The sequence below is a fragment of the Sceloporus occidentalis genome, unplaced genomic scaffold, assembly GCF_023333645.1.
Source record: "Sceloporus occidentalis isolate IW3139 unplaced genomic scaffold, rSceOcc1.0.p SCAF_5, whole genome shotgun sequence".
Lineage (NCBI taxonomy): Eukaryota > Metazoa > Chordata > Lepidosauria > Squamata > Phrynosomatidae > Sceloporus > Sceloporus occidentalis.
The window spans coordinates 27,162,852-27,234,940 of NW_028316985.1; the positions used below are offsets into that span (position 1 = coordinate 27,162,852).

At 41.1% G+C, this 72,089-nt stretch overlaps 1 protein-coding gene across 1 annotated transcript; it reads right to left on the reverse strand.

Annotated features, from left to right (window-relative positions):
* Window positions 1–6,776: 6,776 nt before the first annotated feature.
* Window positions 6,777–50,810, reverse strand: LOC149311815 (phenylalanine-4-hydroxylase-like). Its single transcript, XM_089526722.1, has 13 exons — window positions 50,667–50,810; window positions 47,463–47,570; window positions 34,201–34,384; window positions 26,820–26,908; window positions 24,540–24,607; window positions 17,908–18,104; window positions 17,036–17,171; window positions 14,833–14,902; window positions 13,140–13,196; window positions 11,982–12,077; window positions 11,274–11,407; window positions 9,483–9,598; window positions 6,777–8,700 (listed from the first exon to the last, which is right to left on the reverse strand). The coding sequence occupies exons 1-13, from the start codon at window positions 50,706–50,708 to the stop codon at window positions 8,657–8,659; spliced, it is 1,341 nt and encodes a 446-aa protein (XP_089382848.1). The 5' UTR covers window positions 50,709–50,810; the 3' UTR covers window positions 6,777–8,656.
* Between the last annotated feature and the right edge of the window lie 21,279 nt (window positions 50,811–72,089).

A 72,089-nucleotide genomic window follows, 5' to 3' on the forward strand; every position in this document is an offset into this window, starting at 1 on the left:
ATATATATTAAACGCCCTCACCTGATTAGTTGGTTTATAATGTATCTAACGTGGATCGTTTTAATTGATTTAACGTTCAGAATCATTTAAAGATATGTTTTAATTTAGCAATTGGCTCTGCTTTTAAGACTGTACACTGATGGCAGGGTTTTGTCTTTGTTCATTATGTAAATAAACAACAACAACAACAACAACAACAACAATAATAAACCATTAAAAGCCAAATAACCATCATCCCTGTCTTCTGGTTAACATTGGGATGCAAAATGTGCTGCTTTGAGTGTATCGACTAGTGTGAGAATCTTCATTTCTCCTTTTTCCTTCTTGATTTGTTAGAATCAAAAATATGAATGTTTTGATGTTTTAATTTTTTGGTTCATTTGTTTTCAGACTTTGTTTTTTGGGGGGAGGGATTTAGGGCACTCTATCTATCTATCTATCTATCTGAATTTGTTCCTCGTGTAGTTCTTTGAATTGCTTGGAAAAACAGACAGTGCAGAGGACCTGCTTTCAGACAGCAAAAGTGCATTTTATATTTTTGGAAGGAAATGTGTCCTGAAAAATAACCGAGTTTGTTTTGACCTGTGGAATATTTTTGTGGCACTGATTATATTTATCGCCCATCCAGCTTTGGAAGTAGACGGTTCCCTCCCCACGAACCTTTTGCTTTTCAACTTTTGTTATGTTTTCATGTTAAATGTATACTGTTTTAAGGGGATCGTTTTAATTTGTGTTACATTTTTGTTGCCAAGTTTTTAAAGTGGTTTTATCTTGTGAGCCGCCGCCTTGCCTCCCTTTCAGAAAGAAAGAAAGATACACAGAAATTTCTGCTGTGGACAGTTTGCATCCTGACGGTGTAATTATATCAGTTTGCTCCCATTTCAGTGTCTTCTGGGATTTTTATTTCGGTGAGACGTTTTAGATTTTTGTCTCCCAGAGCACTGGTTCTCAGACTTTGGGACTCCAGACTTTAGAACTCAGCATTCCCCCCATTGGCCATTTTGGCTGGGGCTTCTGGGAGTTGAAGTCCAAAACATCTGGAGGACCAGTGATCAAGAAGCCCTGTCCTAGGGAACTCTAGGCCACTGGTTCTCAAACTTCGTGGTCATGTTTTATTAATGTTTTGTTATTTTTAATGTTTTGATATTTTTAATGTTTGATTTTATTAATGTTTGAATTTATTAATGTTTGAATTTATTTCACGTTTTATTTTTTACTTTGCTATTTTTCATGTTTTATTTTATTCATGTTTTATTTTATGTAATGTTTTATTTTTATTTTTATTTCTCTCTTTCTCTCTATATATATATATATTCATTCATTCTTAGTGTAAGAATGGTAAACGGTGGTAATCAACAGTATCCGTACTTTCCATAGAAATATCTATCTATCTCTTTAGAATGTCCTATTCTCCAGTATCATCGTGCCTCCTCCTGTGACAGTTCTTAATTCTGCCCTTCCAGATTTTAAGATGGTTGTTGTGGTGGTTGGGGTTGTGTGCCAGAGGCAGAGCCAGAGCCAGAGCCAGCTTGGTGTAGTCGTCTGAGTGTTGGGATTGTGGCTCTGGAGAGCAGGTCACCTTGGGCAAGAAGTCACACTCTCTCAGCCTCAGAGGATGGCAATGGCAAACCATCTCTGAAGCAACTTGCCAAGAAAACCTTATCATAGGGTCACCATAAATCGGAAAGGGCTTGAAGGCACACAAGAAGAACAAGAAGGCGAACCTGTCATGGGGTTTTCTTGGCAAGATTTGTTCAGAGGAGGTTTGCCAGCTATTATTAACCCAGAAATATATGCTTCTGCTTGCAAAAAGAAACCCCAAACATATCCCACCTATCCCTCCACTTTTCCATTGCAATTCGTTTTTTAAAAAAGCAAAAGAAAGAAAGAAAAACTATAATCTGTGTAGGGCAAACGAATTATTCACCACTGCAGAAATCATCTGGTTTGACCCCACTTTTTTTAACTGCCATGGCTCAGTGCTATGGAATTCTGGGAATTGTAGTTTGTTGTGGCTCCAGAGCGCTCTGACAGAGAAGGCTAGCTATCTCACAAAACTACAAATCTCAGGACTCCATATCATTGAGCCAAGGCGGTTAAAAGTGGTATCAAACTGGATCACTTCTGCAGTGGGGATGCAGCCTTGATTGACTAATAAGAATTTTGCAAATTGCCCATTGAGACTTTTAGCCTCAGTTCAAAAGGGATATTTAAAGTTCCAGCAGCTTCAGCACAGAGAAGGGGCTTCCATTTTTGGCCTGCATTGGTTTATTTATTGCTAGCATTATTTTACATGCAGAATTGGAGAGGCGGGAAGAAAACTTTGAAATAATTTTCTCACTATTTTTTTAAAAAGCCAAAACAACACCTGTTTGGCAAAGATGGGGATTCATGCAGCCCTCCAGATGATATTGGACTACAGCTCCCAGCCTCCCTCACAATTGCTCAGTCAGCTGTGGCCTCTGGAGGTTGCAGTGCAAAAGGATCTGGAGGGCTTGAGGATGTATGGGATCTCTTACTTAGCTGGAGGAGGGAAGTAAGGGTACAAATGGATCTGTGGGGAATAAAAGGCTTAATGGGAGCTGACCATGGTGCTGAATTCAGTCCTCCCACCTTCCCAAACAGAACCAGCGCCAATTTCTTTAAAGTTTGGGCTAAAAGCTGGATTGGCATCACTACTCCACTGACATAATGGTCCAAAACACACTGCAGAAATAATCCAGAAATAATGCTAGGGAATTCTGAGAATTGTAGTTTTGTGAGACATTAGCCTTCCCTGTCAGAGAGCTTTGATGCCACAATAGACTACAGTTCCCAGGATTGCCTAGCACTGAAGGCAGATAAAGAGATCTCAAACTGGATTATTGCTGCAGTGTGTTTTGGATCCTAAACTCTGCCTGCACTGTGACTCCCTCTAGTGAACCCAGGTTAGTCAAATTCTACAGCAGCCATCACATTCCTGTTATATCTGATCAGTAAATAGCCCTGTATCATGACTTTAAACCAGAGTGGATAACTGAGAGAGGTTAAGGGGCTGTATTAATTTCATCCCAAGACTCTGGAGGGCTGCAACACCACTACCCCTGCAAAAAAAAAAAAAAAAAAATCACCTCCAAAGTGTTATCTAGGGGGCGTTTTGTCTCATTTCCCCCCTGCCGCTTTAAGCCCAGGAAAGGAATCTTTTAAAACAAGAACTGGAAGGTCCCCCCCCCCCTTCTTTTTAACCTTGAGGGGACTGAGACATCTAGAGAATCCTGGAAGATTGCAGAAGATGATGCAATCATTTTGGATCTGGTTGCAAGGACATAGCCAGGCACCTCTCCAAGGCATAGAGGCACCTCTGTGCCTCTCTGCTAGGCATAGAATAGCTGTGGAGGAGGGTGATATGTCAAGAACAAAATTAAAAATGGCCTGAATAGACTAGAAAGCTGGGCCAAAGCTAACAAAATGAAATTCAACACAGAGAAATGTAAGGCACTGCACTTAGGGTGGAAAAATGAAATGCACAGATATAGGATGGAGGACACCTGGCTGAATGAAACCACGTGTGAAAGGGATCTGGGAGGCCAAGTAGACCACAAGTTGAACATGAGTGAACAGTGTGATGCAGCAGCTAAAAGGACCAATGCAATTTTAGGCTGCATCAATAAAAGTATAGTGTCTAGATCAAGGGAAGTCATAGTGCCACTCTATTCTGCTTTGGTCAGACCCCACCTGGAATATTGTGTCCGGTTCTGGGCACCACAATTCAAAAAGGACCTTGAGAAATGGGAGCGTGTCCAAAGGAGGGTGACTAAAATAGCGAAGGGTCTGGAAACCATGCCCTATCAGGAATGGCTTAGGAAGCTGCTGGGAATGTTTAGCCTGGAGAAGAGAAGGTTAAGAGGTGATATGATAGCCTGTTTAAATATTTGAAGGGATGTCATATTGAGGAGGGAGCAAGCTTGTTTTCTGCTGCTCCAGAGAACAGGACCCAGAAAAATGGATGCAAGCTACAGGAAAAGAGATTCTACCTCAACATTAGGAGAAACTTCCTGACAGTAAGGGCTGTTCGACACTTGAACACACTCCCTCAGAGTATAGTAAAGTCTCCTTCCTTGGAGGTCTTTAAACAGAGGCTGGATGGCCATCTATGAATGGTCAGCTGTGCCATAATTCTGCATGCACTATGCATTATGCTGAGTCATACAGAATTGTGGACACTGTTTAACAATGCAGCTATTTTCAGGTTAGTGTTCATTGCACTTGCTCCCTAATAAGCAAGCTGGGTGTGGCACAGTCTTAAACATATTGTCTTAATAATAAAACCCACTGAGTTCAGTGGGACAGAGTTCAATGTAACTTATCCTCAGGAGACTGGATGTACAGCTGCTGCCACACTGTAGAAATAAAGCAGTTTGATACCACTTCAACTTCTATGACTCATTGCTATGGAATTTGGGGTTTGTAGTTTGGTGGGGCCCCAGAGCTCTCTGACAGGGAAGGCTAAATATCTTGCAAAACTATAAATCCCAGAATTACATAGCATTGAGCCATGGCATGTCCCATTGCTTTATTTCTGCAGTGTAGATACACCCTAAATCGCTCCAAAGGATAAGGTTTTGGCTGGATTATCCTCTTCTGTACTATCTCTTGGTAGCTTTGTTCAACCCATCCCTATAATTAGGATTACTCATTTCAAATGTATTACGCAAATAAGAAACACACGTTTTGAGCAACAACAAAACAGTGTTTCTACTTCAAAGCCCTGCCTCCCTTCTGTTGTTGAATTGGCATATGGTACTGCATCATTCTGTTTTTTATCTCTCAAGATACCACTTAAAGCAACCTCCAGATATACACAATGAAGGGGTTCTACCACAAAAGGCTCTCCCTTCTCCCTCCTTCTGAAATGACAAAGGGGGAAAATAATCTTTAAATTAGCCATTTAAATGAATTCTAAATCTGTCAACTCTCTATGTGTGTTTGTGTGTACTGACCTTAAAGCTTAATTTTTTAAAAAAAGCAAATGCCACAAAATGGGATGATAAATGTATTTTATTTACACAGAATGATTATATATTTTATTTTATTTAAAGAAAATGCAATGATTATTTTTTATTCTTTTTTTAAGGAAAGATTCACATGCAGCTGCATTTGCTCAGAATACTTAGCTTTACAAGGTCTTGCACTCATCATCAATTCACATTGGACTTTATCACATGGGAGGAATTTCTCGTAATTTTGAATGAAAAGAAAGTGGGGCCAGAACACATCCACGTGAATTAGCTAGTTCAGCAAATTTATGTGAATTCGAACTGCGTTCCAACTGGCTTCCCATTGCCCGAAAATAGCTTGCCGTTGCCCAAATTTGCGTGTGGTAGTCTATCATGCAACAAACGTGAAACCCCATGATTGTGCTTGGACTGATTTCCCATTGCCCGCATTTGCGTGTAGTAGGCTATCGTGCAATAACGTTAAACCCCATGATTGCGTTCAGATTGCCATTGGATTATACTTCCAATTTCCCATGTCTGATAAACTCCATTCTTTCTCTTCCTGCTTTGCCAGTTATCCTGACATATCTTTTTACTGTTGATTTTTTTAATGCCACCAGTGCATCTCAAATTTTGTTAGTGTGGCATGACTTTGGTCAAATCCTATAACATCTTGAAGAAAACCATGTGATATTCATGTGGTCACCAGAAGTCAACATACAACTTGAAGGCACAACATACACATACATGGTAGAGCCAAGACTCGAAGTGCTAGGATTTTCTAATTAGCAGGAACCATGCATAAGCAGAATTGATTTCTTTGGATCTCAGCCATACAAAGCAAGTGAGATGATAACATTTATTGGACCAGATAACATTAAATCCTTTCAGTCAGCCTAAATACCCTACAGGCACCAGATCCTGCCTGATCTTGGAAGCTAAGCAGAATAATCCTGGTTAGTACTTGGATGGGAGACCAGCAATGAATACCAGGTGCTGTAGGCTATATTTCAAGAGATTTTTGCATTTTAACAGGTATCCCATCTAACCATGGGAGCTAAGCAGGGTCAGCTCTGGTTAGTACTTGGATGGGAGATCATCAAGGAATACGGGGTGCTGTAGGCTATATTTCAGAGAAAGGAACTGACAAACCCATCACTGAATATTCCTTGCCAAGAAAAACCTATGAAATTAATGGGATCACCTTAACTCAACTGGAAACTTGAAGACATATGCGCACACATGATATCATTTGCAATTTTCCTATGGCTCCCTTGTTATCTCTAAGCTTCCCTAAAGTCTTTAAAGTACTTGTGGGTGTGTAGGAAGGAGGCATAGGTTTTCTTAGCACTAATATAGCTATAAGCACTTTTTGTTGTAATGTATTTTGTGGTGACCTGAATAGGCAATCAAGACCCACTGGCTTTACAAAAGATCTTTGTTCTTATGGATCAACACAGACTCTTCCATTTTTGAACTCTTATTCAAGGTGTGGCTAAGGCAAATGTCAATGTCATGAGTACACTTCGAAAATTACCACTTTGCCTCTATTCCCAAAATCCTTCTGGTAGCAGAACTGGCATACTGAATTGTGACTTTACTTGGAAACAAGTGCCATTTAAATAATCTTACCTCTCTATTTTGATCAATCAACTCTCCATGGTTTAAGTGCATAAACTGTATCAAAAAGATAAAGGTTGCTCTATAAACAGACTACTGTAAATATTATCTGTACTTTGAAGAAGACCCTTTTGATTGAAACTGAAACTATCCAGAAATCCATTGTATATATGTTTTGACTATATTATTCTATATGCTGTATATATTTTGAATACATTAGTCTATTCATAGAATTCTACTTGGTTTTGATTTCAGCACCTCTGGTGCTTTCTCTAGTGGGATTCCTACTATTTTTTTGTTTGTTTTGTCTCGGCCCCTGAGTATATGACACCTCCCCTGGCACAGGTTGGGTTATCCTTTCTTAAACAATGTCTGCAGCTGTTATTCCCCCCACCTAGTATGGATATCATAGGTTATTACCACTGTCATCAACATATTCTTTGTGATTTTTCATGCATTGGAAACATCTTCATGCTGCCTTACATAAAAACTCTGAACAAGAGAATGGCTACAAAAATAGTCTACAGTGAACAGTGAAAAGAAGAAATATGACAATTGGAGTACTGATATTATTGCAAAACACAAACATGAAAATTGGAATATCAACATTAATTTTCTATCGCCATTCTCTCTTTCCCCACCTCCCGGAGTGTGGGTGTAAGTATTTATTCCAATCCATATTACAAAGTAGAATGAAGATGGGTAATGAGACTTCAAATTTCATGGCATAATGGACTGTTCTCTAGTTCTGTGTTAACAAATGTTTTGGGAAGAATTTCTGATAGAAGACTGGATTCTTCCCTTCCCCTAATGGGTATCATAGCACTACTCTCCATACATTCAGTACCTATTCCATTTCCCCCTGCTTGATGAATTGCGCTCTCTCTCTTTGTGTAAAGAAAAATAATTGAGGAACTGGTGGGAAAAAGCAGGAGTGTGACAAGTTGAAGCACCCTGCTAGTGACATATGCAAGCATAAGACAATCTTACACTGAAGTATGTCTTGTTTTAGTCATTATTGAAGTTTTCTACCGTCTGCAGTGACCCAAACGTCTCCTGGTGTTGCTGCATTAGCCCTTCTGAACAGCCATTCTGCAACTGATGGGGAGTGGAGAAGATCAAAGAATCATCTGGCAATGGAACTTCCCATAACAGATACAAACCAATGATATCATCTGCCAACATCCCTGTGGATCTCAGTAGATGATGTCATAGGTCTGTATCAGGCCATGGAGCATAACCAAATGCTTCTCCAATCCCCCTCCCTACTCTTCTCCAGCCACAGAACAACTGTTTAGTGGGGCTATTGCAGAAAAACTGGGGGTCCTGGGTGGATGGGGAATCATACAAGAGTTCTGCTTGAATAACTGTTATGCTATGATGGGCAATGTAAGGACCCGGTCCATCATCTGAAAAAACACCATGAACGACACATAGCAATTGCATTATAAGAATTGCTTCAGCTGGCATATCATCAGTAGTACTGGTGCAGGAGTCAGACCTACTGATTCAAACAAAAGGTTCTTTATATAATGCCTGTACTGTTTCCAAAGGCTTAGTTCAAGAGGAAGCTGCTTTTACTCTTCTAGATGTTGTTGGACTGAAATTCCCAACATTTCCTGCCATTGGTTATACTATGGTAAAGACTGATGAGAGTTGCCTCTGAAGAACTTGAGAGTCATACTTGCCCACTCCTGACCTAGGCAGTTTACAAGTCAACAATCCTGTACCCACCTATGTGAGCATAAACACCACTGCACTCAATGGGGTATACTTCTAAGTATGCATGGATATAATGGCACTGTCAGAGTGTAAATGGTTTAGCAGCTAAACTTGGCATTTTTGTTTCAGACGATAAAGCTGTGGGCAATCATCAAACAGATTGCTGGGTTTTTTTTTCATTGTCAAACTTAATAAAATATACATAGTAAGCAAATGAAGCATCTGATACATATCTACATTAGGTTATTAGGTGATTTTTTTTTGAAAAGTTTGATATTTGTTTCATTGTCTGCCCTTCGGCTTTCAGAACGAATGCAAGGAATCTGAAATCATCATCTTCAGTTGATCTTCTGAAGAGCATTGCAGAGAACCCCCATTTCATCTACAAAAAAGAAAAAAAGGAAAGTCCATATTTTGTTTTTTTCTTTGTTTCTAACATTTGCACTCCACGAACAAACACAAGACAAGATATGTAGAGTGAATCTCAATGTATCTTTATAATATTCCTGGCAGGTAGGTCTGATCATTCAAAATAGATATACATATATTTGCATCCAATTCTCTCCAGTCCAATTTAAGTGTTCAGTATAAGCCTGCCTCTAATAACCACAATATATCTGATCATAATAACAACAACAATAACAATTAATATGGGAAAGTTTTATTGACATGGCTTTGAGTGCATAACAACTACATTACTCTGGTTTCTCTTCAGATCATATAAATCTTTTGCCATTTGTGCAATTTTATTACAAAACTTTCCCAGCAGTGGTGGTGGCTTTCCTAGAGCACTTGAATTCTAAGTCCCATCAGCCCCAACCAGCAAGGGATGATGGGGGTTATAGTCCAAAAACATATGGAAGATCACAGGTCCTGTCCCCTGTGGGACAGAATACTAAGTTCCCCAAGAAAAGCCATTTGGATTCTAGTGGACAGTGAATAATTCTGTTACTGGAAGTGGAATACTGAATGCTTTTGCTTTGTTTTGAACATTAAAACAACTCCCAATGATTTCACATCACATTTGTAGCTTTCATGTACAGGGAGTATGAGACATTGGGGGCATGCAAGAGTTCTTTTTGAACATCAAAGCAAGCACAGGAAGAGCTATAGATCTGGGATTCTGAAGGGAAAAGCAATGGATAAACAAGTGCAAGTTCTTACTGTTAATGGCATCTGCTAAATTCTTCAGTTGCTTGGTGTTATCCAGAACCTCAATCCTTTCAGTGTATGGATTGTACCGGACTGAGAATGGACGGGGAATGGTGGAGGCATATCGCCTGAAGGAGAAAATGGAAACTTTAATGCATTCAAATGGATATATTTTTGCTGAACACCATCATTTAAAGAATACAAAACAATGATTTTATATGTGAAGTCGAAGGCTTTCATGGCTGGCATCCATAGTTTTGGGTTTTTCGGGCTATATGGAAGAGAGTGGGTATATACCTACCCAGGGTCACACAGTGTGTGTGTGTGTGTGTAGGCACAGATGCTGGCGAAACATCAGGAATAAACTCTTCTAGGACATGGCCATATAGCCTGAAAAACCCACAAAAAACTAAGGATTTTATGACTTGTGTGAAATGGTAAGATAAAAGAGGGAGGAGAAAATGTGTGCAAAAGGTGACATTGAAACAAACCATAGATAATAGTAGGCTTGTGCCCATGTCTCTTGCTGGATTTGGGATGGAAATTGTGTGTTGCTTGGTGCATCATGTTTTAGGCTACTCTCACATGTTCATCAGCATCTGGAGTATGTCCAGAGGAGGGCGAACAAAATGCTGAAAGTTTTGGAAACCCTGCCTTATGATGAGCAACTTAGGCAGCTGGGTATATTTAGCCTGGAGAAGGGAATGTTAAGAGGTAACATGACAGTCATGTTTAAATATTTGGAGGGATGTCATATTGAAGACGGAGCAAGCTTGTTGTCTGCTGTTCCACAGACTAGGACATAAAGCAAAGAATTTACGCAACAGGAAAAGAGATTCCAACTAAACATTAGGACGATGATAGTAAGAACTGTTCAACAGGGGAATATGCTGCCTCAGAGAATGGTGGAGTCTCCTCTTTTGAATGTTTTTAAACAGAGGCTGGATGGCCATCTGTCAGGAGTACTTTGACTGTGTATTCCTGCATGGCTGTGAGTTAGACTGGATGACACCCTTGTGATCTCTTCCAACTCTATGGTTCTATGATTCTGTCATCTTTAGGTGGCATTTTTCATTTAGTCTTCAGCTCAGATAAGTTTTTTAAAATATGTTTCCTAATTAATGTACATCCCTACCCAGTGTCAGTCCTATCTAGGGATGTAAATCCTCAATTATTACATCCTCACATGTGAAAATGAGTAATGAGAGAAAACAAATATTCTTCCCCAATATTCTTCCCCATACTCAAGTGTTGCAGATGAAGTATGCTGTGGAGAAAAACATGGAGGTTTTCTGTGTAAAACCCTGGGTAAAACCCTAGAACAACAACAACATTACCTGTTCTGTGCACAGAAATATGAGAAACAGTGTCTTGTATACAGAAAACCCATTTTAAATAAATACAGCCAGGAACTTGGGTGGAGCTGGGAGTGTTTAGGATGTAGAGGAGTTCTGGCCAGCCATTGCAAATATTACCAGCCCCGACGACCCTCTTTTCCAAAGATGCTCTTGTGGTTTTGGATACTTGAACTTTTATGACTCTTTGGTTATTTACAGTTTTGTGCATAGCTAAATCATTGGATTCTGACAGTGAACAATGGTTGAGCTCTGGCTCACACTCTCACCAGATGATTTTTCATGGTAATTAAAGGACAGTCTTACCTCTACCCATGAAATAAAAATTTCAGGGCAGCTGACATGGGTCTCAGGAAACAGCATCAAGCACTATGACAAACATGTATTATGGACATGTGAAAAAGACTTTAAATAGTTATCCAAACCCTAATCAAAATAAAATCATTACCTTAACTTTTGCTTTGCATCTTTAAAACTTTCAGCAACATAGTAAATGGGCTGGAATTCAGTGACTGGATATTTTTGAATGGTTGTTCTTTCTAGATTGAGAGGCTCAGTCACAGGTTTATCTGACAAGCAATACTAAAGGAGAAAGGCAGAAAGTTTTTGAACATTAACAAAAATAGTGATCATGTACAGGTTAATATTTAATTCTGACAGGAAACTCAAGTGGTAAGGACCATTGGGATTGTTGTCAAAACAAAGCCACTCTGATTGATGGTGACACTGTTGTAGGGTTTATTGGTAAGATTTATTCAGAGGAGGGTTCACAATGCCTTCCTCTGAGGCTGAGAGAGTGTGACTCATCCAAAGTCACCCAGTTAGTTTCCATGGCTGAGCAGAATTTCAAACCCTGGCCTCCCAGAGTCCTAGTCCAACACTCAAGCCATTAGAATTAGCGTTCAATTTTTCATTACTTGTGTGCAATGAGATACTGTATCTTCACAGTACACATTTAATGTAGCGGAAATTATACACTGTATAACAATATAAAATAAATGAAAGGATGAAAGCGTCATTAAAGGAAGAACCATTTGAAGATGAACCTACAATTTTAGAAAGTGAACTAGAGGTTGCACTCAAAACACTTATAATTTGGGGTTGGGTGGGAAATGATGCTTGATTTCCAAAAATATCAAGATTTGCACATTCATACCTGTAATTCACCAAATGATGACAGCAACCCAGCTCCATAGGCCTTAATAGCATTGCCTTCTTTGCATAGTCCAAATTCAACTGTAAACCAGTAAACCTAGTATAAAGTAAGAGGGAAAGATTGTCTCTACTAGTTATATATAAAGTTCCAGATTATGCTAAACATGTGGCTGTGAGCTAAATAGGCGAGTTTTATGTTAGGACACTACTTTCTCAATAGGCTTCCAGTACCTTTAACAGCTGAAGGACAGGAGTGTTCTTTTATCTGGCAGATGTCAACTTTGACACCATCACTATTCATCAAACAGTGGCTGGTGGCTCCTGTGTAACTGTGTCACTGGAGCAGTAAATTTACTCCAGATTTTAGTCTAAAATTTCAAGAGAATATCCAAGGTGCTGAACCTATTTTGGAGATAGTTATTAAATTATTCAAACCTACGATGGATTTACTAGCTCGGTCACATGGAAATGGCCAGTTAGTGATGCAATAGACGTGAAATGCAGGCCAAAATTGTTCTTACTGTATACCCATGATACTGAGGGAAAATAACTGGAAAACCTTACAACACTATGAGACACCTCATCTGTGACATTTATACAGCTATTAAAGTTGGTCATTGAACTGATGTTGCTTGGAAAATTTGTTTGGTCTCTATTTGAGGCAATTTCTCTGCATCTTCCTTCTTCTGCAGCTCATACAATATAGCAATAGCAATAGCAAGTACATTTCTATACCGCTTATCAGTGCACTTAAGCACTCCCTAAGCGGTTTACAAGGTGTAAGCTAATTGCCCCCAACAAGCTGGGTACTCATTTTAGCAACTTCGGAAGGATGCAAGCCTGAGTTCACTACCTTTTGCTGGTAGTGAACTCGTAACCTTATGGTTTTGAGTGAGTGGCTGCAGTACAGGATTTAACTACCAGGGCTCCTATGTAAGTGGGGATACAGAAGCCAAATTAGTTGTTTGAGCAAGTCCCTCCTTCCCCAGGTCTCTGTACAAGTCTCTTTAAACTGTGCAAGTCTATTTAAAATTAATTAATATTTGCCAGGTTTGTAAAAGGAAATTTCAACAGCATTCTGTACGAGAAAAGAGCCTTTGCCCTGAATTTGAGACTGGACCATTTTGAAAATGCCTCCCCTCCCCAGTCCCAGAGTTACCGTAGCAAGTTTCTCAATGTATTCATCTGGAGCTCCCAGGGAAGCTAATCCAATTTCCTGTAGAAATGAAAGGTTATTATTCTGTGTTTCCAAAAAATGCAGATCATTTAAATGCATAGTTATGCACTGTGGCAGCTGATACCTTCTATGAACTCCAGGACCTCATCCCCTTCCCCACAACCATTCCCTTCTCCTTTTGTGTCGTGTCTTCTTAGATTGTAAGCCTGAAGGCAGGGAACCATCTAATTAAAAGATTGTATGTACAGTGCTGTGTAAATTTACAGCGCTATATAAATAAAGATTAATAAATAATAATAATAATAATGTAAATGGGGATTGGAATTCCCATTGGAATCTACTCCAAATAATAATAATAATAATAATAATAATAATAATTTAATTTAATTTATTTCTATACCGCTATTCCAGGGATCACAGTGGTGTACAACAGCAAGTAAAACATACATCATATCATAAAAATACAACAATTAACAATTAAAAACAATTAAAACCCTACAAAACAGCCCCATACAAATGGCTGGATAGATGGAATCTGCCAATTACATTGCCAGGGGAGAATGTATCCAAGGTGTTGACCAAATGTTGCAGATTGATCCTGGAGCACATTCCCTACCCTCTCTGACATGGAGGCTACCAGTTTGCACTGCTAATATATTATTTTTTTGTGTTGCTTTAAAACACAGAAGCACACATGCAGAAACCACATAGAATGGATTTATGAATGAACTCACGCAGACCAAAAACAGGCTGATCAATTCCTCCCTTCCTTCCATAAGCTATCTAAAAACTGTATTTTGGTATTGTGAATTTACTTGCCCAACACTGGGACTCTGACCTTAAAACAATTCTTTGTAAATATCAACCATTAAATCCCATTGCATCAATAAACACCGTACATCTTTGGTACTCACTTGCATTCTCAGTCATTATGAATTTGTGTGTATGTGTGGTAATAACCTTACAAGAGTTCAATGTGACAATACATTTTGGAGAATAGCTATCTTTCAAGAGCGAATAGTAAAGGTTTTGTAATTTAGTTTGACCAGATAGTTTCTATGTTTTAAAAAAGAATAATTAACAGTGAAATCCTACATTATTATATGTAAGTTCAAGGGGACTCACATCCACCTGTGTGCACAAAATAGCATGCTTATGCCTTTGAAAATTGCTAAAATTGCAGTCATGAGGGCGAAACACACTGCAGGTTAAGGAGTGGCTTGCCAGTGGCCCTTTGCTTGCAAGGTTGAGGCTGTGACAACAGCACGCCATGCCTCCAACCTGGCTCTTCCCCGATGCATAAAGGAGTGGCAGAAAGCCACTTTTGTGCTGAGGAAAGAGTGCCTTTGCCACTGCTGTAGTGTTTTTTCAGGGTTTCTTCAGTGCAGCATGTGTAAACGCTGCACTGATGAAATGTCATGGATCCACTGCATGTGCAGTTGGCCATATGGCTTCTCAGCAGACTGGGAGCATGCTGCTGCCTGAACGCCACACTCCTCTGGGAAGCCAGCTCTTTTTGCCCTTCTGTTTCACCCCTTAGTCTCAGAGATTGGATTTTGGAGTCTGGAATTTTTTTGCACATATTCTTGACTGCAAGAGTCACAGAATGAGACAGTTTCATGTATTGTTGAAGGATCCTTCCTGTTAGTTGCCATCGTTCAAAGGTTTTACTTACTTGGGAAAACTGAGCAAAACTGGGATCAGCAAACAAGGGAACATGACCAAGAAGTTCATGGCAAACATCACTAAAAGAAAAAGAAAAAAATGCATGGATTATTTCTGTCTTTTTTTTAAAAAAAACAACAACACCATTATACATTGCTTTAAAACAGAGAAATAAAAGAGGTTGCATGAAAAACCTTTAAAAGTGATATCTAGACTAGAGATGTGTAACTGATTCTTTTGAATACCCAAAACAATCAGGCAAATTTAGACCAATCCAAATCAAGTTTGAATTGGGACCATTTTTTTTTATTATTTTTATTTTTTTGGCATTTCCAGGCATTTTGGAGATCCTTGGAGGATTCTGGTGTTGAAATTATGGTAAGATCATCAGGAGAGAGCTTTGTCTTGTTCCCAGCACCATCAACATTTTTTGCATACAGGAAAGGCTGTATTCTCAGTGGCTGCTCCCAGACTATAGAACTCCCTCCCATGGGAAGTATGGCTGGTACCATCTTTCTGCCAGCAGGCAAAGACCATTTTATTTAGGTGGGATTTTGGTTCTTTACCTCCTGTAGCAGAAACTGGCTCTAAAGAGAGAGCCAATGGACTTTACCATTTGAAGTTTCTACCTCCAACAAAGTTAAAACATTTTTCTTAAAAATTTGGACTACATTTGGAATGTTTTACCAAAACAGCACCTATATATATATATATCCTGATGGAAAAATATGGAGGACTTCCTTAGAAATTCAGTGCTCTCTACCTTAAAAAGGAGCTTGTGGCTTCACAAAGGACAGGAGCAACTTGGATCTCAAGAGAGTATCTCTTTTTGTCTTGCTAATGGAACTTTTTTTCCCCTGGTGTACCCTCATGGCCAGAAAGAAGAGGGGCTGGCCTGTATGGATGTCCCTCCAACTACACCTAAACTGTGAACAGCAGCATCTTCAAAATGCAGGCTTGTGACTAACATCATCATAATTTTCCCCCTCCTGTATGATTTTTAATGTCTTTGCCTGATGAAAAATTTAGGGAGTTTCAAAAGCTTGCAACATGCATTTTGTGCATTTTGGTTGGCCAATAAAGGTATCACTGTTGTGGATTTTGGACGTTATTGTGCTTTACTACACGGCCAATACAGCTACCCCTAGATATCTTTTCATGTGGTGTGGTATGGTTTAATTTCTTTTTATGTTTTAAAAAAGTTTTACATTATTTTAGCTTTGCTGGAATTTTAATGGAGTGGTTTATTTAATTTTTTTTAAAAAATGTATAATAGAATTTTGGGTGTAGTTTGTTTTAATTTGTTGTAAGCGGCCTTATCAGAAAAAAAGATGAGATACAACTTAATTAAATCAGACGGGTTACAAACCCCTATGAAAGTACGGAGTCAGTCCATATTAGGGTTAGGAAGGTGCGGTACTTCCGCACCCCCCTAACCCTAGTACGGACTGAGTCCGTACAAAATGGCGGCTCCCCTTCCACATGGGGGCTGCCATGACGACGTCACGACCGCACCGCCTCTATACGGGGCGGGGCGGACATGACGTCATCGGTCCACGCCAGGGCGCTTAGTGCGCCCTTTGCGCGGACCAGGAAGGAGCTCCGTTTCGGAGCTCCTTCCTGGTTTGTGTCGCCGCTTTGCGTCGCTGGGCACAGCCTTCAGACGGCTGCACCCAGCGAAGCAAGGGAGAAAGGGGCCAAGCGGCCCCTTTCTCCTCCTCCCTGCCGCCGCGGGGTGTCCTTGGGGCTTGAAGCCCCAAGGACACCCCTTTTCAGGCTGCGGGGAAGCGGCCTTTTGCTGCTTCCCCGCAGCCTGGAAAGCGGCAGATCAGGGCCTCGGAGGCTGCCGGTCTGGCAGCTGAGGCCCCGATACACCGGGGAAAGGGGCGAGTGCAGCCCGCCCCAAATGGGTGGTCTGTAACCCGCCTCAGTAAATAAAACCATGGCACAGTGTTCGGTACTGTCACACTGGCCACATTACCAGTCCTCGGAGAATATTGGCTCTTCAGCTTAGTAACGGAGATAAGTGCTTCCCCTATGACTAGACAATCATGTCAGGGGACTACCTCTACCTTTTTACCCAGAACCATCCCTTTTGTAGAATGTACACATTTTTCCCTCAGATAATTTCTAGCTAAGCTATTTTGATTCTTCTTTCTGTTGACCACATAGAATATTCCAGGTTTCTGATGGTTCTGAGACCAAATACTTACGGTTCTGGTGTGTACATTGGTCTTGATGAATGACGAATATACTGGGTAGAATGAAATACTCTGAAAGCCAAGCCACCCAAAAAATCCCGAGATGAGAGAAGGCCAGCCACAGGACGTAGGCGAAATCCAGTGCAGCCTTAAAGAACCAGCAGAACTCCATATTAGTCTGGCTGAAGTTATACTGCTGACAGATTTAGAGTTCTTCTCTGCATCATTACATAGTACAAGCACACACATATCTGCTCAGAAGAGCTATTGAGTTCCTTAGGACTTATTCCCAGGTAAGTATGGATAAGACTGGATTCTTTAAATTTAAATCCAATTGCTAGTCCCAACCAGTGCAGACCCACTGAAGCAGGGTGACCAGACATCCTCCTTTTCTAGGACATGTCCTACATTTCAGCCTTCTCTCCAAAAGAAATTGCAAAATGTGCTCCTTTTCAAGCATGATTAAGAAATGTGAATTTATATTTATGTGAGTGATTTTATCTTTTGTTTTGTAATGCCCTACATTTTTCTTGAGTGTCCTACCATGTACAGTGCCTTGTCCTCCTGTGCAGTTATGACATCTGGTCACCCTGCACTGAAGCTGCTGCCATGCTGCTGAATTAATACAGTTTGAAACTGATTGAACTGTCATGGCTCTATCCCATTGAATTCTGAGATTTGTAGTTTGTTGTGGCACCATCCTTCCAGCCCCAGTCAGCAGAACCAATGGCGAAGAAAGCTGTGAACAGCAGTTCAACATCATCTCGAAGTCCACATGAATCCCACCCCTGTTTTAAGCTTTCATAGTTCACGTGGAAGGATTTATACTGATAACACTTGTAAATGATGTCAGAGTTTGGACTTAACTTTGCACTTTAACCTACTTTTTAAGAAGCTGGAGACATCTTCCAGCTGTGGGATATTGTCTTCTTGGTAGCCACAGTATTTTTCCAGGAGAGGGAAGACATGATTATGTTCATAGCATGCATGGGTGGGATACAGAGTCTTCAGCTCCCTGAAGACAGTTCCCCATGTTCTCTTCTCTTCTTCTGTGTAAGTCACTCTGGGGATAGGCTGACCACTAGAAGGAAAGAGACATCTTAAAGTGAATAGGGTAGTGGATCATGGGCTTGCAGGATCAGAATTCCAGGAGCCTTTCGATTAGTAGGAATGGTGTCATCTGCCACCCACCTGTTGGGCTTTCTTCTTCTCTCTGAATTTAGCTAAAATCTTCATAGTAGACACAACTTTCCAAACAACAGTTTATTTTTATGAACTACTTTTGCTATCATGCAAAGCTTTTTGGGTTGTCTGGTCCGGAATGGCCAAGCTTTATCTGGGGCCATTCCCACTATGCAATTATAGCACTATAATTGCACTTTAACTGCCATGCTTCCATCCTATATAATCCTAGAGTTTGTAGTTTGGTGAGGAACTAAAACTCTAGAAGAAGGCCCAGGAGCACACTGCATGCATTTTTGTCTTTCCCAGTAATATCATTATTTGACAAATGTTTTTGATATCCATTTTAAAACCAGTTATTTCAAAGAAAAATAATAATGATATAAAAAATTTGAAATCCTATAATCCTATGGAAAGATTTTTAGTATGTCCTCTAGGGGCTCCAAAATGCTGCTGGGCAGGTCAGGAAAGGAAGATGGACTCCTTGGGAGTGGATCTTGCAGCTGCCAAGCAAAGCAGCCTGATCATGGTAACAGAGGAAGAAAGTTCTCTTGTCTCCAGACAAACCAGGCTTTATGCTGCTCCAGATGCCAAAACTACTGCTCATTTCCCTTGCTCACTGCACCAAATCAACACCTGAAGATAATTCCCTGAAACACATTGATCAAAACTAGCCACTGGTTTGTGGTACAAAGCATTTTTCTCCTCATCAACTCCTTATCATTTTAACGTCAGCAACAGAGCAATGAGGCACGACAAGCCAGCACCATTTGATATTTCCTCCCCTGCCACGTATTGAGGCCACACCTCTGCAGCTAAAAAAAATACAAAGTAAATGTGGGATAGCAAAAAGAGTGAAGATATCCATATGTAGCCATCAAGATGTAGTATAATTATAACTTTATTGGGGAAATAACTACTTATGTTTAACAAGTTATTTGTGACTAGTTCCTTTCCAGGCTGGAACACAGCAACAGTGGTTACACTATAACCATCTTTAAGCTTATTTTTCATTCTATTGGCAACAACAGCCTAATGAATTTTCTTCCTTTCTTTTCTTGCTTTGCAGCTCTCATAGAATGGAAACCTACTAATCTGACAGATATGAGAGAGCTATAGAGAACTGGGCTATAGGATAGAGCACTTGTCTTAGGCAGATAACCCCTTAGATTTTGCCTGGCCCTAAAATTCTGTAGTCCTGTGAGTCACCTAAGGTAATTGCTCAGCAGGAGTAGCAAATCTGTCTCTTACCCTAAATAGAGTTACAGCACCTTCAGTCTGGCCAAAAGAAGTATTTTGACCTGCTCTCCTTTGTTGCCTTGACATTAAAACTGAGGGAGGTCAATTCAACAGAAAATTATTTTTTTTAAATGGTCAGGCAACACCCCTAGGGTTTTTTCTTTCTTCTTCATTCCCTCCCCACAAATCAAAGTGTCTTTTCCAGCAATTTAATACGGTTTGTGGCACTGGTGAGATAATGCAAGGGATTTCCAGAGTGGCAGAGTCTTTGTCAAAATATAAGTGATCCCCCCTCCATTTCCCATTCCTTCATTTTTAGTGAGCCTGGCAGTAGCCCCCCAATAATTGTGCAATTTTCTGTGTCTCTGCACCAGTCCTCCTTGATCTCTGGAGCTTTAAACATGATTTTGAATGATTGAGAGGGGGGAGCTGGGACTGCTCTGGTTTCTATAGCATTGACCTTTTCTAATTAATCCTTAGGCCACCTTCATGGGCCTGGAGAAAAGAGCAGGGGCTTAAGGCACTGTCAGACACCAATCTGAAAGCAGCCGAGATCAATAGACCACTGCCCAGGGTGGCAGGTGAGAGGAAAGAGAGGAAATCAGAGATGCAAATGGTGTGGGGAGATAAAGACAAGTGGCCAAGGATTATGAATATATATATATGGACCCACAGAGTTCTATCTGAAAATTCCCTTCCTTTTCTGGGGACCTGCCTCACTAAGGCTACAATTTCATTTTTACAAATCCTATAATACATCGTTGTGTAAACTGCTGCCTCTCTTGAGACTCAAGTTGGTAAATGTTGAATAAGTACATTTGCAAAATATTCCATTTAAAAGAAATCCTTTAATCAGTAAGGAATGCTGATGTGTGATTGATTACTTGTTTATCTCATCCCTCATTCAAGAAGCTCAGAAGAGAATTTATAGCTCACTCTATTTAATCCATACAACAGTGTTATGTGGTGGATTAGGTTGAGAAAAGAGGAGTTTTATGGGTTCACTCTGAATTTAGCATCTGAATTCTTCTTTCTCCAGTGCCCTAACCACTGCACCAAATAATCAGAACAACGTGTTGCAATGAAACACCCACCCTGTTTGCTAGAGCTTGGAATTAAGCCACCAATTAACTTTTTATGTTATCAATTTGCTATCTTAATTTCCCCAACTTATTTGATCCCCCAGTTAACACTAAAGTTAAAAAATAGGTTTTAATGAAGAAGGTCATTAGAATTCATCAGGGTGGGTGCCTCTTCCGCTTTAATTTTCGGTAACATGGCATGCCTCAGAAGATATCGTAGAACTGGAGGAAATGGATTGAGTGGCTCTATTGATAGGAAAGCTAATCTGTGTGATTACTTTGGGAAGAGAAAAGAAAGTAAAAATAAGAAAGAGAGAACATTCTGAAATCTATATCAGAGTAGAGCCTTTGTGGAGCATAAGAGCTGAATTTGGGAAAGAAGAAAAAACAGAAATAAGTGAGTGCTGGAATGGAATAAGGAATTATTATTATTTATTTATTTATTTATTTATTTATTTGCTTAGCAGGAGAGAAAAGCCCTCAAACAGCCAAGGCCCTTTCAGAATATCAGGCTTTTCAGGCCTGAAAATAAAGTGTCCCTTTTCCATGGTCGTGCATAGATGGAAAATGTTTGGAATCTTTCGGGGTGGGAAACTGAGGTCTCTTCTGTAATTTTTTTCTCCCATATTCATTATATTCTGGACTTTTTATTGTATATTATTATACAATACAATATTTGGGATGAGCAGCAATAAATCTCTTTGTAATCATACAATACTATGTGTACAGTACTTAATTAAGTGAAAGATTTCAGTGCTCTCTAATTGAAATAAATAATTCCTTATCAAGCTTTATCAAGAAAGACTGGAAAAAACAAACACAACAACAACCCACCATCTGGGACAATACAGCCTGGCGGTATCCATTCCATATTCAGAATATCTTATCTTACTGCAGAGTTTTTACTCCAGAGTTTTCTCTGGTGTTTGCTCTAACAGATACCACCATTTAAATGTCCAGGCGAATTCCTGATCCAAACAATGAGGTTTTTATTATTATTATTATTATTATTATTTGTATTTTGTTTTTTTACAAAGGAAGCAAAGTGGATTCCAACAGTATAAATAAAACATCAAACAATTAAAAGTTACAAATAAAAAAAACCCAAACACCAACTCTCCCCCCAATCATAAAAACAGTGATCAACCAATAAAAAGAGATTAAACATCAAAAAAATGTAAAACTATCCAATAGGAATACATTGAAATTTCGGGCAGATTAGCACAAGAAATGAATCGTCCTCTAGAGGAGGGGGGACGGGGGTGATGGTATCAATCAATTTTGGTATCGGTATAAATAGAGATATCAATAGAGGGGGGAGGCAAGTCTAACTGATCTAATGGATCTAACCTACTCTGGGAAGGCTTGCCAGAAGAGATCCATCTTAATAGCCTTTTTAAAGGCTTCCAAGGTGGTAATATGGCTGATCTTGTCCGGCAGGTCATTCCAGAGCATGGGAGTAGCTGATGAGAAGGTCCTCTGGGTCACCACTGAAAGTCTGGTCTTCTTAGGTTGTAGCAGATTCTTCCCAGAGGACCGAAGTGTGCGGGGTGGATTGTATAGAAGGAGGCACTCCTGCAAGTAGTCAGGACCCAAGCCATGAAGGGCTTTAAAGGTTAGAACCAACACCTTGTACCTTGCCCGGAAACTGATAGGCAGCCAGTGGAGAGATTTTAAAATCGCTGTAATATGGGCAGTTCTGGATGTGCCCGTGACCAGCCTGGCTGACATGTTTTGTACCAATTGAAGTTTCTGAACTTGGCACGAGGGTAGCCCCATGTAGATCATGTTGCAGAAGTTGAATCAAGAGGTTACCAGCACATGTACTACTGTTTCAAGGTCTCCTGGCTCCAGGAAGGGGCACAGCTGGCTATCAGCCGAAGCTGATAGCAAGTGCTCCTGACTGTCACATCCACTTGAGCTGTCAGTTGAAGCGACGAATCCAGGAGCACCCCCAAGCTTCGGACAGAGTCCTTCAGGGAAAATGTGACCCCATCCAGAACTGGCTGGCATATCTCCATTCCCAGATTAGGGGTCCCTATTACAAGTACCCCTGTTTTACCTGGATTCAATTTGAGTTTATTTTCCCTCATCCAGTCCATTACCGAATTAAGACAGGCATTCAAAGGAGAGATGCCATCCTTAGTCACTGCATCAGTCTGAGAAATATATCTGGGTATCATCAGCATGCTGATAACACCCAGCCCCATGTCTCCGGATGATTTCGCCCAGTGGCTTCACGTAAATGTTAAACAGCATTGGGGACAGAATTGCACCTTGAGGGACACCCGACTTGAGCTCCCTCTTGGCCAAACAACACCATCTAGAATCTGCCCGAGAGGCAGGACGGGACCGGAACCCCTGGAGTACAGTACTCCTGATTCCCAACTCTCTCAGGTGTTCCAGAAGGATACTGTGATCAATGGTGTCGAAGGACATGGAGAGGTCCAAGAGCACCAACAGGGTGCTTCCCCTGTCAGTGCCCAGACTGAGATCATCGACTAAGGCGACCATGGCGATCTCAACTCCGTAGCCCATCCTAAATCTGGTTTTCTTCTCCTGCTGGTAGCACAGATGAGGCTCCCAGATCACATACTGGGCATCTAATTTGCCTCAGAACTGATAGGTGCACCAGTGGAGGCGGCGCTGCCAAGGGAGGAGGAGGGGGAAAAAACTTTGGGCTGGGAACTGGCCTGGACATTAAATGGTGATGTCTGCCAGGAACTGTCCTGATTTTGAAAGGCAACAGTGTCAGGGGCAGTGGAAGTGGACCCAGGAAATAGCAGGAACAGTTAGGTAGTGTAGACAATCTACCCAATGTCTTCATGGAAGAAAGTGTACTCAGGGTAGCTCTGGTGTAGGCAAGCCCCAGGTCTGGGTTTTTTGCATCCAACACAGGACTGGATTAGAGAATCTGTAATAATTCTATGTACAGCAAACAGTAACATACATGCTAGTTTTCCTGAGTACTTCCACATAGGCACTAACTAAATGCATGGAAAATTATGATTGCTGCTCATTTGGAATTAGACAAAATGAGGGAAGGAAAGAGAGAACATGTGTACACGTGCACACAGATCATTCTTGCAGGGCTAAACAATGCAAAAAGTTACTCTTCTGAAATACAACTCCCACAATCCATTGGCCATGTGGGATGTGGATGTGTTTCAGAGCTGAATTCCCCAAAGCCAAATTTTGTGGTAGCATTGTGTCTGAGCCAACACCACTTGCACTGGAGCTTGGCAGTAAATAGTTACAAATAGCCTAGGCTGTTAAAAAAAAAGCAAAAAGAAACATTACCCCTTTTTCTTACTTTTCTAGTTAAAAGGGGTTTAATGTTGTCAAATGTTGGATGAAGAATAGCATGTGGTTCAAACACAGGTTCATGCTCAGTTATGGGTAGAATGGCAACAATCTTGATGAGAAGGGTATGTGTATGCTTTTCAAAACTATTTCAGCTGCTTTTGGAGAAAGTAAAATAGAAAGATCTTTTTAAATGTGAACTTTGGATCTAGAAGGGTAGATCTTTCTAAAAAGTAAATTTGCAAACATGGGTCTATACAGTTTCTGTCCATGTCATTCTATCTAGTAGGTCCATATCTTGCTGCAGCCTTTTAACTTACTGAGTTCTGCATTAGATGTCTGTCTTCCTCAACCCTATCTTGGCTCCAGTAAACCATTTGCACTATTCCCAACAGAAGCAGGTGAATAAACAACAATGGCTGAAGAACAAGCCAACCTACATTAATTTAAGCATCACAAGGTAAATCAGAAGGTCTTCTTGCTGATTGCATGCCCAGATCCTACAACATGTGTGAGCAAAGACTGTTGTTTGGCTGAGATAGAGACCTACTGACAGCAATGAGTAAAGAGCAGCATATGGCATTTTTATAACCACTTGAATCCCCAGATACATTTCTGCATGATTGAAAGAATGAACAGGTTCATTTTTAAGCACCTAATTTCAAGATAGAGAAGAGGTTGTTTTTGTAGATTGCAGCTTGCACACTTACTGTCTATAGTTGTATGCTATATCTGCAAATTCTTTTCTTCTGGCCCGGTAAATAGGATCTTTGAAACCCTGGAGAAATATTATGGAAACAATTGTTTTGTGAGCACTTCAGAGCCCAAATGTCAAGGTGATTTAAGTTATTTTGCGTTTTTGTTACAATTATATCCCGCTTTATTCCAAAGAGCCAAAAAGTTAAAACACTGCTGTCCTTATCTCTCTTTATTTACATATTAGCCCTGTACAATAGGATGAGTCTGAGAGAGTGTTGGGTCTAAGACTATTCAATGAATTCCACACCTTGGAAATGGGAGAGCAGAACCTGGATCTCCCAAGTCTGTGTACAACACTTTGACCATCACATTTCTTTCAATGCTCACCATGCCAAAACATTTAACTAAGTTTTAGGTCAACAGAAATGGTACTTGTTTAATCTTAAATATAGTGTCTAGTCTCATTATTTCATAGTTGGTCAACAAACAAACTTTTGTGTCTACCTAGAGATAGTAAGTTTTCCTCCATCACTTCCTCTGAAATCTTCCTCCTGTTTCCCTTCTAAGCTCACCTCTATGTTCTTAACTTTGTAACCGCTGAGCAAAAATGACAGGCATTGGACAAATGGTAGAAGTCAACCTTATTTCACTACAGATTCATTTTTACCACTCTGGAGACATGAAAGAAAAGCCCCTAAATTTGGTGGAAGAGTGTCTTAAGAGAAGCAGCAGCAATGAGGAACTCACTTGATGAACTTAAGGCCTCAGAGAAGGCTTGCAAAGGAGGTGATATTTGCAGCTCAAACAATTTAGGGCTTTAGCAGTAAAAACTAGTACCTGGAACTTCACCCAGAAACAAAATTGGTACCCAATTCAGATGCATCAAAAAGGGTGTGGTGTTTTCAACAGGTGGCTAGCAGCACAATCTTGATCCATTACCTCACCTATGCCTACACATAGGCAGACAATTTGTCCAGTGGAAGCTAGGATCAGTTTAACCCTCAATCCAAATTAACAAAGGAGAGATTTGGAGAAATGTCATGTACCCAGTTAAAAATATGAAATGGATCTTCCTTGGCCTGTCAGAGAAAATATTCAGGATTGTATAAAATAACAACAGTGAAGTTAGCTTACTTTTTCAACATGTTAAATGTTATTTCTCTCTATGTGGATTTGCATTCTGATCCCCCTCAGTCTAGAGGAAAGGAACTGTTATTTAATTAATAGCAGCAGTTAGAACTAGAATACATATTTCCTTTCAGTGCATTGAAATTTGGTTTGGTTTTGTTGACAATTTTTGTCTCGCTTTCAATGACAGTCTTCTTTTATCCCTGACAGAAGCCTTGAGAGGGCTCTTTCACTCACTCTGTTCTTCAGAGCAATTAGGTCTTTTCATTCCACATGCTTTCTTTTCGGATTCTACCAAATATTGTGTGCTAAATAATTGTACAGAATATGTCACTCATTTTAAATGAAGCTCATGAGCTAGCGAAAGACTAATCACTCTGCATCAATTAGCATAATAGCAGTAATTATTATTTCTTTTTTTCTGCATTGCATGTAATTTATTTACAAGTATTCAGCTTTGGTTAAATTAATAGCAGTAATTTTGCATCTCCTGACATCAAAATAAAGTATGCTTTCCTGTCTTCTGAGTGTTAACAGATTGTGCTCCTGCTGTCCATTACTACTACTACATCTACTACTGTTTCAATTTATACCCTGTTTGGTATGACTAACAATCTGCCTCCCTCCCCCAATGAACTAAAATCACAAAATACTAACACCTAAAATAAAAGTACAAATATATGCTAAAATGCTAATGCACAATACAAGGAAGACAAAGAAGAAGCAATAAAAGGCAGATCAAACATGTATTCCATGCAACCTTCTACAGATAGGTATCTTTTCAACTGCCATCTGAAAGAAAAGATGGGGAAGCAACCAGATTTCTTACTGAAGGGGATTCCATTAAGGATTCATTTATATAAAATTTTAACTTGGCTGACAGTTTTATGCTAACATGCTTTGCTATATGGCCAACCCCTGGATGTATTTTCTTAAATTATCACCTTTATCACACAAAGGATAAAGTGATGGTGATGACAGGAATGCAAACAAATGGGTATTTATATTTTTTTGGATGGGTGCATGTGTCATGGGAATTGAGTATAGCAAGGCTGGAACAGCTGTATGTAGTCAGCCAGTTAGCATTGAATTCACCCCATCTGAATCTGCCCAATGACTGATACAGAGACTGAGAAAGAGAGAGTCAAACTTTTTTGCCTTACTGGGTGGTCAGCATCCAGTTCTGCTCCATAACTGAGAATCTGATTAGCAAATCTGTCAAGTTCTTGAATACTTCTTGGGAACCATGGTACTGCGGGAGAGAAAAGAAACATTCATTGCCTTTAGATTTTCTTTGTTTGGTTTTGTTTGTTTGTAGTCATTACATTAAAAGAATATAAAAAATGAAAATCCAATCTAGTGGTGTCTGCAGGTATTTCAGTGGGGAAGTGAATCTGTGCCAGGTTTTGATACAGAGCTGTCCAAAGTGCTGAGTCCTATCTGCAAAATGAGTTCACCGCGTTGGATAATTCTTTTATAGTTTGCATCAAAACCTGGAGAGGAATCACCATTCCACTGACGTAGGAAACCACCACCACAAGGTGTAATCCTTGTCCACTTGATCACTAATTGCCTGACAATTACTATGAAACAAACACACATAAGAAGGAAAGATTGGAAGTGCAGTGGAAATGTTGTAAATGAATGTTTCCAAAACTTACGAACACAATCTTTTCCATTAAACAAGATCTTTGTTGGCTAGGTCCTAGGTGAGGAACATAACCCATCTATATATTTTTCTCTGTTCCTCTGTCTTTCAAAACCACATGAAGATCATCTTTTTTTAAAAAAAATAGTAATCTGCCAACTAGGACCTCATGCCTGTATATTGCCAGGTACACTAAAACAGTAGAATCCATGGATTTAACTATGGATATCTCTATATTGGACTGTGGTACAGATGGCTTTAGAAAATGCAGTGTTGCTTCCTCTTGTGGATTCTTTTTTATGTTAATTTTTAAAAATGATTCTCTGGTATATTTGCCATCTGAAATGTTCTACATGTCAGCTGGCATCATCATCAAAATTTGCTACCTTGATAATGCAATCTTAGACACATCTGCTTTAAAATAAGGTTTATTGTGTTCAGTTGGACTTCTTCATGGGTAAATGTGAGTATGGTTCTAGGTCATGTATAGTGAACTAGATTAGTGATGCAGTGCTGTGTACATTTACTCAAAAGCAAAGGCTTGCTAATTTAAATGAATTTTACTTCCAGGTAGCACTTACTAGGAAGCTTATAAATTAGGAATAAGGAAAATTCAGACTGTGGGCCATAGGCAGTCTCTTGTGTTGGCCTTGTAAGGACACCCACTCTTACCCATTCTTAATCCTAAATTGTTTTTTAAAATTTTTTATAATAAATATAGAACACAAAATTATTACAGTATGATTCAACTTAAGATACCATAGCAACATCCTATGAAATTCTGGGATTGATAATTTGATGAGGCACTAGAGTTCTCTGAATGAAAATTCCAAATGTCATTGTTGTGTGCCTTCAAGTCATTTCCAATTTATGGTGACTCTTAAGGCAAATCTATTACAGAGCTTTCTGGGGCTGAAAGTGTGTGACTTACCTAAAGTCATCTTGTGGGTTTCCATGACTAAGCAGCAAATCAAACCCTGATCTCCTTGTCCTATGCTCAAATCATCAAACCATGCTAGCTCTTCCCTAAACTCCAGACACAATGATTCTAGAGGATGGAACCATGGCAGTTAAACTGGAATCAGAGCACTATAATTGAGTAATGTGAAAGTCCTCTGTTTTCAAGCCTATAAATATATAGTACATAAACATACATTTAACCAGAGGTGAGTCCAGTGAGCTCAATAGGATCTGCTTATGCAAGAAAAGGATTCTGACATGGTTGCAGAGGCATGGTCATCCCGGTCCTCATATCAGTAATCTTTACACCTACCTCCTGTTGTCATTGTTGTTGTTAACTGCTTTCGAGTCAACTTTGACTCATAGTGACCACATGAATGAGACCCCTCCAAACCTCCCTTCCCTCTACTTCCTGAAGTGTGTTGAACTAAAACACCTATAATCCATGTAGTCCAACACAACTGGAGAGCAACATGTTCTGAACATTGAAGTAGGCTAAATCTCTGGCATTTGTAAGACACTTTAGTTCTTGTTCAAAATACCTTACATGTATAATATGATTTAAGTGAAATTCCATTGCTTATACCACTCTTAAAAGCCTCTGTTTATAAAACTGACAAGAGTGTATATGGCCTTTAAAAAAGAAGAAAAAATCCACCTGTTTTAAGAGATAAAATTTAGACATTCCTCAGTAGAGGGCAGCAGCAGCAAATTATTAGCTCTTTGGATATACAGTATTTGTGCTGTGCAACTAGAACCCAAGCTAATGCAGCTAAAAGTGAAGAATTCAGATGTAGTTTAAAATCTTATGATGTAAAAGTTTTTAAAGTTTAAGTTAGGAATGAAGTTAAAACACTGATAATTTAAAACCGTACAAAGTCATTTTAAAAACATAGCAATAAAGATAAAATAGTAGTACAGATGTTGTGTGCTACAACCCCCTCTGAAGAAGCTCGCCAAGAACCCCCAGTGATAGGTTCACCATAGGGTCACCATAAGTCAAAAAACAACTTGAAAGCATACTACTACAACAAATACTTACAAGCACCATTATGTTCAACAGTACTTAATCCCCTGTAAGCAAGTACATGATTGCAGTATAAGTATGTGAGCCTCCATGTTTAAATGCTATCAGCATCTGGTTCCTAGATATAGCTAGAACAAATGGAAGGTAGGAACTGGCTATCACCACCAGGCATTGTTAATTCTCAGCTTTCTGGGGCTTTCAGATGGATGCTGTTAGAAATTTTGGGTTAGATCAGCTGTGTTGGTTGAGGATGATGGTAACTGTGGTTCAGTACATCTGAAGGACACCATAATGGGGAAGACTGGAATCAACAGCTGGCAGTTTGTACAAAGGCTAATTTGAACTGCAGTGCTCACTCTATGCCCAGATCCAATAGCAATGCCTTTTAGGGGAAACATTCATCAGTAGTTCAAGTAAAATGATACATCATTTATATCTATTTCTATAGATAGCCAAATCTCTCTCTTTGTCTCTCTTTCTCTAGATAGATGGATTTTTCACTCTGTATGTATATAAAATCTTACTGTCACTTTTCCTAAAATGTCAAGCAACAAGGCGCTTCAACATGCTTTCTCTTGCCCCTGTTCAACAGACACACTGTCTCTTCTCGCTGCCATTAATGAATGGCCAGGCTGAGCTGTCGCAACACTGACCCTCTGTGAAGCTCTGCAGGGCACAGGCTGGGCTGATCAGTAATAAATATTGATTTGCCTGCTAGAGGAACAGCCGTGTTTTATAGTCTTGCTGAGGACACCCAAGTGGTGACTAGTTTAACATGGAGGTCAGATACTTAATGGGATGCTAATCAGTGGTTTATATGAGGGGCAACAAATCCACAGGGCTCCAGAAGTTCTGCAGAACTCTGCCCATTCTGGGGAGGGGTCAAAGGTAGGACTTGGAAAATTTATTGTGTTTTCTAGGCACAGGTCTGAGTCCTTAAAAAAAAAGAGTCAATTGTTCTGGTCACCCCCAGGGTCCCAGCAAACAAGGCTTGTATAGACCCTCAGCTGTCTCTGGACAGCAATAAATTGTAGCTTCCTTTCCCTGCTGAAGTAGGATCATACTTAATCTTTTTATTCAGGGCTCCAAAGGGTCTAACACTAAATGTTCAATTGCCCTCTTTTGTTTAAGGTTTTCTAAAAAAAAAAAAGATGTTCAGTTTTAATGACAAATCCATTGAACCCTTTCTTTTTTTTTTAAAAAAAAAGTCCTACATCTGGTATGACATTGCAGATATAGTGGCTGCATTCAGATGTCACAGTAAACCAGGAGCAGGGAAAGTGTCTCTCTCTAGATCAGGGATGAAAAAATGGAGGCTGTGGGTCACTTGCAATCTCTGGATTCCAGCTTTTTGATACCTGAAGTCCCCACCTCAGCCAGTCTTGCAAAGCCTGCTGAATTCCTCATTTAAAAAAAAAAATTGGTGTGATTTTTAGGTGACTTTGCCCCCATGAAAACATACTTTGACAACATAGCACACCCCCAACCCCTATCTAGAACTCTTGTTCTCCAGTTGGTCCTCCATATCCACAGGTTCTGCATCCATGGATTCAACCACCCACAGTTTTAAAATATATTTTTTTAAATTCCAAAATGCAAACCTTTGAGCTTCTCATCATTTTATATAAGGAAAGCAATTTGATTACACCGTTGTATATAATGGGACTTGAGTATCCATGGATTTTGGTATCCACAGGTGGCTCTGGAACTAAAGACCAACAGATACCAAATGCTGGCTGAGGGATTCCGGGCGATGCTGCCCCCCAACATTAATATTTTCAAGCTCTATCTATCTATCTATCTATCTATCTATCTATCTATCTGTCATCTGTCTATCTATCTGTCTATTTTACTTATACCCTATCCTCCAACAAAAAAGGCTCACAGGACAGCTTGTGTTTTTTTAATAGTGCATTGAAAATAGAGACAGGGAAATTGCATCAGTTCTAGAATCTGCCACTCTCATGCACCTTTTCCAAAAGATAAGACTGGCTATACTTGCAGAAACTTCACAAGAGTATTCAATAAATGTGTATCTCAGTGTCCAAATCCTCACCACATTTACTCAAAAATTAGATCCATTGATTACTATAACCTTGTTGCCAAAAAACAGCTTTGAGATGCTTGACAATGAAATAGAATTTTGTCTTCTCCATTGGGGGAGGCAGTAAAATTATAATGAAGAATGAAGAATTTTTTTAAAATCCTCCTAACCTGAACAAGTAATTAAATCTTTGATTTTAGGTGACTATGACTCCCTGCCAACGCATAATGTATTGTCTCTCATTTTCTTTTCCTGAATGGTGGTGTCCAGTTCCTCCAAATATTTCTCTCTTCCCCTTTGCAATGTCATGGATAGGACACAAAAGAAAGGGTAAGGAGATTATCAGGATTTATTTCAGGGAGGTATTCTTACCCTTTCATGTTGCTCCCAGGAAGGAAGAGGCAGCAGGCCTAAAGCACTGAAAGCCCAACCTTAACTGAAATCCTATTAGGATCACATCTGCTGTCCAAAACGCCGTATTCATAAGAATGGGATGGATGTGGGTGAAATTGAGAAGAGGGTGCAATGAGCATTCAGACCTTCTCTTCAGGAATGATATTTTTTGTAACTGTTTGGCTGTCCCCAGTAGACTGTTCTACCAATATGCATATTTATTATTTGTAAATTAATCATGCCTGTTCAGTATTGAACATAAATAAATGAACTTATGGACTCATAAAGGTAAAGGTTTCTCAGATGTTTCTGACTTACTCTTTTGGGGAAAGCATGCTGGGCTCCATTAGGTGTTAGAATTGTGTAGCCTATAACCAGTCAAGGTCCCTAGTGTGGCCTTGTTCCCATTCCCCTGATATCACTTCACCAACTTTTCACCCTGTATTTGGCCCCAAAAAGAGAGCAACTGCACCCTTCAGAAGGCCTAGAAGGTTCCACGTAATGCAATTATGCATTTCAGCCACACCTTTGGATGGGGATTAAAACAGCCCATATGCACAATTGGAAGGGTTTTCTTTAAAGTGTGGAAGGAAGGAGTTGAATGCAATCTAGATATGGAAAATGGGATGGTGGTACCTCCCAGACTTTCCATAGTTGGCCACCTCTGGCTACATGGCTTGGTTTGGTATGTCATGTTCTTGTGTATATGGGATATATTCTGACAATTGGCTTGCTGGCTGAGGGATTCTGGGCGATGCTGCCCCCCCCAAAATTAATATTTTCAAACTCTGGATTAGGGATAAAATAGTTGCCCATAAGTACTCCAATTACCTCTATTACAATTACCTCTACACTAGAGCTGCATAATTTACAGCCCTCATGTGGCTTCTTGAGGTATGCTTTGTGGGGCCATGTTTCCCATCACCATCACAATTGAATCACCTCCCGGAGTCCTTCGGAACCACACAATTATGGCATTATAATCCCAAATGACAGGATTTGCAATTTAAGGAGGAGCATTTAGAATTCTCAGCCAGAGAACTCTTGGCCTCACTCCATTACAAATCCTGGGATTCCACAGGATGGGGGTTAAAGTGGAATCATAGCGCTATGACTGTGTGAACGTGAAAGGGCCCCTGGTAAGCATTACTGTTTCAACACCACTCATGACAGTACACCACAAACATTTCTGTACCACAAATTGCAACCTTTACAGTCTGGAGTTTAAAAAAAATAGAAAAAAGAAAAGAAAAAGAGTTCCCACTTATCCCCTTAGGGATTTGGGTGGAGGGGTTGGTCATTTTGCTTTGCATTGTTGGTAGGCAGTTGTTATGAAAATTACAAACAGAACAAAGGCAACTGCAGCTAAGAAATCTGAAATGCTTCAGAAGGATTGGTACAGAGTTTTGATAGAAGGGGAATGCTCAAATTTGAGTGTGTATGATTTGCTGTCCCTTGCACCTCTTTATGAGTTTGGGACAGTTTTGTATGAAAATGGATATTTAAGCAAGAAATATGCAAAACTGCAGAAGGATGAGACAGAGGCAGGGATTCATGATGAATGGAGAAAAAAAGCTGAATTTTTCTTCTTTTTCATCTGTTTTCTTACCAGGGCAGACTTTTGGTGCCAAAGTAATAGAAAAGGCAGTAAGACAGGAATGGGGGATGTGTGTGGAAAAGAGAGAGGTAGAAAGATTTGAATATTCAGCATTTTCCAAACAAGCACTCAATGTTCTCCTTTCTGCAAGTTTCATAGACTCTACCAAAATTATTGTTCCTTAAGAGAGAGAAGTAAGAGAACAAACTGACCCACTGACTGGATCATTTCTCTCTAATATATTACTTCACTATCTCTCCTCTTAAGCACTGAGATCATAGAGCCCTAGTGAAACCCATCTCTGTAATCAGAAGCTGAAACTATCATTCATACTACACACACTCCTCTTTCTCTCCCCTGTTCGTAGGCTTGAGTTTTCTGCATATGGCAGATTTGGGAAGAAATTATATAATGCATAAATGTATAATTTTGGGACAGGCACTTACTGGGTCTCTATGTCCAAAATGCTAAAGAATCTTTGGGGTGTTCATAATTGGATTGAGACCACTTTGGAGAAGTCCCATCTAAATCCAAATACTTCCTGATTTTTTCAGTCACGTCAGTTTAGTCTGCAAGCAATGTTTTAATTCAAAATATGCATTTTGGTATGCAGTTTAACAGAAAATACACATTTTGTATATGTTTTCTTACATTTTTGAAACCAAGGGCTGTATTGCAAATGAAGAAATAATAATAAAAAAGATAAATGCATTCCAGTCTAAGTATATATGAAGTGAAAATCAGATCAATTCACTTAAAAATGAGGACCTGACAAAAATCACTGCATATTCAGAGGTGGCACAGGTGGTAATTTGAGCACAAAACTCACATGATGTTGGAAGGAAATCTTGTTGTTCTCAACAAAATTTTCTTACCTGCATCCTTCCTCTTTTCACGTGAAAGCTCATGAACATTTGCTCCAATGTCATCTCTCAAGGTCCTGATGAGTTCCTCAAGAGCAGGAACATTCTTGCTTTCCACATTGATGAAAAATTCATACTCATCTTTGTTCAGCCGAGAAGGTCTGGACTCAATGTGAGTCAGATTTATTCCCTTTTCCTAGAAGAGAATAGCATTGACAATATGTCACTATTTGCAAGGTAGCCCAGAAAGTAACTGAGAACATGTTTTTCTTTAAGGTGTGTATAACCCTTTATATGTTTGTTTATTTTAAATATTTTTATCCTGGTAACAAACGGATAAAACAACATCAACAATTTTGGAAATTCCAAATTTAAATAAATAAATAAAGTGAGAACATATTAAATAATTCTAATAAGCTGAAACAGCTTGAAGAAGTTAATGCTTAAAACTACATTAGGCACCAAAGGCTTTAATAAAAAAATCATGCTTTGTCCAAAAGAAAGCAATGTTGGTGCCAGTCAGTGGTGTTCCCACACCAGGTGACACCAGGTACAGGGGGCAGGACTTCTGGGGACAGGACTTCCAGTCCATGACTTCTGGTGGGGTTTCTGGGAAGGGGTGCCTGAAAAATCCCCCCTCCCCCCCGCAGGGCCTGGGTGCCTGAAAAAGCCCCTCCACGAGTCCTGGGCACCAGGAAAAACCCCTCCATGGGGCCTGGATGCCAGAAAAAGCCCTCCTATGAGGCCTGGGTTCCTGAAAAAACCTCCATGCAGCCCAAACAGCACAAGCAGGGGGTAGAGTGCCAACCTAATGTCACCCCCCCCCTTCTTGGTTGTCACCCAGTGAATTTCACACACTCCACATCCCGCCTGTGACACTACTGGTGCCAGTCAGGCCTCCAAGGGTAGGGCATTCCATAAGTGGGCACCAAAACTGAAAAGGACCTCTTCTGCACTCTCCCACAATGTTATCCCCCCCTAGTGGGACACAGAAGAGAGCCTCTCTGATAGATCTCAATCTTCAGGCAGACATGTATACATGTGAAAAACTAAGAATATGGAAATTGCTTTTTTGGACTTTAACTCCCAGAATCTCCCAACCAACATGGTTCCTGCTCCTCACTACTCCAAAATATTGGTGAATGATTATCTTGGTTGCAAGGCAAAACTAAAAAGGAATGGGATAGAATGAGGGGGGAGCATGATTATAGAATAGAGATCTCTGATAGGTGCATTTACCTGAAAATCTAGGAACTGGAGTTGCCCTTTAGGGAGTGATACCCTTGCTCCTCATTTAAACTGGAATCATTTTGCAAAATAGTTACCTTAAAGAACAACATATTAGGGGTGGAGGATAATTTGTTTGGTTTGTCCTTTTGATAAGAGTTGTCCAGATCTTCATAAATCCACCAAAAAAAGATCTGTGTGTGTGTGTGTGTGTGTGTGTGTGTGTGTGTGTGAGAGAGAGAGAGAGAGAGAGAGAGAGAGAGAGAGAGAGATCAAATATTGGGGATTTGCAAAACTGAGAGATTAGTTCATCCAAGCAGAGGGCTTCAAATGCTTGACTTTTAATCCTTGTGCATTCAACCATATTAGTGAGGGATGAAGGTTGCCATCATTGTTTCTATATAGTTGCCGTATATTGCAGGCAGATACAGTGTGATAATCACTGCACTAGGAATAGTTGGACTTACTGAATTTGACTAGTGCAGAAGGTTGGAAACTTCATTTTATTCATTTTTTAAATTTATAAATTCCTCAAATCTTCAAATTTCTTTAGAATTCTAATTGAAAGAACAAGAGATTTTAAAACTGTGAATGTAGGAGCAAGAAAAACTGACAGATTTGTCCATCAGTACAACAGGAGGTAGGAGACACCAAGCCTTGAATATATTCAAAGACCTCTAGAGATCACTGAGAGTATAACATCTGAGAGAGAGAGACAGAGAGAGAGAATAGAAATGTTACTCTACAATGAATGTTATGCGATGGTCACTTGCTCATGTCCTCAGCAAGAAACACTACAGATGAACTTAAATTACTTGGCCACACACGCCAACACAAGAAGTTGAAAAGGTCAAAAGTGCATTCAAATCCTGTGGCTCAGGAAAGATGTTCTCCTAATTAAACCAGCCTCCATGCAAAGAAGGCATTTAACTCAGCTAGACCCTGAGGTCAAGTTGTTTTAGTTCTCTAAAGGTCTGTATTGCAAACAGACAGTGCTTTGTATGAGCCATTTAATTAGGTGCTCACAAATCACTGGCAGACTCCAGAGTTCGGGGAAAGTTACAGTTGCTCCAAGTAAAAATTTATTATGATTGAGACCAAATCCAATAAGTCACAGTCTGTTCTAAATGAGAATCCTCTGTGGTCTCACAGCTGTAAGTTAGGTCTTTATACAGGAGATAATGGCCAGAATCCTATTGGTTGTCCTTTTGTCAACTGAAGTACTTTCATGGGTATTGCACAAGGAAGTATCCAGTATCTCCTTGCTCAATGCCTTTGCCATGGATGTCGAAGGGCCTCCAGACAGGGTTCTTAGGCACAGATCTAACCCAGCCACCTGTTTACTATGGGGATGTGGTTAGACACTGTCAGCTCCCCATGTGTACCTGGGAAAGAAAGAGTAGCCTTTGATCCCAGACTGGTTCCTGTGCAGACCAGCCAATAAGGCCAGCCTGGGGACGGAGCTAGGGCATGGCATCCATATAACACCTGCTGACCTCTGCCCCCATGGCGGTGTGATGCTGCATGCCGCATCACATGGCGCACTGCATCACAATGCTCCTTTGGTGCTGCGTCCACATGACAGAGTGCCAAAGGAGTACCATAAAGCCATGGCTCTGGCGTTTACAGAAACCTTTTCAGGGTGCAAAAAGGAGCCAGATCAGGTCTGTGGTGTGCGGTTGCCATGGCCCCAATCTGGCAAAGATGGAGGTGGCTGTAAGCTGCCCTGTCAGAGATGGTCGACACAGCCCCTAAGTTACCCTTCAGACATTTGGACTCCACCAGTGCTGCACTCAGATTTTGGCCTTGTTTGCTTTCTTGCTGGAGCTATCAAATACATGAACTCAGCCACTTAAACACAGCTCAGGAAAAAAAAAACCTGTTTGGATTATCATTCCCAGGATCCCTTAGCCAGTATGGTCACAGAACTTTGGTTAAGTAGTAACATGGCATGGGCTGACTATGGGTTGGCTGCTCTATGCTAGAGCACCCTCACTTTTGGTGGGGTAATGGTAACATGGAACATAACTACATTATTGCCCCATCTCAGATAGTGTACCTCTTTCCCACATTACCAGAAGAGCAAAAGTGGGTGGCAACTGTGCTCAGGAGTTAGCAAAGCATCACCAGAGCATAGAAAAGCTGCAGGTTTGGAGATGTTTCTTTGGGACAGCTATACAAATTCTACAGACAGGATATGCAGCTATTGGTCAAAAAGCAACTTTGCCAAGCTCTTCATGAAAAAAAATCCATGTAAATGAACAGTTCAAATCTCCAACAAGAGTGATCTGTCCTTGCCTTACCAGTCTACTGGATGGGAATGGAACAAGGGTAGGGGCAGGGGCAGAGAAGAAAAACAGGAGGGAGTGAGGGGGGTTGGCACCACTCATTTGTAGTTCTGTCCCATTTATCACTGGGTTTGTCTGTGCATACTGTCACCATGGCCCTTACTGCTAAATTTCATTAATAAGGCTTTTTACAGAAAAGATATTCCGCATGCTTGGGTTTGCCATTGTTCCCCCTTTACACATACCTGTATATATTTGACTATAAGTCAAGGGCAGATTTGGGGGCCAAAATGATGGATTTTGAGAAGTTGAGGGTAAAACTTAGGGGCATGTAACGAAGGATATAAAGAACAAAGCAAAGGAAAACAATGCCAAAGAACAAAATTCCAGCAGGCATAACTGTTTGTGCTCATACTAAAGGCTGGATGGATGAGAGAGTAGAGCAGGGTCAGTGCTTCACGGACAGATTACACACTTGCCTTTCACCAGGGGATGGTTCCTTTTCTTAAAAAAAAAAAAAGTGTTAAAGTACAGTACTTACTGATCCATGGATAAGTTGATTCAGGTTTTTGACCTACATTTCTAGATTTATATATCATTATATACAGTATGTTACACTAGTACATCTATCCTATTTTATTGAGATCAGGCAGATTTTAAGGCATCCTTTGTTTGATGGGTTTTATCCAATCCAAATCCCGTTTAAAGAAAAGAACCATCAGAAGGAAATACAAGGATCCTGAAGAACCTGCCTGCCAACATTTAGCTCTTGGGCACTCTGGGGCCGATTTTAGGGCTCGGGATTGCAGAGCGACTACATGGTTCGAAGCCCTAGAGTAGCAGCGGCGTCATTATGGTGTGGCCCCATCCACATGGGGACCGCCATAATGATGCAAGAATGGTGCAGCATCCACACATTGCAACGCTGCACTTGCGTCAGCAATGCGTGACAGTGCACCAATTGCGCACTCATGGGATCGGCCACACTCACCAAAAATAATCCATTTTAGTGGTTTGTTTTTGGTGTGGAGGGAGGCTGCACAGTTTGACTGCTGCAGCGTCCCTTAGGAACAAAAATGGGCACTGCCAGCCCACCCTTTCAGGGCAGTCTGTCGAGTCCCTCAGTCATGATCTTCCTCATTGTGGTGGAATGTGTTACATTTCTATTTTGAATATAACCATTCTTTCTTAATGTGCACCAATTAACATATGCAAATTTTATGAAAATATGAGCTCTCCTTTGGTGAAATATTTGTTCTCTCTCTCTCTTTCCTTCTCTCTCTCTCTCTTACTCCTACTTATGGCCTTCTTAGGAGATACTCCCAATGAAAACACAGGAACTTTATTCCAAGAAAACCTATATGGAAATTAAAAGGAAGTCAGGGAGAAGAAAGGAGAAAAAAAGTGTTTGAAGCTATTTTCCCTTATTATCTATTCCAAACCAAACTTTGACAGCACTGCATTGAATCACCATGTTATATCAATTTTTAAAATACAAGCAAGTTAACCTTCTGTTATTATTAAATACTTTGAAAATCTTTCTGGAAGGGAAGAGTAGAAGATCATCCACAGTATTATGATTCCACTTTAATTTCTTTCCTACGGAATTGTGGGATTTGCAGTTTAAGGAGGGGGATTTAGAATTCTCAGCAAGAGGCCTCCAGTGCCTCCCCAGAATACAAACCCCAGGGTTCCATAGGGTGGAAGCATGGCAATTAAAAGTGGAATTATAGTGCAGTATTTGTGGGAAGTGAATGGGTTACAGGTTGAGTTTTTGAATCATAATGCACTTCAATACTCCACATACTGCTTAATGCTAAAATTAAATAGAGCAGCATTCTTTGTTGTTGCTGTGTGCCTTCAAGTAATTTCTGACCTATGGTGACCCTAAAGCAGACCTATCATGGGGTTTTCTTGACAAGATTTATTCAGAGGTTTGCCATTGCCTTCCCCTGAGGCTGCGAGCATGTCACTTGCCCAAGATCATCCAATGGGTTTCATGGCATTTGAGGCCTCTTGAAATTAAAACATCTCTCAGATGTTACAATCAACTTATGCTTTTTAAAAGTAGGTAGATTTTATATGAAATGCAAGCATACCTCTAATACTGAAAGTAGCTTCTCCACCAGTTCTTCCATTTTTTAAAACTGGGTTGTGGTTTGTAGAAGTGATGCCACGGTTTGAAGGGCAAGTTTGCTAGATTTTTTTTTAAAATGGGCTTAATAGACAGTGCAAAAGTACCATTTTACTTAATTTTAAAGGAGGAAAAGGAAACATGTATCAGAATGATGAATAAAAACAAATAGTCTCAAAGGTGGGAAAAAAATGTTGCAGCTGATGCTGAGAATTGCCAGAAAATAATCCAGGATAACAATCATGTAGTTTGAATACTAAAGGAAAAAACCTCAGAGGACTATAGTAGCAAACACATCACCCTCTTGGCATGTTTGCCCCATCTAAACAGCTTCATTCACATCCTTCACAACAAACACTCCCACAGATTTTTCAGTGAATGCCAAAGAAGTGCAATACTGGGCCTAGCAATTGCGGCCATCTCCATGTTCTTAATTAGGTTTACATAGAGAATGCATTCAGACTTGTACTTGAGATAAATAAACCAAGAAACAAATGAGCCTTTGGGAGACACAAACAACCTCTTTGATCCTCCTTTTGCACAACAAAGCAAACAAATCTGGAAGTACTGTATTTTCCCGTTTTACTCAAACTGGAAAGCTCTGGTTCTAATAGCATCAGGACAAGATAATGTAAGACAGCCCCAGATATTTTGCTGCCTGAGGCATATGACAACATGGCAACCCATTTATTCCACATGTAGGACCAAAGGACTATGCCACATCTGAGGATATTAGACCAGTACAGTGCAGGCTACGTGATGTACTCAGCTCTGTCCTCCAAGAGAGGGGAAAAGACACTGGATGTAAGAATTGTTAACGCAGTTTCTTCAGCATTTGCCACCTAAGGGGGTTGCCTTAGTCTATCTAATGCTAGACCTCAACCTGACATGGTATATCAAACTATAGTATCCCATTCCATGAGAGACTTCCTAGTTTGTTTGGAGGGAACAGAGGAGCACATGTGAAGTCGAAGTCTTTCATGGCCAGCATCAAGGAACATGAGAGACACAGCAGGCTGGGTCAGTAGTAGCGGAACATGTTATAAACCATTGTGGGCATAAAATGCTGTTTGAAAACACTGAAATTCTGGACCATGCCAACAACTATCAGGTCAGAATGTACAGGAAAGCCATTGAAATCTACAAACACCTGGGCAACTTCAATAGGAAAGAAGAAACCCTTCAAGTAAACAAAGTTTGGCTACCGGTCCTGAAAAACACCAAAATCAAGACCCAGCAAATGCAAATGAAAACCACTCAGGGGGAGGGAGGTTTCCCGGCAGAAAACTGATCATCAATTAAATAGACACTCTGAGACCTTGCCATACAACAACAGAACAATACACAGATTAACATGTAAATCACTTCCTCTCAATCAACAGTATATATATACCCCACTCTCTTCCATGCCAACATTCTCTGAAGATGCCAGCCACAGCTGCTGGTGAAACATCAAGAATAATCTCTTCTAGAATATGGCCTCATAGCCTGAAAACCCCACAAAATACTATGCAGCCCAAGAATTTGTTTATATCTTGGTTTTATCATACAAAGATATCACCTTCCACCCAGTAATATCAACCTACTGTTTTAATCTTTGCTGTCTTATAGTTTACATTCCCACTACCAAAAGCTTTGAATCCTGATTCAAGCTATATGCCTCTAGTTTCCACTGAAAATTGATTATGATCCTCATTTGATCGATTCCAGTAGAGAAAAAAGGGAGGCAAACACCAAAAGCCCAGGGTATTTTGGTAGCCACTTTTTAGTGGTTCTTCTGCTAAGAATCAATCCCGACCCACATTTAATAAGTGGGAACACCAGATCAGGATCGATTCTTTCAGAGGAGAGGGGCAAATGGCAGAGGGGTGTGTGTCATCCATCCCCAGAGGTGTCACACACAGAGAGAGTGCTGCTGTTTTGGGTCCTTTTTTAAAAAATTAAAATTACTCACAAAATTGATACATTGGCAAAGCAGCTACTTGCAAATGCGAGTAGCTTCTAGCCCATTCTACTTATTTTGCTATTAGTTTTGCTTTTTAAAATATATATATATCCCCCATGCATCCTCCTTCTCCTCCTTCTCCTTTTCCCAGCTCTCTTCCTTCCTACCTTCCTCCTTTCCTCCATGGTTTCCACTGGGGCTGGCAGGACCTCCAATGCTTCTGTCGGGCCTCCGCCACTTCCACCAGAGCTGGCAGGGCTCCCACTGCTGCCGGGCCTCCACTGCTTCTCCAGAGCTTACAGGGCTTCCAGCGTTGCTGCTGTGCTGCTGCCACTTGCCCAGTGCTGCACCTGATGCCCCGCAAGTGCTGCCAGCCCTGGAGAGGCAGCGGATGCCCAGCAGCAGTGCCAGAAGCCCCACTAGCTCCAGTGGAAGCTGCGGAGGCCCAGCAGCAGCACTGGAGACCCAGCCAGCCCTGGATTTTCTGGGAGCTAGGTGAGTAGAAGGCACATTGGGAAAGAAGACAGCAAAAGAGAGTTCAGTTGGGACTGTCTGAAGGGGTTGGGGTGGGACTGGCTCAAGGGCTGCTCCGTCTTCCTCAATGGAAATGACCAGCGTGCCAACAGGGAAAATCGATTCCAAACAGGCCCCCTTTTCATAGTGGGAATGAGGGGCCTTTTGGAATCGGTTTGGTCAGCAGGGCAGAGCCGAATCAGAACACGGGTTATACTTCCAGTGGGAATGAGCCAATTCTGCTCCTTTGAATGAGAATGAGAAAATGTTAGTTTTGTTCAGTACTTGCTAATCCTGTTTCTGTTCACAGAAAGGGTTATCAATATTTCCCACAGCCACATTGGGTCTTCAATTGATTCCAAATATCCCAAGAAAGCCGTGGAGAACATTCAGAAGAAAGCTGTGTTAAAAGGAACTCGTATAGATTGAATTTAAAGGGCCCCCCTTATGAACACTGAGGCTGATGGCCATATAATTATGGGGTGTTGTTGTTGTTGTTGTTGTTGTTGTTATTACTCTTATTAGGGTCACATTTAATTGGAACTAATCTGTTGAGGGCGAATCTAAACCCAGCATGGATGGGGCCAGAATCAGAAAAAGGAAGAAGTAACAGATCCTTCTTGAAAAAGGCTCAAAGCTTTTAAAGGGTTTTTGAAATTTGGGTGAGAGTCAATAAGCACCTTGGGTTGCAAGTTGCTCTGTACTATTATGATTGAACTCCTACTTTAGCAGAAACTTTTAAGTGTATAATTCACTCCTTTGGATTTGTTGTTTCAAGTCAACTCCAGTTTATGGGAACCATGATACTAGGGTTTTCTTGGCAGAGTTATTCAGAGGAGGTTTGCCATTGCCTTCCTCTAACACTGAGAGAGTGTGACTTGCCAAGGTCTCCTACTGAGTTTCCATGACTGAGCAGAGATCTGAATCCTGGTCTTCTGGAGTCTTAGTCCAACACTCAACCAAAGCACTACCGTATTTTCTGGCGTATAAGACAACCGGGCATATAAGACGACCCCCAACTTTTTGAAGAAAAATATAGAGTTTAGTATATACTCACTGTATAAGGCTACCCCTCTTCCTCAGAAGCTGGCAGCCGGCCGTGCACACGCTTGCTGGCTTCAGGGAGCCTCCAGAGGCCCCTTAGAAGCCAACGTGGGGCTGCCGGCTTCCCAGGCCTCCAGAGGCCTGAGAAGCCGGCTGCCCAGAGAGCACGCGTGCTGGCTTCCCGGGGCCTCCAGAGGCCTGAGAAGCTGGCAGCCCTGAGAGTGTGCACGCCGGCCTCAAGGGGCCTCCAGAGGCCCCTTAGAAGCCAGCGCAGGGCTGCCAGCTTCCCAGGCCTCCGGAGGCCTGAGAAGTGGGCGGCCAAGTGTGTGCGCACCGGGCCCCGGGGCTCAACCCGGTGTATAAGACGACCCCCAACTTTTGACCCAATTTTAGAGGGTCAAAAAGTCATCTTATACGCTGGAAAATACGGTACTCTGACTTTCACTTCTTCAGATGCATGATGTATAATTTTCAACTGTAGGTATACATGCATACTGCATATGGTGTGGAGTGCTGGGATCAGACTAAAATGGATACTGAAAAGGCCAGTTGCATTATTAATATTGGTCATAAAGAATAAGCATCTTGAGCTCAAACTTTTACTCCATGAATCTAAGGATTGTAACTACAAGATGTCACATGCACAGCTCACATGCATCTTGTAAAGGTGCTGTTTTACTTTTTTAAAAAATCTGTTGCCCAAATCCAATTACTAGTCCAAAGTGACAAAACCCCATTGAACCAATTGCTGAACAGTAAACCTACATTCATATAAATCTCATTTTTAATGGGCCTATTCTTGCTGGAACTAGCAACTGGATTTAGGCCTATATCACAGACCTAGATTCCCATTTCAGAAATATTGTATGATTAATTATTAACTAATCCAAAGGAGGAAAAAAATCAATCAGCAAATGATGATGCTAGTTGTATCAATATACAAACACCACTCCCCTCTGGAGAGGATCCAATGTTACCTGGGTTTCTATTGCCAAATGCTTTCATGTTAGAATGCTTTCACCAACTAAAGCAAACATTGCTAGAGTTTGTAGTCATCCAAAATTAGTTAAGGAGATAATAAATGTTTTGCGGTCTGCTTAACAGGAGAGAGAAGTAATCTTTAACAGTTGTCCAGCATACTAGAAGCTTTTGTATTAGCTGTGGGGGTGCACTTTTGTGCTAAAACATGTATACCTCACTGGAGTGGTCTGTAGGGAACAGCATGGTTCACACCTGGTTGTTGGGACCAGACAAGTGATAGGTGGATCCTGAGAACTAAATGTGATTGGTCTAATCTTTTCTCATCTTCCCTTGCCAAATAGATAGAGATGGGTGGGAGGGAGCAGGCTACATTTCTTTTGAAAAGCATCAACTGTTTGCTTGAGGCTTCTGAAATTGACCTGTTGGATGTTTACACCCCTGTGGCTTCAAGTTGCCCTAGCCCTATCCAATAACTATGATTTATTAATTGTGTCCAGAAGCTGGAACTTCTTTCTGGAAGGACTCTAATTTTACTAATTTTTAATGGCTTTTTGGAAGTCAGTGAAATCCTTCCTCCTTTCTAGGAGGGATTTTGAGTTGTAAATATAACTATTTTATTGAGTGGATGTTAACTGTCCATGGGTGTTGGGTTGTTGCTGTTTAAAAAATGCTTCTCGCTGTGATTGTTCATATTGCAGTTAAAAAATAACTATAAAAAATTAATGTCTAAAACATTAACTGTATAACAGACTGAGATGGAGAAAAATGTATACATGTCCAAAATGGAGAAAATCTTTTAGAACCAAAAGCTTTAATGTTTTCATTTGGTGCCAAAAGGAAACCAACATTGGTGCCAACAGGGTCTCTATGAGGATGGCATTTCAAAATTGGGATGCCACAACAGAGAAGGCCCTTTGCCATTTCATCATATGATGTGTTGTCCCCATTGTTGGGACACCAAAGAAAGCTCCTTCTGTGTGATAATACACAATAAACATTTTAATATCCTTTATAAATTAGTGACAGCAGCATGGTTCTCTCATGTAGGAAAATATATGGCATGATAGCTTAAGGGAAATAAATGCTACCAATCTAGAATGCAGAATGTACATCATTTAGATAAAGAGGACTTGTGAAAGGACCCTACACACATAGACACAAACTGTATTGAAATGTCAAGTGAATACCAAAAAGATGACAAAAGAGAGAGGGTGAATCTTTCAGGCAGCTGGCCAATGAAATGCCATCTCAAATTTCCAACAGATGTTCATGAATTACCAATAATTCACCCCTTCTTTTGTTGCTGGCCAGGTTGGCAGTTAATAGATTTCAGTAACATGGAGATCCCCATTAAGGGTTGATTCTCATACCTGTAGACATCAGTAAAAAAATCTCATTCTGAAACTGTATGAACTCTCTCTCTGACACACACACACTGGAAAAGGACATCAGAGTTCTCATTCTTTGGGGTAATCATTTACTTTTCCTTCAGTTAACAAACAGAAGATGTCTTAGTGCAGCTTTTGGTATTTTTCCTCTTGTATTTCCCTTTTGCTTGCTAATTTCCACCCCTCCAAGTACAAAAAAAAGAGGGTATAGTTTAATTCCACATTTTGCTGGCCAAAGTACAACAGTTTCCATTTAGTCACCTTGGCTTCTAGGGATATTTCTGGCTTCATCTGTTCAAGGACCCAGCTGATTGTCTTTTTGGCTATCCACGGTATCCTCAGCATCCTTCTCCAACACCACATCTCAAATAAGTTGATTTTCTTTTTATGTGCTCTTTTCACTGTCCAGCTCTCACATCCAAACATAGTGATTGGGAATAACATGGTTTGGACGATTCTAACTTCAGTACTCAGTTGTACATCTTTACTCTTTAGAATCTTCTCTAGCTCTTTCATGGCTGCCTTTCCCATTCCTACTCTTTTACTTATCTCTTGACTGCAGTTTCCATTCTAAATGATGTTTGATCAAATTGTCTAATTTCAATTTATGTCAATCCTCCATTGTCATTATTTTTGTTTTCTTTATGTTCAGCAGCAAGTCTGCCTTTGCACTTTCTTCCTTGACCTTCCTTGGTAAATGTTCCAAACCCATGATGTTTTTCTCTAGTATTATTGTGTCATCTGCATATCTTAGGTTATTGATGTTCCTTCCTCCTATTGTCACTCCTCCATCTTGTAAGTCTAACCCTACTCCTTGTATTAAGTTTTCAGCATATAAACTGAACAAGTATGGTTCAACTTACCTGACTCTTTTCCTGACTCCTTTGCCTATTGGGAACCATTCTGTTTCAAGATGCATAGCTGTTTTGAAAATAGTTACTGAACATTATATTCTTGCTTCTATAATACCTGGGGCCTTTTCACACCACATACAGTAATTATAGCATAATGATTCCACTTTAAGTTCATGGCTGCATCTTATGGAATCCTAGGATTTGTAGTTTAGTGAGGCACTGGAGTATTGCACCTGGATGAGAACTCCAAATGCCCCTCCCTAAACTTCACTTCCCAGGATTCTGTAGGATGCTGCCAGGGCCATTAAAGTGAAATCATAGTGCTATAATTGTGTGGTGTGAAAGGGATGCCAGTAGAACAGTTACACAGACTGTACAGCCCTCCAGATGTTTTTGGCCTGCAACTCTCATCATTCCTCATCATGTGTTATGATATTCTTTACCATCAACATCACCACCAACAGCAACCTAAATCATACGGGACAAAGAGATAGGGAAACATGGAACTTCACGATGGGATAAGACTAGAGAAGTTGTGGGCAGAGGGAGGCTATTTTGGCATCCTCCAGCTCTTCCGGTCACTGAAAACTATGTAAACCTATCACTGCTGTTCTTGCAAAGACATCATTGGCTCTTTTAAATTTTAAACTGACTTCTGGCTCCTTATGGGGTTTGTTTTGTTTTCCACAATCCCACCACAGTTGTCTCCCCCATGCACTGTAGTCTTTTCTAGACATTTTACATGCATAATGAATATGGATGGAGATGAAAAGGAAGGGCAGTGACATTCAAATCAATAGCAAAGCATTCTGCATTAAGGAGTGGACTTCTGGTAACTAGATTTTGCTTCTGAAACACCAGTAGCTTTATTTTCTTCTATTTACATGATAAAACACATACCTCAAATATGCGGAGTATTCTTGCTAAAGCTCCCACTTCTTCTTTGAGAGAAAAGATCAAGGAAATTGCATCACTTTGGCCACTGCTTTCTTCAATGTAGCTGGATTCCTATGTAATAAATGAATAGTTAACTGTGTTCCATCCCTGTGGATAAGTGACACTGCTGGGTATATTCACACTGCAGAATTAAAGCAGTTTGAAACTACTTTAACTGCTATGATGGTATCCTGTGAATTGTAGTTTGGTGGGCCTCAGAGTTTGTTGACAGACTAGGGTGATTATGTCACCAAATTACAAATTCCAGGATACCACAGGACAGAGTCATGGCAATTAAAGTGGTTTCAAACTTCTTTAATTCTACACTGCACCTGCAACCACCAGCATCTACAGCTGAAAGGACTGGGTGAAGGGTTGATCTGGATCTAATGGTAGGTTGATCTGGATCTAATGTCTTAAAGTAGATAAGAATTGTTTTTACTCCTAATATTTTTAATAGGGTGGTATTAGAGGGGAGGAGATTCTTCTAAAGATGTGTGTGGATATGCTGCTTTGTAAAATATGTTCTATATTTTAAAACTGGCAATGTCTCTTTTGCTGCAACAAGGACTGGAACCTTACTCAGACTCTGTGTATATCAAAAAGGAAGCCTGACTTACTATTCAAATTTATTAAGAGTACAGCCAGCTCTTGTGACTGACCTTTTTGAAAACCACAGGCTCCTTTTTGAAAACCACAGCTTCCAGAAAATCAGCCAGTGTAGCAATGGTTCTGGGAGCTGTAGCTGGAAAACTTAACATTTCCAAGCTTTAATTCTGACTACCTTCTTCTGTGTTCAGCAGTGAATAAAACAGTATGTGCTGAACCAGTGACAGGAAAGACTTTTCTTAAATGGCCAAGATTGCTACCAGCCAGTATGGTGTTGTGGTCTGACTGTCAGAGTTGGAGGCCAGAGTTCAAATCCCAGCTCAGTCACAGAAAAACACTGGGTGACCTTGGTAAAGTCACTCTCTCTCAGTCTTTGAGGAAGGCAATGGCCTTCTTTCATAGTAATCTTGCAAAGAAAACCCTACGAAAGGGTCAGTGTAAGTCACAATCGGTTCAAAGGCACATCCTAGCAACAATTCTTCCCATTAACCTAATGGTTCAGACTGAAGTTGTACCAGAATTCTTTTCTTGTAAATGCTGTTAGAGAAAAATTGGGACAAATGCAAACTTGTGCCAAACTCTAGTCTTCTGTGTGTTCAAAAAAAGATTGAGAAATATCTTGGCATAAGAAACTAATTAAAAAGCTGTTCACTGCAGACAGCCTTGCTAATGAAATAGGGATGACATCAAACCCAGAGACTATGGATACATTACACAATATAAGATGAAAATCTTAAATCAATCCAGTAAATATTTGTTTGGCAATCTATCCTGGCTCCATGTAGACTTGATATTTTGTACATCACTTAATTTTATTAATCCAATTCTATGGTGGTAAACTTGGGTCTTTTAAGTTAAGCCCATTAATTTGGACCATAGAAAAGATCTACTCTTTTAGAATAGACTGTAGCTAAACAAGAGAGAACCTTACCCAATGAAGTTCACATGACTGTTTATACTGTTTGGAGAATAAAGAGCAGAAATGACAAAGTCAAATCAAGTGTACAAGTTTATTTACAGGGCTCCACAGATTTCTGATGTATTTTCTTTACAGCCAACGCTGGCCTTCTGGATTGGAGAAAAGGAAACCGTCTTGTCAAGTATCAACCTGAGCTCTGGGGCAGCTTGGAAGCAAGCAGGGAAGACTTACTGCTTTTGAATCTCAGTGCTGTTTGTGGAGAGATAAGACTGAACCTTTCTCCCAATTTTCAAGGGAAAGGACTTTTGAATTTCAGAGGTCTTGCTGCATTCATGGGCATCCAACAAAGATGAGGTGTCCTCATTCATATTTTTCTCTGCACTGAGGCAAGCACTAATCAGATTAACATGTAGTGGCTGGCATCCTGGTACTGACTTACAAAGGCTTAAATCCAATGTATTACTTTGTAAGTCATTTTTTGGGTTATGCAGAAGCTGGAATTATCTATAAATTTTGTGCAGTGACCAAATTCCCCTTCCAAAAGACAACTCTTACCAGCTGCACCATCCACAACCATTTACTGGCTGTTGAGGAAAACATTTTATTTTATGTTTTTATCACTAGATACACATCAATGTGTGTCTTCTGGAGGATCCCTGGGAGGTCTCAAAGCTTGCTGTGCAACCAGCTGTAGGAACATAACTGGACACTTTGCCACTTCTGCCATGTTGAGAGGCTGTAGCAGTACAAGGTGGAAGTTTGGTCTGGGTAGGAGAGAAAATGTAGTTCCACCTAGCAGAACTTTATATGACCTCACCAGGGTCTTGGCCATAGTTACTGCTGGAGAGTTGGTATGTGTATTTCTTTGTGGGTCTTTAATTGGATTAGTTTCAACTTTACTATGCTGGCTCAGGATTTCTGAGAACTGTGGCCCAAAAAAATAACTTCTCCAAGCTTTGGCATGAACTAAGGCCAAGTTTCAATGTCAAGTCTGCTGCACAGTACACTTGACTTTCACTTGTACTTCTCCACAACAAATAATAATGTGCATACCAAACTCAATTGAACACACATTTTAAATGCAAGCATTCTCTAGCTTGACATCACATATACATGGACAGTTGTGTATAACACTCACATTTACATACTGTTTGTTGGAAATATCAGTGTAACCTATGTGTTTTCCTGCAATAGCCCTATAGCCCTGCAGTTCCCATTCAGCTTACTTCTACAATAATTTTCAGTTCAACTCTATATTTTAAACATAGAAAAAAAAAATGCTAAGCACTGGAATGCTAGCCCTCTTCCAACGTAACTGGATTGAGAAGCATTGCCAGTTTTACATCCAGCTTCTGGAATTGTCATGAAATCTTTTATTGCTATACATCGGGGCATCATTCCTCACCCTGAGCTATAAATATTAAGGCTTCCAGGACTTGATGTCCAACAATATCCAGAAGCTGCATGTTTGCTATATTTGCTATACATCAAGCCATCACTGATGGCAAAAATACAGAAGCTATTTGAAAAGCAGTGACCCTGTAACTAGTAGCAATTTTTTTCTTTTCATATTTTACTTTCTCTCTTGTAGTATTCATATACCACCCAATAACCAGAATCTCCAACTATTATGGACTTACCTGAAAAGCATCTCCATTCATGTTTTGGGCCTCTTTTGCCATTTTTACTCCCCAGACACTAATGATCAGGCTTTTCTTTCAGGGAGGAGGGAATTGTGACCTTATCGAGTTTGCAGGAATGTCTGTGTACACAACATACACGGATATTTAAAGTTTAGTGAGCAGCTGAAGGGTCAGCCCCCTTCTTTGATCTTTTCTCTTCTCTGGCAGAGTTTAGGCAAGAGGTGGAGTTTTCTTGACACACCCCACTTTTGCACCAACCAACCCTCTTCAAACTCTGGAGGCCAAAATTACTTCCCAATGTGCAATACAAGCCACAAAACTGGAAAACTATTTAGCTTTGACATGTGGTTTCTGTTAGGATAGACAATGTGGGTTGATTTTCTTCCATTGTATTTTGTATCATGCAGTATTTTAATTTCAGCTTTTTAAAAGGTTTAGTTTGTTACCACCCCATGAGCAAACAATAATAGGATTTTGCCCTCTGGTTTGTTTAGACATCCTCATGTATGCTTAGCTTCTTGGCCTGTGTATTAAAGGAGGTCCATCATTGTTGTTGTTGTTGTTGTTGTTGTGTGCCTTCAAGTCATTTCCATTTTATGGTGACCATAGATTTTTAAATCATGGGTATTTGTTTATTCAGATTTGTTCAAAGGGGGGTTGCCTTTGCCTTCCACTAAGGCTGATACAGTGTGACTTACACAAGGTCATCCAGTGGATTTCCATGGCCAAACAGGGATTTCAACTCTGGGCTCTAGAGTCATAGTCCAGTGCTCAATCCACTACACTACACTGGCTCTTGCTATGAGGATTTGGGGCAAAATGAGAGCATTTTCCCACAATAAGAATTCTGAACCCATTGAAATTTTCCTGCAATCCTGAAACTTCTAGCACTGCTATGACTTAAAACATTGCAGTGATAATTTAGGAATATAGGTGGGTTATAGACCGCCATTTAGTACGTATAGAATACGTACTAGGGTTAGGAAGGGGCGGTGCTTCCGCACCCGCCTAACCCTAGTACGTATTCAATACGTACAAGATGGCAGCGCCCTGTTCATACGGGCGCTGCCATCTTGACGTATCGGACGCTGAGCGTCCGTACGCGTCACGGGTGTTGTGATGTAGTGAGTGCGCCCCTGGCGCCTCGCTACGTCACAAACGCGACTCAAAAAGAAGCTCCATTTTGGAGCTTCTTTATGGGTCCGCACGGGAGCCGCGCCGTGTGGAGGCTCTGGCTCCCCCGCGGACCAACCGGCGGTGGCGGCAGACCGCCGCAAAGCAGCGGTCTGTAACCCGCCATAGTTTAGGTATCCAAAGAAAAGGGGCAGGCAAAGTTACCATGGGAATGCAAAGACAGGAAATAGACAAGTTCTAGGTATGAACCATTTTCAGCATCTCACTCTGCAATGCTAGAAATATGGGAACTGAAGGAAATTTTCATTTGGAGGGATAGAATTCTTACTTCTGGGGGCAATGCCTTCATCCCCCGCCCCCCAGCTACACCACTGATATCTGGTTACTATTTTTCCTCCTTAATACAGACCAGACTTCAATACATCCAGCTTCTGGAATTGTCATGACTGATATACTGGAAACAACTGGAAGAACTTTGGATGAGAAAGATTAGGGTGACATGTGCTAATTGTTCTATTATGCCATTTTGGGTAGTTTTTCTCAGATGTCTATTCGGGTTTGGCTTCTGCTAGTGCTAACTCTAAATAGACTTTATCCCTAATAGTATCTGTCATTGCAGGGTGATGTGACCTTGGAAATGGGGAGTAACTGGCCAGGTAATACAGCTGACTAATAAAGACAATAATAACAAGGGACAAGGTTATATAAACATTAGTAAGAGCTAGGAATCAGACCACTAAGATGGAGTAATTAATTAGAAGCATATATATAGACAGTAGCAAAGTATCTGATTGTATAAATCATAAGAAACTATGGATTACTCTTAAAGAAATGGGTGTGCCACACCAATTGATATGCATAACCTGTACTAAAAGCTACAGTTAGGGAAGAATACAGAGAAATAGAATGGTTTCCAATTGGAAAGGGGTCAAGCAAAGCTGCATTTATCACCCTATCTATTTAACTTGTATGCTGAGAACATCATATGAAAAGCAGTATTGGACTCAGAGGAGGAAGGCATGAAAACTGGTGGAAGGAACATCAACAATCTAAGACATGCAGATGACACCATAATATTAGCAGAAAGTATCAGAGATACAGAAGCGTTAAAAGAAATGGAAGGGAAAAATCTAACAGCATTAAGGAAGGAAGTAGAGAAAAAAATGATAGAATATAATAAAATCCAATTATCATGGTTTGGAAGAATAGCATTAATTAAGATGAAAATATTACCAAAATTATTATTTTTTATTTGGAATGATACCATTAAAAGTGTCAGAAACCGAATTGAATAATTGGCAACAATTACTGAATATATATTGTAATGGAGGGGAAAGAACTAGATTAAATAAATAATTTTGGTACAAATGACAAAGAAAGGGAGGGTTAGGCCTTCCCAATATAAGAGGATATTATGAGGCTAATCAATTGAGATATGTGATAGAAGGTATGTTAGGGGTATCAGATTTGGAATGGTTAGAATTAGATGGAGAGGCAACTGATAAGAAAATGCAGAATATTTTTTTAGGGCATTTACTAGGAAAGAAAGTAAGGGAATTGGAAATCCACTTATGAAAAATATATTAGAAATATGGAGTAAATATAAAAAAGAATTAATAATAATAATAATAATAATAATTTATTTATATCCCGCCTCTCCCTGTACTGGATGAATGAAGACTCAACGATAACACCAATAATAATGGAAAAGAAATTCCCAAAGAATTTGAGAGGTTTGTTAGATAAGGAATTAAAGGAAAAGAAAATAGAATAGAAAATTGGATAAATGCAAGGGTAGAAAACGGAAATATAAGAGAAAAACTTATGGGAATAAAAATTATTATTATTATTATTATTAACCTTTATTTATAAAGCGCTGTAAATTTACACAGCGCTGTACATACAATCTTTTAGTCAGACAGTTCCCTGCCCTCAGGCTTTCAATCTAAAAAATGTCTTGGTTTCCCTATATGCAATAGAACAATGGCTTAAAAATGGAAGAAAAGAAATGTAGAAAGGAAAAAGCATACTCAATTTGAACAAATAATTCAAAAAGAAAGAGAAATGGAAGGAAATGAGAATAAGAAAGGAACAATTAGTAAAATTTATAAAATATTGATGGAGAATAAAGGAAAGAAGATAACAGGAAATATTTTGAAATAAATATGAGAAGAAGAATTAGGATGTAAATTATGTGATAAGGAATGGAATAAAGTTTGGGAACAAAGACATTTGAAAAATCTATCGGTACAGATTAAAGAAAATTATTATAAATTGGTTTGGAAATGGTATTTGATACCAGTGAGATTACATAATATTGATAAGAATAATTCAAAAAATTGTTGGAGAGGTTGTCAAGAAGTAGGGTCATATATCGATATGTGGTGGCAATGTAAATATGTACAAACATTTTGGGAAAAAGTGATATTAGAAATAAAAAATATTATGAATATAAAAATAGGCAGAAAACCAAATATAGTTTTGTTATCATTATATAATGCTGGGGAATGGAAAAAAGAGGAAAAAGATTTGGTAACAAATTTGTTTACAGCAGCAAGATTAATTATAACAAGAGACTGGAAAATGAAAATAAATGCAGAATTGGAGGATTGGTATAAAGTAGTATGGAAATTAGTGATTAATGACAAATTAACATGTAAACCAAAAGTGAAAAAGGACTATGAAAAAGAAATGACTTTGATGAAATATGAAAAAAAATTATTGAAAAAGCACTGAGAAAAGAAGACAGGAAATTACCTTCACGAGAGGAGCTGAAATTTTGGATGGAATATAAGGATGGGAATGGCTCTGGAGAAGGGGAGCACTGAGGTGATATATTAAAGATATTTAGATAATAATGTATTAGAACATAAGAATGTAAGAATACACACACACACACACACACACACAGAAAGAGAGAGAGAGAGAGAGGTTATGTATGGTATAATTTAAAGATTTTGTAGTGTGGTGAGGTATTAAAGCCCTTTGAGAATTGTAAGCCCCTTTCCCTGAACTCCCAATCCCAGGATTCCATTCCACATTACCATGGTAGTTAAAGTGGAATCATAGTGCTATAACTGTGCAGTGTAAAGGAGGCCCTGGTGACACTTCTATGTATTTAATTGCATGGCGAACAAAAGAGCCTCCATCTCAAAATAGCAGTATCCTATGTCAATGTAAATGAGCGGGACACAGCAGCTGTGGGGGATATCAGTGGAAACTGCCTCAGGTCTAATATACACTGCAGAAATAAGGTATATTGACACCACTTTAACATCCATGGATCAATGCTATGGAATTCTGGGCTTTGTAGTTTATTGGCACCAGAGCTGTCTGACAGAGGGAAAAATAAATAGCTTAACAAAACTACAGATCCCAGCATTCCATAGCAATGAGCCATGACAGTTAAGGCAATGTCAAACTGGATTATTTCTTCAGTACAGATTATATATCAGTCATGAGGCAAAACTGATTTACCAACTGGGCAGCTCTTGTTCTTGTTAGAAAAGTTTTCAGTTCTGCCTGGGGATGCCATATCCCGCCGGTAGGCGGGACAAACCCGCTTTTGGCGCTCCGGTTCCGGTCCTGGTCCGGTTTTGCGCCAAAGGCGGGACTGCCCCGGCCACGGCCACCCACCTCCTCCGCCTCTGCCTCCTTCTCTTCTGGCCACATGCAGCTGCTCATGCAGCCAATAGGCCCTCAGCCACCACCTCCTCCTCCTCCTCTGGCTCCGCCTCCCAGGCCCAAGGCAAGCGCCTAGTGCGGTCGCGCAGAGGAGGCAGTGGGTGGCTGCCTGCCTGCCTGCTGCCTTGGTGCGCGGGCGGGCAGGGAGCGCGCCAAGCCAGGCAGGCACCTCCGCCTCCTACGTGGAAAGGGTGCCCCAGGCGCCCTCACGTGGCGCCAGGATGTCACTTCCACACCGCTCTGTTTGGAGGCTCCGCAGTGGTGACGTCCCCATGGCAGCACCCATGTAGAACGGGCACCGCCATTTTGTACGTCTCCAGGACATACTAGGGTTAGGGCGTCTGGAATGGACACCCTTTCCTAACCCTAGTACATCCTGGGGATGTACTTTACACCTGTCTGTAACGGGCCAGAGTCTCCTTCTTTGGAAGTTTTAAACAGAGGCTGGATGGCCACCTGTAGGGGGTGGGGTTGGACTGTGTATTCCTGTATGGTGAGGGATTGGACTTGATGGCCTTTGAGCTCTCTTCCACCTCTATGATTTTATGAGTCTATGATATTTCTGATTTTTTTGGTTTTTTTATTTATTTTTTGCTAAAAATGTTATTTACCTAGTGCAAAATACAAAATTTTGGGCAAATATTTGTTGTGCACATCATCAGTAGGAAGGCATGGACACTCTGGACAGCCATTACACTTGTATTATAAATAGTTTCTGAAGTCTTTGGGAAACCTGTGATAGCCAACCCATTCCAGGTATCCACGAGGACAGAAAAACACAAAATATCCTTTTCTTCTCCTGGGGGCAGGGCTGACTTTTAGTCTTGCAAAGCCCAGAATAAATTCTACTATCCATCCCCTCCCAGCACACTTATGTCTGTGCTGGTCCAAAGCTATTAAGCCAAGCTCTTAAACTTCCATCAGCATATTTACATGGATACCTGCATGCCTGAAAGGACAATGCACATCCTTTCCTGAAACAACTCAGTGAACAATCAGTGGCCATTTGGACCAGGGACACAGCTGTGCTGGAAAGATGTCTACCAGGCATTATTCTGCCAAGTGGTATCAATTGCATAAAGAGGTACCTTCTTACACAATAGCAAGTATATTTCTAACCATGAACTAGCACTCCCTAAGCGGTTTACAATGTGTAATATCAGAAAAAGTACAGCGCGCCCGCGCCATACATGGGCGCGCCATACACGGCCTTGAGCATACGCGCTCAAGCCGCTGGGCGCGCGCAGGGCGGAAGGAGCGGCACGTCCCATTCAATTGAATGGGCGCACGCACCCGTTGCACCCTGCGTGTGCCCGCACCGCTGCGCCGCCGCGCACGAGCCCCATTGTTTCCAATGGGGCTCGAGCATAGGCAGAATTCGCCTTACGCGGAGGGATCCGGAACAGATCCCCGCGTAAGGCGAGGATGGACTGTAGTTCTGCTAGCATAGGTCCTGGTTACACTAGATTAAACCACAAGTGGACTCCAGCCTATGAAGTTTTGTAACTTTTTGTATGGCATATATGTACTGTTTGTTTATAACCTATGTGAATGAAGAGAGATGATCAGAAGATTAGAAGGTTGTCAGTTTGAGGCCCGAGTACTGCATGATGGGCTGAGCTCCTGTCAGTAGTCCCAGCTTCTGCCAACCTAGCAGTTCGAAAGCATGCAAATAGGTATCACTTTGGTGGGAAGAGAACAGCATTCAGTGCAGTCATGCTGGCCACATGACCACCAGAGCAGTCCTCAGACAACTCTGTCTCTTTGTCTTGGGCGGGTTCTACAATGCCCAAAAGTACGTGCTTGGTACGTACTAGGGTTAGGGTTAGGCGCCGCCATTTTGATGTAGCGGAGACTTAGCGTCCACATGTCTTGGCGCCATTATGATGCTGCAAGTGCACCAATGGTGCTTTGAGGCGTCATAATGGCACCGCAAAAAGAAGCCGCTTTTTGCAGCTTCTTTTTGCTGCACAGAGGAGTCGCGCAGTTTGTCCGCTGAGGCTCCTCTGTGCAGCAAATGAGGGCATCGGCAGACCGCCCTTTTGGGCGGTCTGTAAAGCGCCTTAGTAACAGATGGACACTGCCCCCTACAGTTGGTTACGACTAGACAGTCATGTCAAGGGACTACCTTTACCTTTTATGTCAAATAAATGTATGAAAAGGTATCTATTAATATTAATCAAATCAGGACCCTCCACGGTATCCATGCAGGGGAAATCCCAACATCTAAGGGGCTGATGACTACATTGTCATGTAACCTGTAGGCTGATGTTCTGAGACTCAACTTCCTTATGTCTGAAAGTTTGCTTTTTTCCTAATATAAACAGTAACCAGTAGATGGTGCTCTGTTCATATGAGATTCTGAGTTTTCTTAGCTTTTGATGCAACACAGAAATGAGAGATGTGGCATGGGTTGAAGGCAAATTACTGAAATAAGGCAGGACAACTTCTACTGGGAACTATGTCCCTACTGCACCTGGATCAACTGCACCTGCTCCTCTTTTGATTCTAGCTAACTGAGCCAATAAGGAGCAATACTTATTGGTAACACCAACCATGCCACTGTCTAGGCATTTTGGTCTATACAAAAATGATTCTGCCTTTACCTTGCAGAGCTTTTGTTCAAAGAGATATAACCATAGCCAGTGCTGAACTAAAATAAATTATGAACATAGGCAAAGCTTAGGATATTTTTCTGTTACTAATGGAGATGAAATTTTATTATCTGTCATTTAGTGTTCCCACATGTGCAAGAAGGGGAGTGGGCTCTGCCTGCACTGAGATCACTCAAGACCATCTTAATTGACAATAGAAATAACATCTGAGACAAAATGTAGGCCCATGATCCTAATATTGTCACTTTTCTTCTCCTGTATGATTTTTAACATCTTTGCCTGATGAAGAAACCAGTGGAGCTTTGAAAGTTTGCATGATGTATTTTGTGCATTTAGTTGTTCCAACAAAGGTATCACTGTTTTATGGATTTTGGATTTTGTTGTATTGTGCTGCATGGCTGACATGACTACTTCAAATATGTTTTTGGACTACAGTTTTGGACCCTAAATTGCAAATCCAGGCTCACTGGGAACAAGAAAGTACTGGTATCCCAAACTGTATAGCTTGAGATCAGAGATTCTGAGGGGGAAAATTGAACTAAAACTCCAACAGCATAGCCCGTTGTGGGTTGTAGGATTTGTGTTCCACAGAAACAACTTCCAGATACAAGTATAAAGCAAAATGCTTTATAGGCAGATGCCAGGCATCATGGATGATTAAGGGAAGTTTAGAATTGTGTCTATTTTTCATGAGAATTAACCAAAAATTCACAAATTTCTTCATGTTGAGGATGAAGAAAAAAATCCATTTTAAAAAATGGATCTGGGAAAAATGCAAATTAACAGATCCATGTTATCTCAGGCAGGAATGAGCAACATACGGACTGTACATTGTATGCAATCATACGGCAGGAATGTGCAACATAGTTCTTTTTGTGATGAGATTATTGAATCTGGCCTATGTAAATTAGCAGGATGTTCATTTCAGTTTCTTTTTGAAGAATTTGCTAAAATTCATATTTTTTCATAATGGTACTGTAAAAAACTTGAAGTTTTAAAACTCTGAATTCAGGAGAAAGCAAAACTGACATACATTCTCACCCACTTCCCACTCCCCATTAAGATGAACTTTCTCTAGTTCTAAAAGTGAGGTGAAGTGTTAGTGATGTTCTTTTACTGAATTTCCTGAAGGTAAAAAGACTGTATGTAGGATCTATGTAGGATGATTATGGAAGAAGGTGGTGGCTTCCAGACTACTGATACTGCCTCTCTGCCAAACAAATGTCCCATGCATACTAATCAGTGGTAGAGGCTCACACAATTACTATTTTTGTTGTTGACACCTTTGATGCAGTCATAGATTTTCTTCATCATATATCAGTAAGACTGATGAACACTCTCCACAATCCATGTAAGATGATCACTGTCTATAGCAAGAATAAGCAGCTATCCAAGGTTCATTGGTCATACTCCTCAATGGCACTCAGAAAACTATATCCTGCCATAACCAGTCCCACACCCCACTGCATTTTATTTTATTTTAAAACAGGAGTGAGCAACTCTGGCTTGTCTGCTGTCCAGTTTTCTTCCCTGGGACACTCAGAGAGCCACATGAAAAAAACACCCCCAAACAAGAGCAGAAATAGCTGCAAATCCCAAAAGAGTCATTTGTTGGTGTTAGTGATGCTGGGGGACTAATGCTCTTCTAAAAGAGAGCTGACATCTGGCGTCCCCCAGGGCGCCGTTTTGTCCCCCATGCTGTTTAACATTTACATGAAACCACTGGGAGAGATCATCTGGAGACATGGGGCACGGTGTTATCAGTATGCTGATGACACCCAAATTTATTTCTCTATGTCTCCGACTGTTGCAGTGACTAAGGATGGCATCTCTCCTCTGGATGCCTGCCTTAGGTTGGTAATGGGCTGGATGAGGGAAAACAAACTCAGGTTGAATCCAGAAAAAACAGAGGTACTCACAATAGGTTCCCCAAGTCCAGGTATGGAGATTTGTCAACCACTCCTGGATGGGGTCACACTTCACCTAAAGGACAAAGTTCACAGTTTGGGGGTTCTTCTGGATCCATCACTACAAATGTCATCTCAAATAGATGCGATGACCAGAAGCACCTGGAACCAACTTTGGTTGATACGCCAACTGCGTCCCTACCTGGACCAAAAGGACCTTGAAGCAGTGGTACTTGCACTGGTAATCTCTCATTTAGATTTCTGTAATGCACTCTACATGGGGCTACTTTTGTATCAAGTTCGGAAACTTCAATTGGTACAAAATGCAGCAGCCAGATTGGTCACCGGTACACCTAGGACTGACCATATAACACCAATCTTAAGATCTCTTCACTGGCTTCCGATTAGTTTCCGGGCGCAGTACAAAGTGTTGGTTATTACCTTTAAAGCCCTACATGGCTTGGGCTCAAGTTACTTGAAGGAACGCCTCTCCCTATGCAATCCGCCCCACACTCTCAGAACTACAGGGAAGAACCTATTGGATTGTCCAAAGACTAGATTAAGATCTACTTCCCATAGGGCATTCACTGTGATGGCTCCCAGACTGTGGAATGGCTTGCTGGAGGAGATCCGTCTCATTACCACCTTAGATGCCTTTAAGAAGGCAATTAAGACAGATCTCTTCCAGCAAGCCTATCCCCCAGACCTGCTATAACAGTGTAAGGTGATACTCCACTTGGAAGATCGATGAGGAATTGGATATGATATTGCACATGTACAGGTTTTTTACTGTGTTTTTTTTTTGTTTTGTTTTGTTTTTTGTCTTTTGCATAATGAGAATGTATTTTAACTACTTGTAATTTTATATTTGTGTTGTTCTTCTGCCTCGATCTGCAGGGAGAGGTGGGATATATATAAATTATTATTATTATTATTATTATTATTATTATTATTACTACTACTACTACTACTACTAGATGTTACAAGGGACTCCTGCGACCATGCAAATGAGGCTTTGTATCTGTGGGGATGAGAACTGCATTGAATAGGTAGTTTTTGCCCCAAACAATGGGCTTTGAGGAAATGTATTTGGAGGAAAGGGAAATCAATATATCTGCATTCAGTTTGTACAGATTGGGTCACCTTGAAGGCAGAAAAGCCATCTAAAACACACCGAAGGGGTTAAAATGGGACTAGTATGGGGCTTTGGGAGCCACAAAAGCAGGTTGCACTTTCCCCAGTTTAGATAAATTTCTTGCAAGAGTTAGCCATAAATCCCCCAGTAGCCTACTGGACAAAGAAAGAGTGCAAGGAAGAGAGGAGGAGGGGAAGGCAGAGAGTGGAAGGAAGAAAGGAGTGGCAGAAAGAGAAGAAGAACAAAAAACAGACATGAGAAAAAAAAGAGTAGGGACAAGAAAACAAGCAGCCAAATCCACTTTTGGTTCTGGTGGCATTTCCCCCTTCTGGCTCCAGCTCCATCCACTACTGGCTTATGGCCCCTGACAAATTACCTTCAAAGGAATATAACAGTTGTGGATGTAATGCAACCTCTTGCAAAACAAAAATACCTGCTGCTAAAGTTTCCTGTTCCATGCAGCCACTAATGGTTTGAGATGCCTTTCCTCTCCAACATCTGGTTACCCAAAATATAGTTCAATAGCTATGGTCATGCTGGCTGTGGCTTCTGAGACCTGAAATCCAAAACATCTGGAAAGCCAAACCTTCCCCATCCTGACCATGTGACATGAATCCATATTGATGGAAATAGTAGTGCCACTCTTTTCTGCTTTAGGAAAACCTCACCTAGGATACTGTGTCCCATTCTGGGCACATCAGTTCAAGAAGAATATTGACAAGCTGGAACACGTCCAGAGAAGAGTGACCAAGGTGATCAAAGGTCTGGAGACCAAGCCTTATGAAGAACAATTTAGGGGATTAGGTTTGTTTAACTTGGAAAAGGGAAGACCTATGAAAGGATGTCATATAGAAGCTGGAGCAAGCTTATTTTCTGCTACGCCAGAGACAAGAACATGAAGCAATGCATTCAAATTACAAGCAAAGAAAGTCACCTAAACATTATGAAGACATTTATTGTAAGAGCTGTTCAACAGTATCCAATATAGACAATGAAATGGATTCCTTGGAGTTTGGTAGTAGCCTTTAAACAAAGGGTGGATGGGCATCATTCAAGATTGCTTTAGCTGTGTATTCCTGCATGGAAAGGGATGGGGCTAAATGGTCCTTGCAGCCCCTTCCAGCTTTAAGATTCTATGGTTCTAATGAACCATAACAGATAAATGACATAGGCTCACAGACCAGAAATGATGTCATAGATTACATTCACTCAGATCCAGAACTAGACTCCTAATCCATGCTGTGAACTAGAACCCAGTACTCAGTCTGTAAAGATGGGCCTCAGTACAGGAGCTGAAAGGGGCCAGCATGACCAAAATAAACACTACAAATGTTCTACGTCAATATCAGTCCTAGTGGCCCATCTTCAGAATTTGATTACAACAGATTGGCAAAGGGGATTTCTGCAGTCACTCTTAAAGGGACCAGCTTCAACTTCTATGGAAGTCTTCACTTTCTAGGGGAAGTGCTCTAAAAACAGTGGTGGCTTCCACATCAATGGACTTGGATTTGTGAATCCATACTAGGTTTCAATCCATACTCAGTCCAGAATGAGTTATCCAAGGTAGGGGAGCTGTTCTCAAAACAGACTCAGCATTTTGGATGATTTCTTTGAACTTTGGACTATAACACAGAGTCAATTGATCACCGCCTCATGTGAGCAATCTGCCACCATTGTAAACAAAAAAGGAAGGCAACAGTGTAGCTACTCTTTCTACCATAACCCTTAAAAAATGGAGGGGTGACAGCTATACAATCCCCCCCCCCCCCAATTCCACAGCACAGGTCTCTGTTCCTCATATGTTAGGTACAGTACATGTCAAATGCCACATGGCTCTTTTTGAACCAGAATATGCAAATCTAAAATGTGGTAGAGGCTAGGTTCATAGTTTGAAGAGTTGTTTGTGCCTTCAGGTTCAGTCCAGTTTACAGTGACCCGCTCCTGGGTTTTTTGGCAGGATTTATTCAGGGGAGGTTTGCAACTCCCTACCACTGTGGTTGAGAGAGTATGACATATCCCAGGTCATCTAGTGGGTTTTCATGGCTGAACAGATATTTGAACCCTAGTCTGCCAGAATCCTAGTCCAAAACTCAAACCATTATACCATGTTGTCACATAGATCAATTTGAACACATAATCCAAATGATCCCTGTTTCTCCTCTTCCCCCTCCCAAAGAACAGAAGTATCCCCCTATTTTCTTCTTGCAAAGATAATTTGATTGAAAAATAATTACAGAAATGGAAATCCCTTAAGCATAATAACAATCCAGTGTTTTGTTGAACTAAGATAAGATCCTGAACACAGTCTACTTCACCTGTCTGACAAGGCCAGCTTCAACTACTTTTGCCAAGTGGCCACACTTAAAAACAACAGCAGCAGCCTGCCTTTCACTTTTACTATGGTGATATCAGTAGGTGAAGGTTTTCATGACATGGAGTTAATATCACCTGCTAATTGCTGCAGATCAAATTGCTGTGCAAAGAATAGAGTCAGAGCAAAAGCAGGCAATCCTAGCCTTGGCTCATTCACAAGTCTGACATGTTTACTCTAATATGATGTCACAACTCCAATCTGTTCTGAGATCCTCAGTAGAGAAGGGCTTAAGACCTGGAGAACTGAGTTTCCTAAGTGGACTTTCCATTTCCCCATCTCAGTTTGTCTAATAAGCCAAAGCTGCAGTCCTGGACATAGACCACTTGATTCACACAGATGAGCAGTTGTGCACACAGTGCTGGATTAACACACAAGTTAAAGATCAAAAGCAATGGACTGTTCCAACTATTTTTTGTGTGCCTTCAAGTAGTTTCCAACTTATTGGTAGCCTATCACTGGGTTTCCTTGGCACATTTTGTTCACAGAAGGTTTGCCTTTTTTCTTCCTCTGACATTAAGAGAGTGAAACTTTCCTAAGGTCACCCACTGGGTTCCCATGGCCAAGCTGGGATTTGAAGCAGTCCAGCACTCAAACCACTATATCACACTGGCTCTCTTGTTCCTACTATGGTGAGACTCATCGAATCAACTTAATTTAACCAAATGTTGACACATAAAGTTTCCTTTGGTTCAGTGGGGCTACTTAAATTGGGATTCAAAATTGGATTTGGGCCTAGGAAATACCCTAAAGGCATCAGATCACATCTGATCATGAAAGCTAAACAGGGTCAACAGTGATTTGTTGTGGGATGGGAGACTGAATGTGGATATCCTATACAGTATCATTCAAAAATGTCCCATCACTTTGGTAGGGAAATTTACACATACATAAGAGATCCACAGGATTTGGGTCCGTGAATTGCCATATCTTGGATTCCAGTTCTTCTGACTGTTTATCCTATGCTTCATTCACAGAATCGTAGAGTTGGAAGAGAACACAAGGGCCATCCAGTCCAACCCCCTGCCATGCAAGAACTCTCAATCAAAGCATCGCCGACAGATGGCCATCCAACCTCTGCTTAAAGACCTCCAAGGAGGGAGACTCCACTACACTCCAAGGGAGTGTGTTCCACTGTCGAAAGCCCTTACTGTAAGGAAGTTCCTCCTAATGTTGAGGTGGAATCTCTTTTCCTGTAGCTTGCATCCATTGTTCCGGGTCCTGTTCTCTAGAGCAGCAGAAAACAAGTCAGCTCCCTCCTCAATATTTCCCTTCAAATGTTTAAACAGAGCTATCATATCACCTCTTAACCTTCTCTTCTCCAGGCTAAACATCCCCAGCTCCCAGACCTTTCACCATTTTAGTCGCCCTCCTTTGGACACGCTCCAGTTTCTCAATGTCCTTTTTGAATTGTCGTGCCCAGAACTGGACACAATATTCCAGGTGGGGCCTGACCAAAGCAGATAGAGTGGCACTATTACTTCTCTTGATCTAGACACTATACTTTTATTGATGCAGCCTAAAATTGCATTGGCCTTTTTAGCTCCCGCATCACACTGTTGACTCATGTTCAACTTGTGGTCTACTTGGATTCCTAGATCCCTTTCACACATAGTTTCATTCAGCCAGGTGTCCCTCATTCTATATCTGTGCATTTCATTTTTCTGCCCTCAGTGCAGTACCTTACATTTCTCTGTGTTGAATTTCATTTTGTTAGCTTTGGCCCAGCTTTCTAGTCTATTCAGATCATTTTGAATGTTGATCCTGTCCTCTGGAATATTAGCTATTCCTCCTAATTTGGTGTCATCTGCAAATTTGATAAGTCTGCCCCCAACTCTGTCATCCAAGTCATTGATAAAGATGTTGAATAACACTGGGCTCAGGACAGAGCCTTGTGGGACCCCACTGGTCACGTCTCTCCAGGATGAAAAGGAGCCATCGCTGAGCACCCTTTGGGAGTCTATGCCCAAATGTGCATAGGACTAAAACCTAATATCCAATTTCACACAGATATTATGTTTATCCAGACACAAGCTGTGCTCAGGTTACTGTGCCTGTTCCAATGTTACTGTGCATAGGATGGAAGTATAAGCACATCTGAGCCCATGGCAATCATTATCCTTGAATATACCTCTCACTGCATATGATTTAAATAAATAAACAAACTTTTATTTGTATACCACTTTTCCTCCAGATCAAAGCGGTTCACACATGTCACAGTACAGCACATCAGCGATTACAGATAATACAATAAAATTTTTTAAAACAACATATTAAAACAGTCGGGCCCTCAGATGACCTCAGATTTGACTCAGACTGTGGTCCCATGTATACTGATTTGGAAATCAGACCTGTAGACTGTCATTCATGTTAAACTCTGGCTCAGAGAAGGTTGAAACATATAGAATCCTAGAGTTAGAAAAGACCACAAGGGCCATCCAGTCCAACCGCCTGCCATGCAGGAACTCAAAACACAACCAACAGATGGCCATCCATCCTCTGTTTAAAGGCCGCCAAGGAAGGAGACGCCACCACTCTCTGAGGGAGTGTGTCCCACTGTCAAACAGCTCTCCATGATAAGTTCACCATAAGTCAGAAATGACTTGAAGACACACAAAACAGCAGCTAAAAAGGCCAATGTGATTCTAGGCTGGATCAATAGAAGTATGGTGAAGTATAGTATCTAGCTCAAGGGAAGTAATAGTGCCACTCTATTCTGCTTTGGCCAGGCCTCATCTGGAATCCTGCCTCCAGTTTTGGGCACCACAATTCAAAAAGGATGTTGACAAGCTGGAGCATGTCAGAGGAGGGCAACCAAAATGGTGAAAGGTCTGGAAACTATGTCTTATGAGGAAAGATTTAGGGAACTGGGTATGTTCATCCTGGAGAAGAGAAGATTAAGGATATGACAGCCCTCTTTATGCATATGAAAGAGGGTCATATTGAGGATGGAGCAAGGAACTGGCAAAACTATCTCTGATGAATATTCTTTGCCTAAGAAAACCTTATGACTGTGAAGTCGGAAGTCTTTCATGGCCAGCATCCATAGTTTTTTGGGCTGAAAACGCCAGCCACAAATGCTGGCAAAACATCAGGAATAAACTCTTCTAGAACATGGCAACATAGCCCGAAAACCCCACAAAAAAACTTATGAAACGTAATTGGTCACCATAAGTAAACAGGGTCTGGAAACCGTGCCTTATAAGGAGAGACTTAGGGAGCTGGCGATGCATGTTTAGCTTAGAGAAGAGAAGGTTAAGAGGTGATGTCCCTGTTTTAAGTATTTGAACGACTATCATGTTGAGGATGGAGCAAGGAACTGGCAAAGCCAGCTCTGACTATTCTTTGCCTAAGAAAACCCTATGAAATTGATTGGGTCACCATAAGTAAACAGGGTCTGATGAGGAGAGCCTTAGAGAGATGGGGATGTTTAACCTGGAGAAGAAAAGGTTAAGAGCTGATATGACAGCCCAGTTTTAACATTTGAAGGGGTGTAATTGAGGAGGGAGCAACCTTGTTTTCTGCTGCTCCAGAGACTTGGACCCAGAACAATGGATGCAAGCTACAGGAAAAGAGACCCCAATTCGACATAAGGAAGAAGTTCCTGACTTTAAGGGCTGTTTGACAGTGGGACACACTCCCTCGGAGTGTATCGGAGTCCCCTTCTTTTTTAAACAGAGGCTGCATGGCCATCTGTTGTGTGTGAGTTCCTGCATGGCAGAATGGGGTTGCACTGGATGACCTCTGAGGTCTTTTCCAACTCGTTCTTGGAGGCCAAGCTGGCAATCCAACCGGCTTGGTTCGCCTTCTGGCCAAAGGAGCTGCTCTCCCCGTTCCTGCCACGAGAAGCCCAGCTGGCTGGATGGCTGGCTGGCTCAGGCCGCTGATGGACGCGGGACGCGTGGCGGCACAATGGGGACACACGACTGACCTCCGCCAAGGCGGCCAAATGCCCCCTCCCCACGTCCCCCAGAGGCCTCCTTTGCAGGGAATGGCTCTCGGAGGGAGAAGAGAGAGGGGCAAATCCTCACAGACTCTCCCTGGCGACACAGTGATAGAGGCTGCATCCACACTGGAGAAAGAACCCCGTTTGGCACCACTTTAATTCTTTTTCTGTCTCGAGGCTATGGAATTCTGGGAGCTGGAGTTTGTTGTGGGGCCCAGAGCGGAGCTCCTCTCCGCTTGGGCCCACAACAAACTCCAACTCCCAGAATTCCATAGCCTCGAGACAGAAAGAGGTGCCAAACCGGGTTCTTTCTCCAATTTGGATGCAGCCATGGAAAGCCCCAAAACACACCGCATAAATAATCCACCTTGAGGCCTCTTGAACTGCCCTGGCTCAGTGCTACGGAATCCTGGGAAGTGTATTTTATTGTGACACCAGTGCTCTCTTCCAGAGGAGGCTCACAAAACTACAGTTCCCAAAATTCCTTAGCATTCAGCCAAGGCGGTTAAAGCGGTCTCAAACTGGATTATTTCTGCAGTGTGTTTTGGACGACAAGAGAAGGCTCAAGACCCTTGTGAAAGGAGAACATCCCAGGAGGCGAGAGGATGGAGCCAAAGCCCTTAAAGCGGTATCAAACTGGTTTATTTCTACCGTGTAGTTTTCCTCTCAGGCTGGCAGCTCGTAGGGGCACCAGAAAGCTTCATTCCCGGAATTTCATTGTTCTCCAGTCAGTAGTCAATAGTGAACCTATCATGGGGTTCTCTTGGCAAGTTTCTTCAGAGGGGTTTTGGGTTGCCATTCTTTGAGGCTGAGAGAGTGTGACTTGCCCATGATCATCCCTCCCCGGTGGGGGGGTTATATGCCCTGGTCTCTAGTCGAACCACTATGCATTGTTGTTGTGTGGCTTTAAGTTGTTTCCAGGGTCACCCAGGGGTTTTATACGGCTGAGCCGGGATTCGCACCCTGCTCTCCAGAGTCCAGCACTCAAACCCACTACACCAAGCTGGGTGTTAAAAAACACAAAAGGGTCCCTCTCAAGAAATGGAAGGGGAAACAAAATGCAGAGCTGAGAGGAGAGGAGTTGGCCCTGCTGCTGAGGTCAAAGTCACGGTCACCTGCTTCTGGAAGGAGAGCAGGCTGCATCCACACTGGAGAGATAACCCGGTTTGGCACCGCTTTAACTGCCCTGGCTCAAGGCTATGGAATCCTGGGAGTTGGAGTTCGTTGTGGGCCCAGAGCGGAGTGGTCTTTGTATGTTTGTGTGTGTAACTCATGTGTGTAAATTGTGTTTGTGCGCATGTTTGTAACGTGTGTGTTTGTATGCATGTGTCTTTGTGCGTCTAACTTGTGTGTGTGACATGTGCGTTTGTGCTTGTATATTTGTGTGTTTGCGTGTGGGACGTGTTTGTATGCTTGTGTCTTTGTGTGTGTAACTTCTGTGTGCGTTTCCGTGTATGTAACGTGTGTTTGTGGGCGTATGTAACTTGTGTGTGTGAGTGTGTGTGTAATGTGTGTGTCTTTCTCTCTCTGTGTATGTGTGTAACGTGGGTGTGGGTCCTTTCTCCCTCGGTCCCTCTTCTTCTCTTTCTCGCTGCCCTCTTTCTCTCTCGTCCTCTCTTTCTTTCTTTCTTTCTCTCCCTTCTTCTCCTCCTTCTTCGCTGGCTTTTCTTTTTCTTTCTTTCTTTCATTCTTTCTCCTGCAGCCAGGGCTGGCTCTCTCTCTCTCCCTCTCTTGCTCGCGTCCTTGCCACCCACCCGGCTCTCTCTCTCTCTCTCTCTCTCTCTCTCTCTCTCTCTCTCTCTCTCTCTCTGTTGCCGAGGTGTTTCTATACAAACTCCAGCGTCCAGTTGTCATATTAATTATGGCACGGAGTAATGACCGAAATCGTCAAAATAAAGAGGGGAGACCCAGAGGCCTCGCCTCCCCCCCCCCCCTTTTTTTGGCCCTCGTCTCTCGGCTCAAAGATGCAGCCAAAAGCGCCCCCTTCCTTTTCTTTTTTGGCAACAAAGCGCTAATTGGGCTCCAGAAAATGCCCTGACAAGGCATGGAAGATAGGTTTCAGAAAGCCCCACAATTGCGAGGAGGGGGACGGGGCCTTCAATAGAGCCCCACGCTTCTTTTCTAAACTCTCTTGCTGAGCAAAAAATGGACCGATTCTTCCATACTATGCCCAGCAGAGAGAGAGAGAGAGAGAGAGAGAGAGAGAGAGAGAGAGGGAGAGAAGAGAGTCTTGTGTATTGTATAAGCCTCTTTCTCTCCCCCCACCCCTCCATTTCTTCTCTCTTTTCTTCAACTATTCATGCTTTCTCTGTAAGCTAGGTTTTTGTGTATGTGTTTACCATGAAAGACCCCCTTTCCCCCCAACTTTATTTTTCACTCTTAAAGATGGGGAGGGACAGAGAAAGGAGGACATGTGCCTAAACCTCAAACTGCTTGGCTTACTGTAACAAAACCGAGTGTAACAAATCGTATCTCCATCCCCGCTTCTGGAAAAAAAAAAACACCCCATTGATTCTTCTTTTCAAGATCTATATAGATTAACGACTTTTCCTTCGGCTTATGGCCGGAGGTTTGCAGGGGCGTTTAATCGCAAGGAAGGAGCTTTATAAAAACATAATAAAAAGAAAAGTAGAGAGAAATGTAGGGACAGAGAGGGGAAAGTGCAGAAAAAAGGGGGGTAACCTAAGAAGCCAGGCCCCTGGTTGCACTTGGCTCTTCGAAAACAACAGTAAAAATAATGACCAGGGAGTTTCTTTATGGGATTCAGGAGAGGGAAATTTATCACGATGGGGACATGGAGGACTCTTCGCTGCAGGTGCAGAGCTAATGAAAGGGTCCTACAGGGGAGAATGAGAGAGAAATCAGGTTTTCCCAACTTCAATAGCTACCTTACTCTTATCAGTTATTTGAGCAAGAAACTCAGCAACCAACTCAGAAGCAGAATTTGAAGAGAAAATGTTTTGACAAGTCATCAGCAATAGCTGTAGTAGATCAGTGACCTACAGCGATAATGGAAGTTTGAAAACTTCTCCCATGACTGAAATTTTTCAGGTTTCCCTGGTACAAAATTTCCCTGGGTTGAATTGCTTGCTTTTGTAATGTTTATGAAAGTGACATGTACTGGCCTGCAGCCTCCAGACACTGGTACAGTGTAGACATTTAGGGCCCATACAGACAGGCCAAAATAAAACTGCCTCAGGTCATTTTGGAGTTATGCTGTTTAAATGACACACACCTCTTAAGAGGCTAGAAGCTGTGCCAATGCTGTGCTCCAGTCCTTAGAACTGCAGCATGGCTTTGGAGAGGCTTCTGGCCTCTTAGGACACATGCATCATTTAAACAGCATACCTCCAAAGTGGCCTGAAGCAGCTTTATTTTGGCCTGTCTGTATAGGCTCTTCATTCCAGGTAAGTAGTATGGCAGCTTGAGAGGATCACCTGGCTACCAATCCCATGCTTACTTACCTAGATGTAAGCCTCATGTGGAAATTACAGAGGGTTGGACTGGATGGCCCCTGTGGTTTCTTCCAACTTTATGATCCTATTCTTCTATTATTCTGCTTTTTAAGTAAAGACACACAGAATTACATTGTTATTTTCTTTTGATAGACCATGCTTTACTAGAGTCTATTACCTGGACTTTGCCAGTTCATATGAACAAATAGGGATACTGTTGTGAATATAGGCAGGATGAATCCTTAAACCATTTGGCATGCCCCTTCATGCTTCCAGGGCATACATTTAGGGAAGGATTGGGAAATAGTTTTTTGTGGGTTTTTTGGGCTATGTGGTCTCTGAAGATGCCAGCCACAGATGCTGGCGAAACGTCAGGAAGAAACTCTTCTAGAACATGGTCACATAGCCCAAAAAATCCACAAAAAACTATGGATGCCGGCCATGAGAGCCTTCAACTTCACAAAGGATTGGGAAACTTTGGAAGTTTTGCACTTCAGGTCCCAGAAAGCTAGTCAGCTTGGTCAATGAAAGGAATTGTAGAAGCTGTAGTGAAAAAAGTATCCAGAAAACCAAACCTTCCAAAGTCATTCAGTCGCCAAACTCACACTTCTCTACTTTTAGATCACTGTGTATGTCTGAAAGCACTTATCAACCCCAGTTCTGAAATGGTGGCAGAAGGTCACTAGTAGAGCACTGGGCAATCCCATGAGTCTTTTTTCACTGTTCTGCAGTGGTAACTGACAGCTACATAGGTTTCCTCCCCACACCACCCCAAGCAAAATCATAACTCACTCACAGTAGCCAAAAAGAGGCTTATGACCACTCATGTTTTGATGCGATCTGGAGAAACCATCCTGATACTCACTCAACAGTCATTTGGAGCAGAGTACTAAGTATACAGAACAGATCAAGAACACATTTCCCTGGAGGCAAAGGTGACTAAACTGAGGCTGTCTACTTTGGCCACATCATGAGAAAGCATGACTCATTAGAAAAGAAAATAATGTTAGGAAAGGTGGAGGGAAGTAGAAAAAGAGGAAGACCATATACTAGATCAGTAGTTTTCAACCTTTGAACCTCCAAACATTTTGGACTTCAGCTTCCAGGAGATCCAGCCAATATGGCCAATGCTCAGGAATTCTTAGAACTGAAGTCCAAAGCATCTGGAGGACA

Excerpts from the sequence above, each read along its gene's own strand:
- LOC149311815 (XM_089526722.1), bottom strand. The coding sequence starts at position 50,708 with ATGGCAAAAGAGGCCCAAAACATGAATGGAGATGCTTTTCAG. Across the intron at positions 34,385-47,462 it reads GAATACTCCGCATATTTGAG|GAAAAGGGAATAAATCTGAC; the intron begins GTATGTGTTTTA and ends ATTCTCTTCTAG. Across the intron at positions 9,599-11,273 it reads GATGCAAAGCAAAAGTTAAG|GCGATATGCCTCCACCATTC; the intron begins GTAATGATTTTA and ends TTTCTCCTTCAG.